Genomic DNA, 68,153 nt, shown 5'->3' with positions numbered 1-68,153 from the left:
CCTTCTTGGCTTCCCTGTGTTTTGTTAGAGTTCTTCTACAGTTTTGAACAGTTATTTTGATATTTTAGTTAATTCTATGACCATTCGATCAGTGCTGAAATCGCCTAAAATTGCGTGACCTAGCCCCTTTAATCTAAATAAAAATGTGCCAATCCTTTAATTATTAATAAAACTATTATATGATGGGAGGATGGCAGTAGAGGGAAATTGACTTCTCACACATTAATTAAACAACTGTCCTCACAAATATATGTTATGAAAAAATAGCCGTATACTCATGAAAATGCCAGTAACAGGATAATAATAATATTTACATAACTTGTGAGCGTAGATGGTCCAAGCAATGAACCAAAATAATGAGAGATTCAATTTTCCTGATGAATGGAATGCTGACTGTATATCAGAGGAATTACCCCTTAAAAGGCATTTTGCTTCTTCGTGGTTAATTATTCTGCATGCATCTAGATCTCAAGCTGCTTGATATTTCAAGAGGAATGGTTTGAATTCCATTTTAAAATTTAAAATATGACAGCAAGAAGTGTTAATTAAATAACCTAAATAAGATAAACTGGCTGCAACGCAGAAATAACAAAGCTTTCACTTTCACATTTTTGCCACAAATAACGATCGAAGAACTAAAGCTTAATCTTAAATAATCTGACAATGCACGCCGCTTCCCAAAATAACTTGTCAGAAAATCATTCCCGATATATAAACTTCCTAGTATGTCTTGGTGGAGAGACCATTCATGAGAAGTACGAACCAAGCTAGGAAATACAAATAAACGCAAAAGAACATCACGAAAGCCCTATTGGTATTTAAAGCTGATTAATACTCATTTAAGCTGGCAATAACCAGTGCCGAATAAATATTTCACAAAAACAATCTGCATAAGAACTTATACGACTTGCAAATAAAAATAAAATTTGCTTGAGCTCTCCTTTGAATTTCAGGAAATACTCACTTGTTTGTTCCCTGAAATGTCGGAGAAGTACAAAGTAACTCTTCCAGTCATGATTCTCATAAAAGATCCTTTAGGGTTTTAGACCAACGTAACACAAGCCGATGTCTTTAAATTTGACCTCTGCAAAGAAAAAAACGTCTTTGGCAACACCCCCTCCTATTCTTCAGCAGGCGTCTTGTGCGCTGACGAGTGAACGAGCGAGACTGGTACTTGACTTTGCCCAACTTTATATGTCTTCGCGCATTTGTGCATCAGCTTGCATCGAAGATCACGGTAATTTGCCCCAGGTTGTTTGTAAAACCATCATCAGGTTGTTTTAGCGGTAAGAACAGGACTTTAACCATTCCTGACAAAGATTGGACCGCTCCTGCGACGGCGAAAGTTAGTTTGCGTGACAAAAAGTGGTGATTGACATCGGCAACACAAGCTTTTTCAAACTTGCTTTCTAGTTTCCACGCGTATTTCCTCAAATATTTCTCCAAAACCGTCCACAATGGCTGACAGAATAACGTTTTACTACTCGTCTGTCTCCAGCACTCTTGAGGTGGGTGTAAATTGTAGTTTTCGTCGGGAAACTTGGGATTTTCTGTTTTTGTTTTGTGATGTGGGTGTGTTGTACATGTTTAGCTCAAATATGCATGGGGAAACGAAAAAAGATTGATCTGTCGTCTTATCTCTTACGGCAATTTTAACGAAAGTTTTTATTCAGCCTATAACTTTTCTGTTGGTTGCCAAACTTCTTAGCGTTCCGCTCTTTATTTTAACCTTGCAGTCAGCTCGGCTCAGACAGTTGTACAAATGTATATGATATCGATCGAAATATGATCTCCAGATACGCAATTTGTCTCTTGCATTGGCTTTCATAGTGCGCCTCAAGATTTGTAAGCCAAGGCCATAAATTTACGTTACTTTATTCAGGGCTCGCGGCAGTTTGATGTAGATTGATTTCGTCATAATATTGACCTGCGATGTGCACAATAGAATGTTTGATAAGCTATCCATGCGTTAAATCAGGTATTCCACTGTCGGGCTAAAGCAATGAAGTCTCCGTACTAGTTTTTCTCAAACAATGGGAATGACTCTTTAAATTTAAGCTTGGGGAATTCATTCAGCCAGCCCTTGGTAAGGTATCCAAGACTGGCGCCATCTTGGTTTAAACTGCAGAATACCCTGCCACTTGAAGCTAAGCCCTAAATTTGCTGGATATGCAGATATACTGGGTGCTTACCATTTAGCCAAATAATCCGGATGGAATGATCGTTGCATAAAGGTAAGCGATTTTATGAATTTAATGACCATCCAGATGAGAATGGCGCTTACCATTTACTGCACAGCATTCCATCCCGCATATTTTACTCGATCTTGCAAGAAAGGGCTTGCAATCGGAAGGATTCTCACAAATGGTAAGAGCATTTCGCGAATTCCGTTCCGAACGGAAAAAGAGGACTACCTCTGGAGGTTGTCCACAATTTCCGAAAAGATTTTCTGGAAAATTGCCTCTCCATTTGACCTCAAACAGAAATTTCCTGATTTTTTGGCTAAATGGTAAGCACCCACTGTAATACATGTACCGATATAAGGAGAGAATGAGGACAGACCCTGGGAACAAATGACTGATAGAGTGCATACATGAAGTATAACTTGCGACTTCTTTGTCATCCTATCGAGACATAAAAGAGCAGAGGGTTTGGCCTAGTGGTAAGACCTCTGCCTTCCAACCCTAAGGTCCCGGGTTCCATTCCCGGTTCTGCCGGGACTGGAATATTTGGCGACCTTCTTTCCCGCTAAAGTTCACTCAGCTTTCCATCCTTCCGAGGTCGGTAAAATGAGTACCAGCATGCATGGACTGCTTAGAAGCGGCTGCAATTTGCGCCTGTATATGCTTCCAGTCTGCTGGGGGTAAACTGATCATTGTAAGGCGCCCTTGAGACGTTAGCAGAAACCCATAAGGGTTGAAACGTGTAACGCGCGTTCACAGCTTCCGAATATTCAGTGCGAACTGATTGGTTGAATGTTTCATTGGTAAGTACCATATTTGGAAACCCCTCGCTCTTGTTGTTCCAAATATGGTACTTAGCAAATCGAATATTCAGAAGCTTGTTTCCAAGCACACAAGGGGCCGTTACACGTTTCAACCCTTATGGGTTTCTGACGTTAGTGATAAGGGCGCTATACAAAATGCACCACTTTACTTTTTACTTTACAAAAAATGTTATTAACCCATTGACCCCTGGGAGTGAGACTTAACAGATTTTACTGTCTAACGTCAGACAATTTTACTCATTAACTGGAGGCATCCTAGGGAATTCGAGTTGTCAGTGGGTTAAAAGACAAAACAAGCATGTGATACAGTATGCCTCATTCTTTAAATGCCATGAACCAGATAGAGTGAAAGGCCACTAAAATTAAGACACAATAATTTTATGCCATGTCCTTAAGGCCATGACACTGCATATCCGCATATCCACTGCCCTTGCAATATAATATATGCTTTAAATTTATAATGAAAGTGCACCTAAATTCAAATATTTTGCGTTCCTAATGTAAATCTCCCCATCCAAAGCAAACATTATGTCACCATTGTTATCCAGGATTTAGCTTTTTCTGTGCCTTGCAAGCTACGTAAACTTGGCAGAACTAGCAGTTATTTGGACCTACAACTCTGATGGGAGAGGCATGGCTCTATTCTCGATTTTACGTCACAAACTGCTTTGCAATACCCGAGTTCAAAGAAATTATGCATTGCAAAGCAGACTTAAAATGGAGAATAGACCCATGGGTCGAAGCGGACTGTGTTGAGCATGCACCGCGGTTACTTAACGATCGAATCCTGATGTGATACTTCGTGTTGTGTGGGCTCACCTAACGACAGCAGAATTACTGTAAAAGAATGCACAGGGCAGAGTCAGTCAGCAAACAGATCATGGGTCATGCAGTTTGAAGATTGCCGTTCAAGGTTGTGGACGGCGGTTGGATCAAAGTGAGTTTTGACCCATAGCAGAGGTCTCTTTTCCCATAATTGTCAGCCCAGCGAACGCGCTAGAAAAGGAGACCTCTGCTAGCAGGGAAGTACGACGCTAAAAACCGCTCTCAGACTGATCATTGCAATCTGTAGTCTTCTAAGATATTGGCCTTTACATTGTAAATCCCAGCCTAAAAAGGTAAATACAGACAATAGAACTCTCTAATAATGTTGAACAAAATAAAATTATTATTTGTCTCATTTCCAGCTAAAAAAGCACCAGCAGAAAATACAGATGATTCTAGACAGTAAGAAAATTGACTATGATTCTGTAGATATTGCTGGCAATGAGGAGGGAAAGAAAAAAATGCGGGACATTATGGGTGACCCACGTGGCTTGCCACCACGACTGACAAAAGGAGATGTAGATCTTGGGGTAAGTTCCAATTTGCATGACTTACAATGTAAAATGTTCTGTTTGACAAGATGATAATACCAGTGATTTTCATAATTCTGTGAAATCTTATCTTCAAGCACCATCCCCCTTCCATCAATCAAACTTCCGATTCCAAGCCGAGAGTTGACCTGAAATCACTTATTGATGCATGACATACATGTAACCTACCAATCAGCATCTTTGGTTCCCACAGTACATTTATAAATTTGAACTCGACGCCGATAGAAAGCGATGGAATTTGTATGAATTTTTTTTAGTGAAGAACATCCAAAAAGGTATCATAAGCTCATGGGATTTAAGTGAACTAACAAAGACTCTAATTCAATCTTCCTGGCTGTGTTCAGAGATTAATTTTGGTTGATGAGAGCCAAAATGCAGTTTGGCACTTATCGCTTCAAGATGACATTGACACATAATTATGAAAACCGCAGTAGATGCATTTTTTCAAAATGCTCTGCAAAGTGTATTCATTCGTGCTAGTATTTTCTTCTGTTTACACCAAAAACTTTTTAGCTGTCACACAAGAACTTTCGACATTTTTTGGTCATTGTTTTCAAAACGTCTTTTTTTCCACCCACACTGTAATAGAACATTTCAAGAGGATGCATTCACTAAAGTCTCCATGTTTAAACCCTTGTTAAAACTTTCCATTTTATCGACAGTAATGGACACTAGGAAAAAGTTTTTTGAAAAGCATTTCTTCTCATCAGTGATGCATTTGTATGGACTGGGTCAAAAATCCCATTTGAAATTGGGGAAAATTCATTTTGCCCTTGAACAGTCAATCTTCTTGATGGTCAAATGGAAATAAATGTTTCATTTCAATCTGTCAGACTGGGTAAAGTGCAACACAGCTTTTAGAATACGATCCCAAAGTTAATATTCCTGACAAGTAAGACAGAAATGGACAGTCTGACCATTTTACTTTTTATTTATTAATCTGAATCTTCTGAAATTTTGGCTTTAGTCCGTACTGCTTTCTTATTTTTCATGTGCATGACATAAGATCATGGCTCTAATAAACTATATGATTGTTTGTACACACTCTTTTTGCAGGGTTTTGAAGAATTTGAAGAGGCGGTAGAAAGAGAAGAGCTTGCAGAGTTTTTGAAGCAGAAATGAATTTTAACTGGCTGTGAATCCTGGTGTGTGATGGCCTTGATCTTGGCAAGAGTGTTGATTGGCGAATTGTGTTAAATAAGTTGTGAATTGTCAAAAACATTTACATGTACCTCTTATAACTTGCAAGGAAATAATTTAAATTTCATTGTAAGTTTGTCATTGGGTAATAATTATTATTAACATTGTCATTAATTTAAGTTGGAGGTCAGGACAACTGAAATCCTTTGCTAGTTGTACTGACGTACATGTATCAGTTTTTGGACATATTATTTTCTTTGAAGGAACTTCTTCATCTTGGCTATCAATAAAACACAATCGACCCTCATGGCTATTACACGTAGTGTCAAGTTTTTAAGCTAAATACTGGAAATTTAATTTCATGAATAAATAATTTTTGTTTCCACTGTGGTCGGCCTCGTGAAATATACTTGTTTGCTTTCTCTCTGTGCGTTTATGGGTTCTGTTACAAGGCAGCAAGCCCCTTTCTCAAGAGAAAAAGTATATGTATTTCATTCATTTATTGGGCTTAAAACACACCATCTTACCTAATGTCATTGGAAATAATAAATACCACCCTTGGATATTTTCTTTTTCCTTATCTGTCAAATCCCAGGTATAATCATTGAGGTGGACAACGGCGTTGCGGACGGCAACGAGAACATCGCAAATTTACATATTTAGTTCGAAAAAAAAATTGCCATGCACGTGCGTCTACATCCACATCTGCATGTTCCAGCCCTCGGCAAATTTCTTTTCAATTTTGGCTGTTTCTGCTTGGTTGACCTCGTACACCATAGGCCTTTTTAGAGACATCATTGCCAAACCGGCGACTTCTGCTGGAGAGAAAAGGACAGCCATGATACCGCGGGGACTCCATCCCCTACTCTTCTCGAATAGTGCTTGGGTTCTTTAACGTCCCACAGGGAACTTATGAATATGGAAGATATTTGTGAGACGGGGCTTACGGTTTATAGTCCTTATCCGAGAAGACTTGAAAGTCTAACCATTTATACCGCGCACCGGTGACTCAGTTGATTGAGCACCGGGCTGCCATGCGGTAGGTCGTGAGTTCGAATCCGGCCGGACCAACACTTAAGGTCTTTAAATAACTGAGGAGAAAGTGCTGTCTTTGTAATTACATCCGCGATAATGGTAACACTTTCAAGTCTTCTCGGATAAGTACTAGAAACCGTAGGCCCCGTCTCACAAGTATCTTCCATGTTCATTAGTTCCCTGTGGGATGTTAAAGAACCCACACACTATTCGAGAAGAGTAGGGGATGAAGTTCCCGGTGTTGTGGCTCTCCTCTCTGAGTATATGGGTGGGTGGATATAGCAGGTCCACATCAGCTGAATAGCTGCCAAAACTTCAACGTGCTCAAACAAATAAAATAACAAACACACAAGCAGATGAAATTAAAATGGCTGCACTTTCTCCTCAGGTATTTTAAGATCCTGACTGTTGATTTGGTCGGGGTTCGAACCCGCGGCCTCCCGCATAACAGCCCGATGCTCAACCAAGGAATTCCATACATCCATACTTTAATTGACCGCTCGGGGCTTTTCAGAGCCAATGAAACACAATTAACGAAACGACAGAACGTAACAAAAAGAGCTGTTGAGAAGAATCCTACCTGGCCGGAGGCAAACCAGACTTAACTGAAGTGCTAAGGGACCGTGGGACCTGAAGATGTTAAAATCACGGCAATGAACATGTACAAGTACAAGGAAATGCATCCGGAAAGAAGTTGAACCAGGAACTACCAAGGAAATTCAACGAGTGGTCAGAGCGGGTCTTGAATCCGGGATCCCCGGACCTCGAGGCAAGCGCCCCAGAGCGAGGCGTGAATCCGGGATCCCCGGACCTCGAGGCAAGCGCCCCAAGCCCCCAACCACTGGATCGCACTCGGCCTCAGCACTTGAGGGTAAAATTTTCATTTCGTTTCTCACTTTTGTCCATTTCTTTGCCGTCGTCTGCAAATCAACAACGTGAAAAAGCCAAATTCGAACGTTTTTTTTTTTTAAAAGGAAGTCAGCACTGGAGAATAAATGTTCATTTTCGGTCGTTTTTGTTCGGACCCTCGCAGCGGTAGGTCCGTACTGCCACGACCTCGGACCAATATTTCCCAGTCAGGCCTTCGGGCAACCTCGTTGCCTAGAGTACGAGAGAACCCTGGGAACGAGGTTGGCCCTCGCGCTCGCCAGTAGTAAGAAGTTAAGATTTTCGATTTTGGAAAGTGAGGCGCAAAGCAAATGCGCGCAAAGACTACCAATTCTTTTGCTGTGGTGTTTGAGCTCTTTTATGATGAAACATGTTCAATGATGTTTTACACCATATGTCTACCAACAGTCTACCAACAGAACGGTTTAGACAGCCAACAATGTGTTAAAATATTTTACCGTGGAACGGACCGTTCGAAGACATGCGGTATCTCACTTGTAAAGACGCACATGAACACTCAAAAATAGTAACCTTTTTACGCATGAAAAAATCAAGAAAAAGAAGTATAGGGTCCGGTTGTTCAAAAACCGATTAACTCTAATTCTAGATTAAAAATTAATCAAGGAGTTTATTTCGGCTACTCCCACTTGGTGTTTGACACTGATATTCAGCAAAATTTTACGTTAAAAGATATCAATCTTGAAAAACAAAAATAAGCAAAAGAAACTTTCACCAAAAATTTAAAACTTGAAACGAAAGTTTAGGCTAATCCTGGATGAGTTAAGTTTACCGGCTTTCGAACAACCGGGCCCCGCTTCGTAACTATAATTAATAAATAAAATGCTTTTGGCTTTCATCTACGTATTAGAAAGCCCTTTATACGTAATCAGTTCTTGAAAGGGAAACGTTTTGAAATTCGTTCACTTGACGAGCTAAATAGACTGTAATATAAAAATATATGATTGTGAATACCACTCGTCACTGAAAAAGGATTATTGTCCCTTACAGCGCTTACAACTCACAAAAACTTAGCCGCAATGAAAATTGCCTTAAGAACTAAATACAGTGTTGACGAATGTAGCGACCTTGGCAGGTGAGACATTTAAAATGCTACAATAAGACTGAATCCAGGATAAATTTGTCTCGAAATTGTACTAACATTGACCCACTTCTTTTTTCATGTTCGTTTGACAAAATTCTTAATTAAATTACATAAAGGAAAGTTACCTGCGCTTGCAGAGAATGTATGTAATATACAAAACACATAACACACGCACGATACTCTTCGATCCTGGCTGGGTACTGAGCCCATCTCTGCGGGTGTTTACTATAATTTCTGACACGAGTGCCAGATAAGCCCTCTCTCGGTTCGTGTCTACACAATTTTAAAATCTACCTACTAGCAGTGCTGGAAAGGGGAGAGGAGCAATCAGATTCTTCCCAGTATCTATGCTGACGAGTCATTACCGAGAAAATACACTTGAAATGAAGGACTGAGATGGAAATTGTTAAATGATATAAAGAGATGATTTTTTTTCACAGGTGACTCGAGGCTACTCGGAAAGAAATAAGAGTGCTCTTTTGATGGAGTCGAACCTTGACAACGTTCCGATTACTAAGTTCCGATGCTCTTCCACTGAGCTACAGGAGCCCTGTGGGAGCTACGTTCAGGTGGCAGTTGTCCCACAGGGGCTGATCCAGGGTTTTTCTTAGGAGAGGGTGCACCACTCCCTCCCCCTAGATCCGCCCTTGTCCCCACCATACTGCTGGGAATAAAATGTGCCGAAAAGGTGCTTTGTCGCTGTTAAAAACAACGTCTGAGATCGGCGGAAATTGTCAATCAGCGGTCTCCTGAACCTACGTAGCTTGATGACCTGGCTCCCACGAATCTCCCATATATCTGCTCAGCGGTACAGCATTCGAACTAGTAATCTCGACTCCTGCAGAGGCTAGGAGCAATCGGATTTTTTTCTTCCAGTTATCCTCGAGTCACTACAACCTCGTTCCCATGGTCTCGTTAACGATGAGGAGACGATGGAGACCCTGGGAGCGAGGTTGGAGTCATCATTAAAAATGTATCTACTTGAGCATCTATTTGTTCATTATCATTACTGATACGAAATGAAAGACTAGTCCCGATGTTAGTGAATTTAAGCCAACCACACTAATTGTTCTCGACTACTACTGTATGGGTCAAAATATAATTATCTAGACGCTACGTGTCTCGTTGATCTTCAAATTCTTTTCCCTCTTTGAAGACTCGTCCATCGTCGATCATTACATTACATAACAGACTCGATCTCTACGTGCTTCGCGCCTTCATTTTCATCATTCAGTGCCTTTTCCTCGTCCTTGGAGATTTGCTGTTGTTTACCTTTTTCCTCCTCTTCGATGGTGGCCTTACAGAACCAAAATGACAGGAAATAGAAAATAAAAGCCAATCCTGGAAAAAGGAAAATGTTACCAGAGTAAATATGCAGATATAGGAGATACCCGGCAGGACTCTTGACACATCAATTTGCAAATTGTTGGCTTGATTTGGGTTCTCTGTTTGTATTACGTAAGACCTTCAGGGAGGTTGATGCTGCTCGAGTGGGAGCCCATCGTGCTGCCCATGATTAGGAACGTACAACTTTATTGTATTTGTGGAACCGGGATTTTCGAGGCCCTATTAGGGGTTATCGGGATACGGGATATTTGGGTAAAAAATTATAGGGATACGGGATATTTGGGCGGAAAATTAAAGGGATACGGGATATTTTTAAAAAGATTCTGGGATATCGAAGTTGTCATTTTTTAAAAGAATCAAATAAGAATTAACGGGATACGGGATATTTTGGCCAAAAATTAATGGGATACGGGATACTCAGACCCCCCCTAATGGGGCCTCATTTTCACAGGCCTAGGTTATTTCCAGATTGATTTTCCCGCAAAACTAGACTTTTCCTGCTAGCTAATCACAAGCCTTGCATGATAAATTATTACCCATGGGATTGGGAAAGGTCACTCGTGCAAGACAAATCTTATTTAAACGGAACCTCCACTCTTACTACAGTATAAGTTTAAACCGAAGGAAATCGACATGCTTACAAACAAATTTGTTCGAAATTTGTTTTTAAACCAGTGTTTATATCAAGAAAGGTGAATTTTAAAATCGCTTATTTTCACTTTCAAATTTTGCGGGCGCAGCCATTTTGAATGATTTTGACGTGTTACGGTTGCCCTATCATGTGTTTTGAGTCAAAGAGCTTTTGTCTAATAACAATAGGTTAAAAAAATCAATTTCACTTGGGCAACCGTAACACGTCACAATTGTTCAAGATGGCGGCGCCCGGGAGATTTGAAAACAAAAAAAGGCGATTCTAAAACTCATTTATTTCGAATACAAACACTTTCTTTGAAAATACTTTAGACTGACTTGACCGTAACCGAGTTATTTCCTGTGATTTAAAGTTATTTATTTTGTTGAAGTGGAGATTCCTTTTAAGGACTCATCTAAAAACAGCTGGATCTGTGAAAATGCCAATTAGTGAGCTATTAAGGAATTATGCTTGCCATAACGTTCGCATTTCCGTTGAGAAGCTATCACACAGGACCATGTTGTTCTCCGATGAACATTAACTTGAAGTTCAAGCTCGTTCCAAGGGCTTTTTTGCCAACGGGAAGGTTCTTCCTGTCCGCGCTACGCAAGGCGAAAAAGCCCTGGAATTGCTGGGAACGAGGCTGCTTGCAGTCGCAGGTGTTAAGACAAACTGACTTCCACCCCTAGGGATATCCAAAAAAAACTTTTATGAAACTCGCAAATCCCTACCATATCCCTCACTATTTTTCTTAATCCTCATCAGTCTCTTTTTATTTTCTCCAGTGGCAAGATGGTTTGCGGGAGAGGGAGGATAAATAAACCTAATCTCAGACCTCACCTGTAAAACCGAAGGCAGTGTAACCAAGTCTGTCTGTCAACATTTCCATTTCGTTAAACAGACAATTGCCCCTTCTGCCGCAGCTCTGACCCCAAAGAAGGCACGTGCTGTCGAATATGACACCGAACATTAACGGACCCGGCAGGAAGCCAATTGAACGCTGTACAATGAATTGCATACCCAAGGCGTATGCTCTTTGATTGTACGGGACACACCTGTATAAAATAAGCGATGAATTTATACTACGTGGTTGTAAAATACTCTCGTTTATGGGGATGTAAATGTAAAATTACAATTCTAGATAAACATAGGATTAGCAGGGGACATTAAGTTGGCTATTCGTAGGGAAGTCCAGCCTCTATCTCCACTAATTTTTTGAGTCAACCCTTTCCCGAATAAATTTATTTAAGGTGTAGCTGACAAACGTGAGCCGAAGACTGAGCTACTAACGTTAGAAATTTATTGGAAACCTTCAAACGCATCATGCAATGTCCGACTCGAAGAGCCTTTGAAGGGTTGAGACAAACTCTACATTAATGATGATCCGATTAGATGGTTCGACTGGAAAGAAAACAAATGTTACCTTGAACGGCGAAAATAAACTCTTAACTTGACTGTACACTTGATCTCTCGAATTTCCCAGTAAAGACGCGTACGTGACTTGAAATGAATCTCATTGAGAAAACAAAGCGCGAAAACCTTAAGTATACTGCGCAGTGCAAGTGAGAAAAACTATGACCAAGCTTAACTATAAGTGAAAACATGCGCGGAATAAATGCGTCGCTGGGCATGGTGAAAAACGCACGTTGGGTTCCTACACGAGGAACGCGTTTTTCCCGCGAAAAGTATTACTCACAATCCCCTTGACGGTGAGATAGGTCTGTCTTGGTTGGCTTTTACAACAGTGGGCGTGCTGAATCAAGGGAGGCATTCTATAAATGCATCTACTCGAGAAAGGGTTGACTCCAAGGCCAAGTATGGAAGTTATTGGCTTTCCTTTGATGAGCTTCTGTGCTTACTTAAAACTCGTAATATCTGCACGCGAACCCAGTCGTTGCATCACTGGGCCACGCCCCTTCCAATGAAACTTTGATGTTTTAAAAATGATTTGGTGAAATTGATTTATTATGACCAGTTGAAAAGGTCATCCAAGAGTTTATAATTTAGTAGTAACCAACATTTTGTGACCATGGTAACCAGTTGCTAGGCCGCCAGCTGTGGGAAAAAAAAACATCTTTTTCAAAAATAAATCTTAAGAACCAGAGACCCTATGGACTACAATGGTAAGTTCTTTGTGTGGTAAATCTCTAAGAAAATTTAACATTCGACGTCTCTTGAGAAATAATTTAGAGTTGACTGCTTATTCCATCGTTTTAGTTGTCAAAATACAGTATAAAACACCTTTTACGAGAAAAAAGAAAGGCTAATCGAAAACAATGACAACTGTTTTTCTTGACTGCAGCCAATTCTTTGTCTTCTCGAGCGAGCACTTATTCGACAAGCTATTTGTTAATAATCCCTCAGTCTTCTTTGAACAAAAGAAAAATCGTAACTTTAAAATTTTCGCTTGCATGGGTTTTAGACTTTAGGCGGGTCTTTTAAATTAAACCAACACATTAAAAAGTTAACCTACCTTAAAATGACCGTTTTGTTTGCTACAGCAGTTATGAACACAGAAAACAGAACTACCACAAGAAGAAGTAGAAATGCAATGTAGGTCTTGCACCCAGAGTTCTTTTGACAGTAGCCTTTTACGGCCTCGCCTGTGCTTGAGTTGCCTTGTGATGCAACACAACTACAGTTTGTGAAGGTCTGGAAATGAAATAGAATCAAGAAACCGAGGACCATCTGGTTCAACAGCAGTCGATAACTCCCTTTTATTAACCGCGACGCCAGGATTGGCCTCTCTGAAGAGGAAAGGCCGGGCCAGCCTGTTTAATGGAAATTTAAAGTTCGGCCGGACCAACTCAGGGTTTTCAAAATTTAGTGAGGACAAATTTACTGCCATCTAAACTGACTGAATGGCTAATCTCTCTTGCTTCCTTCGAAAACTACGCTACTGGAGGCCCTTTGTCATACGAATACAAATATGTCCCTGCTAATTTCCCTTTGCTGTCACACTCTGGAACTGAATTAAGCAGGACGCAACGTAAATACATTCTCTTAGTTTACAATTACTCGTTGTATTACGTTACACTCAGGCTGCTCCAGCTCTCTATAATCATGAATTTCAACCCGCCGTACTCGAAACCACATGATCTAACCGAAGATAAAAATCCTAATTCAAAATCCTCTCTTCACGTTACTTCTTCTCACCACCTATAAACTATGTTTATATTCGCTTATAATTTGATTCTTAATGAGCAGACAAACGAGATCAGACCAAAAGCACGTGTAGGCGCCTCTGGTCCGGCGTTAGATCGTCCTTGCTTGATCTCGTATCACAGTACCACTGGCATAGCCAGCTGTTTTCAGTTTGGAATCAATTTTGACGAGGGAAAAAAGCCCGGACCACCCGGAGAAAGACCCTCGGGAGTCGGGTCGGGATCAAGACTGAAACTCGGCTCATACAAGTCGAAGAAAGCAGAAGTGGGAAGGTGCGAATAATGACCACGACCCCAGCCTTATATGGCACGTTTAAAATTCCTACGTCACGCTCTGTCAAGAAAGCATTTAATCCACGGGTGTGGTTGTGTATTACTTATTCCCTTCTGGGCTTGCAAAACTGAGTTATCCTCTTGGTCGCACGGGGTTGAAGTACAGCGAAGTACAACTATGATTCAGTTATGGGCATGGGTAGGAGAGGGCTTGAAGTGCGCATGCGAGTGCTGAGAACGGAAAACTCGTATTCCCATTGAAAGGTCGACAACATACGATTGTAAACCGCACCACTTCTATTTGCGCAGGAAAAAAATTAAGTTTGTTCACAAAGATTTAAAAAGTGCATTCAATAACCTGACCTGACCAAATTGGTCATACACCAGAGTCCTTCTCTCCCGGACGATCTTACTTCATCCAGCATTAGATCAACTTACTTGCGCTAACTATGCTCGAGCATGCACTTCACATTTTTAAGCTTGGTTACAAAAATAAGGTCTTTAAGCGCCTTACCCCTTCACCTGCTGTGTTCATACATCCGGCATGACATGGAGACAGATAGGAAAGGTCATCTTGCCCGCACACGGGGTTTATACTTGCTTGTGAACAGCTACAGTTGACATTGCACTGATACGTTACTCCAGTATTAATTATAGCGGGACTGAAAAGAGTTAATTAATCAATGAAACAAAGTCAGCACAATGTGTTGCATTTAATGTGTACAATAGCTAGGACAATGTTGCCTTCCTGGTGCGACGAAGAAGCAGACGAGCTCGACGTTTTTCCTCCAACGCGCACCAGAAAGGGGAGCCTCGAACAGAAATCATCGCAGGCAAAAAGCGCGGCGAGGAAATAAGGTGCTCTGAATTCCTGATATTGATCCGCTCACAATTTCATGCACCTGCCACTTATATCGCCGAAAAAAGTCGGAATTATCATAAGGCTCTCTATTTGCACTTAGCTAAATCCTACAGCCACAAATTCGTATGGATATAGAAAGGTTTCTTGATCTCACCTTCCCTTGTAAGGAACTGTAACCCCCGCTAGATCTGGGACACCACATCCAGGAACAAACCAAGCGCCGGAGCCAGCAAGAGTGAAAAATGAAGCGATGACACAGAATCGAGCAGCCATTTTAAGCGACCTCTTTAAGTCAAATCTACGGACGAGGAATCCGCCAATAAGCACACCACCTACGACAAAAGAGGGCAGACAGGTAACATCAACCATGTATAAATCCTAGCAGAAATTTATTCATCTTCAAGATTCTTTCAACTTTAGAAAAGTAATCAAAATATCCAGGCATTTAAAAAACCAAGCACTCCCCCTGTTAGCCTGCAAGCAGCCTTGCATACGGAACCCGTGCCCGCAGTGCGCGCGGCAGTCAATACTGTGCTATCCTGTCAGTCGTTTGCTTTTTCGCTGGAAACGGTGCATTTCTGTGCGTAAAAGACGTTGTTGTCGATCTACCCTGTCGAAAGTACGTCATCAAAGTCTTTTTTCGCGAAGTTAACACAATTAGATACATTATCAATACAGTTTTGACGTCTTCTTACACTTGATTCGAAAATACTAGACTGAATTCGTCTCAAAATAGTTAGAAAAAAAGGCAAACAACAGCCAAAACGCAACAGCTGACGTTCAAATTGCCGCTCGTTGGGAAACCAAGTTTTGGAGCCAAAGGCTGTTGGCAAAAAAGTTGCCACAAAATCTTTTAAACGGTTTTCTGGCTCTTTAATTGCGAACAATTGACGTGACTTCGGATAGCACACTGTCAGTTTTTCCCGCACACTGAATTCTGATTGGTCAATTTAAATTTCAGTAGCTCTCGCCCTATGCTCGGAGGCTCTTCCGTTGAAAATGGCGCGCGGTATATAGGGGCTTGGTTACTAGTTCCTAGTATTTCGACCGCGCGCCAATTTCAACGGAAGAGCCCGATTGCAGGCTATCTCCCTGTTGGAGAGAGAGGGTTGTAAATTAATCGTAACAACAAGTGCAAGGCACATGTTCATCGAAGCAGATCTCGACTCATGGCCTGCAAGGAAGCCCGAAGAAACATCCAGGGACTTAATCCCTTGGGATCTCCGCTCAGTAATATCCAAATATATGTATGAGTTCCGAGTTGCTGTGAAGAAAAGTATCCAAACTTTTCTGTAAAATGTATGTGCGTATCAAGGTAAGTTAAATTTGTCGTTCGAACATCTAGTGACTTTTGCACGTCCAACACTGTCAGCCAATCAGATTCTTTGTAAGGTGGTCCTAACTTTTCAGATATATTTTTTTCAACCAATCAGAAAAAGTATAAGAAGAATGGTAACAACATTGCAAAGAGATAAATTATTCTCACCCACAGTTCCCGGCACAAGAACTGTCCCTATTACAACTCCTGTAACGAACGAGCTGATGCCAAATTTAAGCTGGAGAATTTTAGCCAGGAAAGAAGCTATCCCAGCTCCAAATAAAGAACCAGAGCTTGTCGCCAAGGAGTTAAAAACAAACACAGGTGCTTTCAACAACTGAAGCGTAGCAGGTAAAAGATCCTTTATGGTGCCTTTGATTCTTTCGTCTTTCTTTGGTAATTTCCCTTCTTTCTGTGCCTCTTCACGGATACGCTTTGCACCAGGTAGCTCCCTCGGAAACCCTAACAGAAGTCCGGAGATGATGACAAGGAGGCTACCGCCTGCTAGGTAACCCAGCCACCACGCTCCAATCCACTGAGGATCTTCAGGATTGAGATTAGATCCTTGAGGCTAAAAAGGAGATAGGATTGAAATGAAAAAAATGATAGTTGTGTGACCGAATGATTGAGTCACCAGACTTGTAATTCGGAGTTCTAGTAACTCTGATTAGGGGTCAAATCAGTAACAAACAGATTCCATGTTGCCGTACTTCTGTTCAGTAACAGAACACAGATGACGTCAACATTTGGTAAGGACAAAAAAGTGGCAAATGTGGAGATAGCCGAGTGTGTCACTAATGTTTTAAGTCTAAAAATAGACTCATTTGTGACTGTGTTGGGGTGCCCACCCTTGCCATAAGAACACTCTCATCTAATTCACTCTTAACTGCAGTGATTTTCAGACACTCAATTGACAAGGCTGTGTTGTTTCTCTATCATCACAGATACTTGTTTAATTTGCGTTTTGTGAAAATGCCTTTATGTTAGGCTAAGTACTCACTGGCGTGATGTCAATATAGATACTCAACAACGAGCCACCACCCACAAAACCAAGTCCAGGCCCCAGCAAGGTCAGGGAGAAAAAAACAGCGAGATAAACTGGTGACGACTTTGGGTGCACATTTTCGTCGATATACGCGGGCCCAAGAGTGTACAGCGGCGTTGTTCCAGCGCCCATGAGCAACTGAGCCAAGGAAAAGATCAAGAGGTAATACCATTTACCGCCGTATTGAGCATGGCAGAATTCCGCGGTGGTGTTGACGCTCATGCGACACGCTTCTCCGTTGGCAAATCCGTTTGAGTCCAGTAGTGGTTCATATGGTCCAACCAGTCCTTGTGGAAGGACAAACAGCAAGCATCCTAGACCTATTACGATTGAGAGTTAGAAAATACTTTCTTCCAAACGACAAAGAAAAATATTCTAAATTTTCGGGACAGGGAGAACGTTAAAAATTATTAGTGCCTCAGTTTTAGGTGAGATCAAGAGAAAGTGAGAGATACACTCATCATCCCTTCATGGATTCCTCTATTGCAAATTTAAACAAGATGATGATATAATTTCCTTAACTATCACTTGAAGGAGTATAGTTTCCAAAGATATTGTGAAGATGCGTCAGGGGGAAGTGATATCTGTTCATGCAGATCTGACTGTTAGCGGCCAGCAAGGCAATATCGCCCTCCTCTACATTTCGCTTTCACTCAAGCATCCATGTTTAATTTGTTCTTTTTGGCACCCAACATTACGTTACAAGCTAATGTCACGTGGTATTTTCACCCTACGATTTAAATGCCATTTTTTGTGGCAAAATAGACCAACTTTCAGGGCTTGAGAAATTCTCAATTTTTACTGTAGACACCTCAAATTTTTGCAATTGTGTATTACAAGTATTAAATTATCCAGAAGTGGAAAAGACATTTCGCTTCATAGGTACTTTAAAAAATACGACGTATTCTTTAGCCGCGCTTAAATGCTGTTTGTTCGTTACCTGTTACGACAGAGCCGTACCCAAGCCACTTGATTTTGTTTCCATACGTTCCATAGAAGCTAACTAGACTGGTGAGCACAATACCCGCGATATCATTTGACGCGGCAATAAACCCGACCTCAGTGCTGGTGAGTTGAAATCTCCTCTCCAAAGTCAGCAAGAAAAGATTAGTAAAGCCATTTACTACCATTCCTGGAAAGGTAATGGACAAAAGAAAAATAGTGAAGAGCCAGAAAGTGAAGTAGAACTGGTTGTGATCACTTAAGCCCGCTTTACACTGGCACAAAAAACTGGCCCTGCACTCCGAAATCGCGGTAAGGTATGTTTTTTGGGCACGGCTCGGAAAATTTCTCGTGCGTAAACAAGCTTAAACAAGCTTAAACAGAACAAACAGAAGACATATTAGGCACCCGTGCTAAAAATTATAGAGGTGCCAAGTAAATCTCTGAAGGTGTGCAGGGAAATACATATATTGGCACGTGACCGTGCCGCTATTTTGGAGTGCCGTGCCAATTTTTGTGCCTGTGTAAAATGGGTTTAAAGTGTCCAAAAACCGGAACCAATGCCAACATATCAAACATCGAAAACCAAATCAAACGTTAATATCAAAGATACAAAAAAACTAACCTCGAAGAGCGGTTGGAAAAAGTGTGCTTCTCCAAAAGGAAAGATATTTCCCGTATAAAACATTGTTGGGTTACCAGACATATTGACATTTAAATAATAATAATAATAATAATAATAATAATAATAATAATAATAATAATAAGGTAATGATAAGGTAGGCCAAGTTATCCATTGGAAACTCTGTCAGAAATTCAACATCCCATGCAAAGACAAGTGGTACGATCATGAACCTGAAGGAGTTATAGAAAACGATCAAGTAAAGGTGTTACGGGACTTCTGAATTCAAACAGACCATCAAATTGAGCATAATAGACCTAATGTAGTTGTTCTTGATAAGATAGAAAGATCATGTTATGTGATAGACATCCCGTGCCCTTTTGATACAAGAGTGCTGGAAAAAGAACAAGAGAAAATGGAAAAATACCAAGAATTAAAAAGAGAGATTGGGAAAATCTGGAGCTGCCGAAAAGTAAATGTCGTACCAAATGTCATTGGTGCACTAGGGACGTTCAGCAAAAATTTGAAAACATCGTTGAAGAAAATTGGACTAGATTGCACGTTATTACTACAAAAAGCCTTCTTGTTGGGAACGGCAAGAATCTTGAGAAGAACACTAGACACCTAAGGCCATAGGTCGTGGCTTGAAGCCTAGTTTACAAACCACGTTAACAACATATCGTGTGAATGAACGAAATAATAATAATAATAATAATAATAATAATAATAATAATAATGTTTTATTAAATACACATATTGGCACCTAAAAGATGAAATACAATGTGGTATATAAACAATTGGAAAATATAAAAATATCATAAAATTTACATGCTTTTTGATAGGGACTGGGATTACATTGTATATTTCAAAAACCTATACTACAAATCATAATTAAAAATTTCTTCAATTAACTAAAACGTTTTGGCCACAACCGTGGCCAAACGGATTAAGACATAGTTAAAAATGAATGATGAAATAATTGTTAAATTTCAGAACAAAAAAAAATAATAAACACGGCGCGCATGCGTGCGTCAATCATGTCTTAGGCAGCCGTGAAAAGGAAAATTGGCTCACCGGAGGAGAGAAATAAAAGTGGCGTTAAGTGATAGAAAATTTTAACACGATACTTTTAACAAAATGAGAGATGTCTTTAGAAGGAGGATGAACGGAACAAGCTTTCGACCCTCGATAATGTTTTGACTCAATGTTTTAACAGAAAAATATGCCTCGTTTGGCAGGTCTTCATGATCGTTTTTCAGTTTTGTTTCTTTTGATTGGCTAATACACATAATAGTACCTTGCATAAAAGAGAAAAGTGATACGGTGACGGTGAACAACTTGGGATTATTTAGAAATTGCAAAGCCCTTGGTCTGAAGTTTCCCCATCCATAACGGAAATCTTCCTCGGGTTCGTTGACTTCAACATGTAAAGGCGTCTCTTCTGTTACAGCCTCCTTTAACCCAGTGCCACTCTTATCATCTTCATTCATCTGTAAAAGAACTAGACAATCTGAGATCGTTTGTCGGGTTCTAGCTACGCGTGCTGCTGTGAGTGTCACTTAGCACTGCACAGCGACTAAAAATAGCACGCATAATTAACAATTATTCACCGAAGTGGAGGTGAATAGTTCACAATTATCCTGCGAAATCGCGCGGAATATCACCTGATTCTTAGCCGACGAGGCCGTAGGCCGAGTTGACTAAAATCAGGCGATATTCCGCAAGATTGAGCAGGATAATTGTTTTATTCTTCAACACATTGATGACAAAGCACAATATTCTACAAAAAAGCTGAGAAAACTACCATTTTTCTCCGCGACACACAAAATTACGTACATCGCAGGATATCTGTTGAGTACGCACGACGAATATTGAGCGCGCTATGACCATATTTGGACATTGTCACAACGTGTTGAATAATAATTAACAATTATTCCATGAGCGCGCGTTGGATATGAGATGGTAAATAGCCAACGAGGCGCGTAGCGCCGAGTTGGCTATAACCACTCTCATATCCAACAAGCGCGAATGGAATAATTGTTTTATTAAATTCCTTAAACTCCAAAAGTTTAGAAGTACGAAATACGAGCGAAAAAAGCGAGAAAATCCTAGCGAAATCGAAAAAAGTTGATGAAGATGCGATGTTGTGTAATACCTCGTGGTCAGACAGACGCAGGCTCATCACAAAAACATTTCTTACGTTTTCGCGTATCTCTAAGCTTCGAAAGTGATCTAAACTTTCCACAAAAACGTTTTTCTTTTGCTTTATACCGAAAGAAATTTCGCTTTCTGGCGTAAACGTTTTTAGTTTAGCAACGCTAAGCGCAATCATTTACCATATAAGGTCAAACTAGGGTATATATAAACAATAGCCTTCATTTGGCGCGAAAATATGCTCGGATATTTGTCCGCGGACATTATCTGTTCCGAGAAGCGAACAGCTTTCCGAGAGCGAAGCTCGAGGAAAACTGTGAGCTTCGAGGAACAGATAATGTCCAAGGACAAATATCCGAGCATATTTTTAAAGCCAAATTAAGGCTATTGTGTTTATTATCCTTCAAATATTTTTCGCAACAAGCGGGATCTGCGAGTCCGTCATATGTCAACACGTCAACAGACTTTCCTTCAGTTAAAAGAATATGCTCGGGGGAAAAGTACAACATTTCAGTGAAAGGAAAGCAAACCGTTCTGCCATCCTAACATTAATTTTAATGTGAGACTTCAATCCTTAAAGTCGGTTTTAAAAATTGGGGAATATCATTGGGGAATATCCTCGGATATTCCCCAGTTTTAGCTGGGGAATATTCGCCCACGTGACGCGTTTAGACCAATCGCGTGCGAGCGAAAATATTTGATGGATTATAAGAGCTGATAACCGAGATTGAGTGAACCAATCAGAGCACGAGAATTGCATTATCCGAGGTTGAGAATTTAATAACAAAGGATATTCGGAGTTTGAGAGCGCGCCTTCAATGCTATTCAATGTTTACGTGGGATGCCCCCTGCAGAACAGACCACGGTATAAATTGGGGACCCAGTTTCTGTAAGGTAAGGAGAGTGTAAATTTATATAGAAAACATAACGGCACATTTTAGTTTCGTAAATTCGCGCAATTAATTGAGACCAAACAAGATACAGTTTTAAGCTTACCGTGTACCTTCATGAGTGCCTTCAGTGAAACGGATGTAGTGCTTTCCGATTACGGTGCAGATATCCCTACCCCTGTATTAAATGTGGCTACCGCAATATTTCATTTATTTTTGAAGAAAATGTTTGTTTTTCTGAACTCTTTGTTCCGTTCGCGTTTGAGGGGTGTTTTATCGGTCACATCATGTGTCAAATCTACCGCAGTTCTAATGGCACCGCATACCCCACGAAATTTAGTTTGTAATTCCTTTGAATTGGATAGAGTCTTCATAATAACTAACTGGTAAAATATTTCAATTTTCAGTTTCCCAAACGCGAAGGTAATGATTTCAACTCAATGGGAATTTCATATTTCGGCAATTTGTTTCTTTCATTAAGAATGTCACCCAGGAACTTAAAAAATGTTGCCGGGGTTTTCCTTGATTCTATCGCCTTCAAAAGTTACAGATCGAGCACTATCGAAAGCGCGAAACTGAGAAAACGTTGAGCGACCGTGCGGAAAAGGCTCTCATGGAAAAAAACTCCCCAAAACGGATTTGTTGGTCATCAAGCAATGCGTCTTGACCTTGTAGTCTTTACATTGTCATCTTCAAGGCAAAATTAATGTTTAGGAAAACAGCGCCTCAAGAAAAGCCCTTTTTATCAGACGAACAAACGCCGCCCTCCAACACTTTTCCCCATAATTGGCTAATCAGAAGACGCCACTTTTTTTCCCGGTAACAGCTGTGGATAAATTTTACAACAGCGCAGTTCTGGGACACCATATTGAGGAAAAACCAAGCGCCTGAGTCAGCAATGGTGAAAAATGAAGCGATGACTCAATAGGTAGGGTTTGTAGATGAGCCTACTTATTTGCAGTCAGCTGTTGTTCATCTCAAGGTAAAAAAAAAGTTAAAAAAAAAACTTAGACTTTAAAATTATATTAATCAAAAAGATAAACGCCAAAAGGTTAGCACAACGTTTCGACATCGTGGAGATGTCATTGTCAAGTGAAAGAATAAATTATAAGCCACATATAAGTACAAAAATTGTTGAATAAATTAAATCAAGAAATGGTTCAGTGACGATTAAGTGACAGCAGAGTTAATAGAGGGGACTGGTTAGGAAAGCCGGCGAACTTCAAAGACTGATGTTATTGTTATGGTTTTTACTTGGTCTATTAACTCTGACTATACGGATCAATGAAGATCACGTAAATAGTTTTGCTTTAACCGAGTCAGTTTGTGTGTTGAGTGATGGACATTTTGTTTTGTAAACCATGTTCTTCCCATCGATGTTTGCCAATCGCAGAATATTGATGTTCTCTTTTACGCTAGTGAAGGTGGCGCGCAGTGTAACCAACATAGTCCGCATTGCACAACAATTTTTGTACTTATATGTGGCTTATAATTTATTCTTTCCCTTGACAATGACATCTTGACGATGTCGAAACGTTGTGCTAACCTTTTAGCGTTTATCTTTTTGATTAATGTAGTTAAAAAAAAAAAAAAACATGTTAGTGGTTTTGTCATTAAAATCCATGAATTTGCAATTATAATGTGAAGCATCCTGTTTCTAAATCAGGAGCAGTAAACACTTGATGTTTTTTTTTGTTTTTTTTTTTTCATTTTCCATCGCTCCTGCTCTGCGGTTGTAAAAGCATTTGAGGACTTTGGTAGGTAGATGGCATCCCCAGGGTGTGCGGGGATTAGTCAATATTTGAACCAGTTTTTTTTTTCTTTTGTCAAATCCCAACCTCGTCCCGGGGTGGGGGGTGAGGGTTTACGTTGACTCATGCATTAGAAGCGGTAAGCGCCTCTCAATAAAATATAATCCGGTGATGCAATGTAGCGTGACCCGCAAACAAAACAACTCTCTAAGTTCAAAACAAAGTAAAGAGTTAACATGACATGACGCAACACAATTCACTCGCGTATTTTTAATAACACCGCAAAAAAGTTCGAGAAAGCTTACTTGGTACTTTCCTCTTCATTAGCTGAGTTCCTTCGTGTTTTGCGTATTTCTTGCTAGACTTATTTAAGTCCCTTAGCTTTTGTTCCGCTCATTAAAAATGTAAATTCTTTGAGTCACAAGCTCGTTTGCTCTTTTTTAAAATGCAGTTTTTATGCAATTTCCAAAACCCAGAAGTTGAGCGACTTGGTTCGATGGACTCACTGTTGAAAAATTCGCAAGGGTGCGCTGGCTTCAAGGCCAGACACGAAGACCCGCACGCTATCAAGGAATTTTAATTTTCATGAGTCAAAGTTGCGCAACAATATCATCACAACTGAAATGAACCGTCAAGGATCTCTTATCCATGAAAAAGTGCGAGATGATACAATCGATCTTCCACTTACCTTCAAGGCACAGAATTACAAAGAATTGCTTCTGTGGATATCGCAAAACTTCTGTGGAGTGACCTTGTAAAATTTGACCTGTGCATCAACAGAGATTAAGTAATGCAATGGAGCGTGACAGAGCACAATTCAGTCCCAGCTTCCTCTCCCCTGTCAGTGAGTGCAATAGTCAATTTCCTGAGACCACACAGGCAAATAACGAACATCCAATCGGAGCCCTGTAAACAATAAAATTAGCAGAAACCTTCTCCAAAATAGTTTTTAAATCAGCATCGCCAGAAAGAGACTATAAGTTGAATGATTGTCGAAACCAAGGTCAAACACCCAACCACACATACGCAAAGTGTTCACGGTTACTTCAATGGCTTAACTGGCTAGTCTCTATTTTTGACTGTTTTAAACGTTATCCCAGTGTGGAATTCTTATCTCACGTATAAACGTTACTGACAGTGAAACTAAACGTATCTAGTTTTTAGATCCTCGGTATAGAAGCCGCTCCCTCAACCCCAACTCAGTTCGAAGAATGTGTGATATTTTTAAAAAAATTGCTTTGTTATGGCAAGTCCTGAGACTTAGCCAATGTATATGCCATATCATTATGACTGAGATATACCGTCGTTTTCATCTAAGCTTCGACACGTGACGGGCAAACATGTTGTAAGTGGCTGCAAACGTAACAAGTTTTGTCTTCAATCATTCTAAGTTTGAGAGATGTTCATGCAAGTTTTCCTAGAATGACGGCAAGACTGGACATCGAAAACTTTTTCGCCGTAATTGACCCTAATCTGATAAGCTGTGCTTCAAATACTTTAAGATAAGATAAGATAAGATAACTTTATTTATACGCGGTGTTTGCATCAGTTGATTTAGTTCATTATCTATAGTAGTATATCTATCTACCTAACTACAATAAAATTTAATAATAACAATTCAAATAAAAGAAACAAATAAAAATTCTGCTTTTCATGGGGGCCGTGTCTAACATTTACTTAAAATTAAGATATTACTTTAAACTGTGGCGACTTAGCTTAGATTTGAAATCGGTCAGTGAAGACGCTTGTCTTTGGTCTACAGGTAAGCTGTTCCACAACTGAGCTCCACTGTACAAAAAACTTCTCTTGAGATAATCAGTTCAGGGTTGTGGAAGAACTAATTTATGGGGAGTCAGGATGGCTTAGTGGTTATCAACAGTGCCTTCCACCTCTGCGACCCGGGTTCAACTCTCGGCCCCGAGATCGTATGTGGGCTGAGTTTCAGTCGATCTCAACCTGACTCCGAGGGTTTTTCTCCGGGTACTCCGGTTTTCCTCCCTCAGCAAAATCGACTCACAGCCTATTCCATCAGGCTGTGGTGCTGTGCTCCGAGGTCATACATGGGTCGTGCTCAGGGGCCGAGCGCCTAGCCGGCAGCACAGCTCCTTCGGTCCGATCTCGTTGAGCCGCGCCCTTAGCAATTCAGTCTCGGACTGCGAGTAAGGGTGTTTAGCATGTCACGTATTAGTGTCACGTATTAATTTATTTTCGGTATTCCTTAAACGATAAGCACTTACGTTGTCACGATATACAAATCTTGATCTCAGATAATCAGGTGTCAAACCATGTAATGTTTTATACATTATGATAAACTTCTGCTCCAATCTTTGATAGTAGAGTCTTCGCCACCCTAGTGCCCAGAACAATTCATCCAAATTACTATCATAGCTGGCAGACATTAGGATGCGAGCTGCCCGATTTTGAAGCCTTTTCAGTTTTTCAGAAAGGCCTTTGTTTAATACAGTTTCCCCACACTACACTGCAATAATCAAAATGTGGTTGAATAAGGCTATTATAAACTTTAATCAGAACATTAAATGGAGTGAGATGCCAAATTCGTTTAATTGCACCAATGGCACAAGCTATCTTCTTAGAGATGTTTTCAATATGACACTCCCAGTTTATATTTTGGTCGACATAAACTCCAAGGGATTTAGCGGAGGTTACTTGTTCTATTGCGTTTTCGTTTATAGTAAGAGAGGGACTTTCCGTAAATTGTGATAACTTCTGCCTTGATGCAATAAGAATAAACTCAGTTTTTGTCATATTTAGAGTGAACTTGTTAGCAGAGAGCCATTCGTACACATTACTCAGGTCGTGATTAAGGCAATAATTTATATGCTTAATATCAGTACCGTACGGGCAAGCGTCAGGCTGGTATCATCTGCGTACATTCTGGATTCCGAATATGTCAGACAATGTGGTAAGTCATTAATATATATCAAAAACAGAAGAGGTCCCTAAATTGTTCCTTGGGGAACACCACTTAGACATTTCGGAGTTGACTTACAAGAATTTAGATGACAAATCTGTGTTCGATTATCTAAATAAGAAGCAAACCATTGATGGCTGGTCCAACAAATCCCATAGTATTGCAATTTTCGTAACAAAATATCGTGATCTACTGTATCAAATGCCTTTTTGAGGTCTAAAAAGACTACGGCATTAACAAGACCACGGTCTATATCCATTGCCCAGCTATCTGTAGCTTCGATAAGTGCTGTGAGCATGGAGTGCAAAGACCGAAAACCAGATTGATGGCACGAGAGAAAGTTGTTTTTAGTTAAATAAGGATAAAGCTGATCGTAAATTATCCGTTCAAAAACTTTGGCTACAACTGGAATTACTGATATTGGTCGGTAATTCGTCGGATCAGAGCGCTTCCCAGAATTTTTATACAATGGAGTGACTCTGGCAGATTTCCACTCATCGGGAAAGATGCCAGTCATTAGGGATTGATTAAATATATGAGTAAGAGATTCTGCTAGTACATCGGGACATTCCCTTAGACGTTTCGCTGAAATATTATCTAATCCAGTTGCCTTTGACTTGCAAAGCTTTGATAGTATTGCAAAAACATGTGTTGGTGTTGTTTTTTATCAGTTTCAGTAAGAAATTCTTCGAAGGATTTATCAACTTCTGTTACGTCTCCACTAAGGCTTGGCCCAATTTCTGGGAAAAAGGAGTTTAGCATTTCTGCTATATCTGTTTGATCTCCAGAATTTACTCCATTATATTCCATCTCATTAATAACGGTTTTGTTGGACTTACGCGAGGTCAATTCATTGATTGTTTTCCATGTTTTCCTTTGATCCCACAACAATTGTTGAAGGCATTTTCATAATAAGCTTTTTTCGCGCTATTAATTTCCCAGTTCACTTGATTTTTAACCATACGAAATTGGTTCCAAATAAATGGATCTTTTGTCTTAATAGCCTTTCTTTTGAGGCGGTCTCTGAAATTCATCCGCTTTTTCAGAATAGCGGTTATCCATGGGGATTTATCGCGCGCAAAAGGTTTTAACTGTTTACCTAACGGCTGCCAAACTCAAACTTCAAAGAACCTGAAGAACATGTTTTCCCGTCATTTTCACGCTTATGAAAACGACGGCATTCAAAAGTAGATGATATCGTAAGTTCAGTCTCGAGAACGTGCTGTCTTTTTTTGTTTGTTTTTTTCGTTGTTGTTTTTGTTCTACAGGGTCTTTACGCGCTCGTCACGGCTGTCTACTAAAAGCCTGGAACAGAATGAATGGTGGTAACGAATTTATATAGCGCATTTTCTATTTGCATATTCAAATGCGCTTTACAAGCAATCGATCTATGGGTGAGATATGACATCAGCATATAATAGGCCAAGAAACAGAAACAAAATAACTATGCAAGGCTGCATGGTTGTAAGGCTGTAAATATATATATCCTCACAGCTGTACAACCAGCCTAGAACAATTATCAAGCCTGAAGTTATGATCCTCGCAGTTATGAACACACTTTTTGCAGTAGCGTAGAAAAGCCTGAAAATTTCAGGACTTCAACGAGGTTTGAACCCGTGACCTCGCGATACCGGCGCAACGAGCTACGAAGCCACTGACGTTGGGAGCTGGTTAAATCTTCCAAGATCCGGCACTTGTACTTTGTTCGACTGGCCCTTCCCCTTGCATAAAAAACTGTCTGCAAGAAATAGAAACCGGATTTTACATGGTCACTCCACAGAAATAGGACAGCCAAGAAAATGGCTGTGCACGACAGTTGTATTAGCTTCCAGTACTACCGTCCACACCCTCGGCCAAAATATATTCACTGTAGGCGAAGCTCTGCCAAGTAGGTGAATTAGGAATTGTATCTCTTTCTGGTATGCTGCAAACGATTTCAAACCAAATTTAATCTGTGTATTTTGATTGAGCGCGTAATTAACCTTGTGAGGCTCAGTTGCCGTAATGTCATTCACAATGCAAACGATTGGTAATGTAATACTCTTTTAAGAGTGTTTCCATTTGTGCAACGGCGTCACATGTCATTTTGCCTTGTCTCGACACCAAGAGGACAGAAAGACTACTCGTAGCAACTTGTTGTGTTTGAGGTGGTTTAGGTAAGTGCTTAGTTAAAATCTCGTCAATTAAGTAGAGGTTGGTTTTAAAAATGCCTATTCTTTTAGTCTCTTTATCTGGTTTTATTATTATGATACTAGTCCGTCCATGACCGGTCTGTGAGAAGATAACGTGAGTGTATGTTGATCAAGTCGCATTTTTTCAACGAATTCGGGCCATCTTCCAAAGACAACCACCTTAATTAACACCACATGTGGAGAACGATTCTACGTACGTATCGGTTCTCAACAATTGAGACGCTAGTTTACTCCCAGTTAACTCCTGTTAGCGCAGCGGGGAAAGGAGATCCAGCGCAAATATCAAACGTCAAGGCCTTCACAAAGTTTTCCCGGCCGTGGGACAATATACCAAATTTCGTGACAGAATTGCTCAATTCGCATGTGAGCTGGCAACTGTTACTGGAGGTGATGGTGGTCTGACATCATTAACAAAGTTAATTCGTGTTCAAGCCTGTTCGTTTAGTAATTTGACGACTTAGTGAGAGTCATTTACAGCAGGACGATTGAGCAAAAAGCATTAAATTTGTTGTCGGCATTGCTATTTTGACGTGGAACAGCCTTGTGTTGAAAGGGTGATCAGATCATATAGTAAACTTAGCAATGCCAAAAACCGGCAGCGCTTCATGGATGTCAATCGGGGCTTGAGGATTCGTCTCACTTTCAATTAAGTGCTCAGTTATTTGCTTTATGGATAAAGAAGGAAAATGACAAGCACGCAGGTCCCTCTAAGCCGGGGGGGGGGGGGGGGGGAAAGGTGTGCTGCTGTGACCCTGGAACCCTTAGCCTATACCAGAGCTGGTTTCAGCTGGATTTTGCTACCCTATACTAGAGTAAACTCCCCAATCACTCCTATCCTAGAGTAGCTGTTTTCCAGAAACTGAGGTCACTAGCACAGTCTAAAGCAAAGCTATAACAAAACCTTATAGCACAATCACTTCTTTCTTAAAAAGGATTTATTTATACTTGTCCAGCAATGCCAAGCACTTACGTACGCATTATCAAGACTATAAATTGTTTAATTTTAACCAGTATTAACTACCGATTTCCGTCTGAATCCCAATTTTTGACAGTTAATAATATCCAGTAGCGTTTTATGATAGTCATCTATCAACGCTGTTGAGGCTGAGTCGTGAAAACTTAAACTTGCTGATTTCATTTTTTTATATTTTTGAGTAGCAATTCCTGGTTTCCTTAGTCTTGACAAAATCTTCAACCAGCTGGTCAGTTTCGTCAAAAATGATACCCAATTCTAAACCCAAACGCTCTGATTTATATACCCTATGCTAGAGGAAACTGCTTGAAAACCATACCCTTCACAGCGGCACATACCTATATAGCCCATATATGGCAGTACCCCCCCCCCCCCTTCCCCCCGGGGCCTGTGAAAACCATCCGTCTCTTTCCATGGTTCAGAACTAAGTCGTGCATGGTTCCCTATCTGTGGCCAATCACTCGATCACCATCTTTATTTACATGACCACATCACCGGGGACTCTTTGCCCTGCTCCTTGTGAATAGTGTGTGGGATCTTCAACGTCCCACGGAGTTTATGAAGACGGGTTGTGAGACGGGGCCTACGGTTTATGGCCTCATCCTAGAATACTTGATGGATTTACAAATGCAACACTTTTTCCTCAGTTATTTAAAGACCCTGAATGTTGGTCCGGCCGGAGTTGAACTCACGACCTCCCGTACCCTAGTCCTAAGCTAACCGGTAGGATCGTTTATTTGTCATGCCGGTCGATCTTTTGGGAATTAACTCTTTCAATTAGGAGTAAAAATGACAGCTTGACTCTTGTGAAAGAATTCAATAACTAAAGCACAGTTCAAAGAACGAAGATTTGATAATAAGGGGCGTACATTGGAGTTTCAGACGGCACGGGCCACCTTTAAGCGCGTTCGTGTTTCTTCAGTAGTGCCGACGTTCTAGGGAGTTGTAACTCGATTTCGCTTCCCCGTACTTCACGGTACAATGCACTGCGAAATAAAGAAGCTAGTTTTACATAATATTTAAGCTGAGATAAAAGGTCGCTCAATTTAGGAATTAGCTTAATTATCTCGATAAGCAGGCAAAGAATGAATTACAAATGATCAGTAAGTGAAAAGACAATCCCGACAATCACCTTTGACGTCATGAAGCTCACGATATCTCACGTCAACCGCATCTTATGCGAGAGTATGTTCATCATATTCAAGGCCAAATAAATATAAACAAAATGAAGGCTTAACGAAAATTCGGCCTTCATTCTAGGAATACCTCCCTTTTTTAAACTACGGAATAAAATTCAGGAAGGTTGTCAGTTACTAATTTTTCAAAACGTGATAGACGTTTGAGTTGTGTACGAAGAACACAGTTACTGCAAACGATTAGAAGAAGTAAAAACGTCGACAGTTTCTTCTTTTAGTTACTAAAACTGAATCACCTTCTTTTTTAGTGATTGAGGTTCAACTGACTCAATCAACGCATGAGAAACTGTTCACAGGCGACGAAAAAAGTTCATGGCTTCTGTTTCTGGTGATAGTCTGTTGTCAAAGCAAGCCTACGACAGGATTAAAAAACATGAGCTAAAAATAATATTATAAACTGCGAGCTGATGATCAACTTGAGACTTCCGATAGTGTGCGCGCGATTCCAACGCAGGCGAAAATATTCTATCTTCTTTTCGCTACTATGTATGACGAATTGTAGGGAAAAACATCAAAAACCCATCCAAGCCTTTCCGCCCGACTACGCGCTCGAGGGACTGTGCTAAGGGCACACGGGCTACGGTCTTTTCGGCTTCACCACGGAAACAGAGCGAATGAACCAAAAATATCGACCCCAAAATCGGCATTTTCTTTGCTTCGAAGAGACTCAATTTATGCTAATTTAAATTTATATATTTATGTTTGGTTGTTGTTAAGACATCATTAATGGCGCATAAGCTCTTGTTCCAATATATAAGCCCCTTTAGCGACTTCCTATTAAACGTCAAGGCTATTAGCCTACTTACCATTAATATCATCTTAATTGGTTCAAAAATTTAAGTTTAGTGTGTCTTTTTTTCATCGCCGACTATAGGCGTTTTGACTGTGTGCTCACTGTTTGCTATTTTTTTCAGTTTCGATTCTTTGATCAGTATGGACAAGCAAGATCAACACGAGCTTCACTATGGCTGGTTTTCATTCAAACCAAAATGGCTACAGATCATGAACAATTCCAAATGTTTTCTTTTCATTTCCCTCCTTATAGCAGCCCTTCAAGGTTTGTTCCTAGATTAGACCCAGGCTTTCATTTTATCCTTTCGTTATGATTTGAAACAAATATCTCAGTTATATTATGCTATTTTTTGCACCGTTCAGTTTCCTTGTCCTTTCGTTTCGGTTTAAAACGTAAAGGTTAGATTTTAGTAATATTCAATACTAGTTGATGGCCCTGTGAGCTTGTGTTCACCGTTTCTATTCACCGTGGGAAATACGGTCAAGCCAAAACGCAGACTGCAGACTGTGCAGACCCGAGGTAAAATATGGTGTTACCTTCACTATTATTGAGAGCTAACCGTAAACAGGCTAACCTGAATGTTATTTAGGCCTAATTAGGCTAACCGAATGTTATTTAGGCCTCATTTAGGTTAACCGAATTTTCATTTTACAGACGGTCTGCACAGTCTGCAGTCTGCGTTTTTCAGTGTCCCTGGGAAATATAGGACAAAGTAAAATATACATTTGATTGGCCGGATCGGATCGGATCGGACCGGACCGGACTTGTCCGGATGGGATTGACAAAACATGGACCGGATCAATAACAAAATCCCTGCCAGTCCCTGACAATTGCACAATAGCCTGATTTAGGAACAGAAAGGGAACGTCAGTTAACGAAAGTAGAGCCCGCGGAATAGTTGGGATTCTACTCGACTAATATGGCCTAATATGGATATTTTTGCTGCGCGCGCCATCGTCAACTGACATTCCCGTTCTGTTGCTAAATCAGGCTATTGTGCAATTAAAAGGGACTGGGGTAAAGTAAAGAAATGTAAAGTAAAGAAAAGAAAAGAAGACCGTTGTGTAAGCAGTGTACGCAGTCAATTCGTCCCATCTTATCTTTCATAATTCCCTTCGGAATCTGTAATCACCTTTGGAAAAAGAACATTTCGACAAGTCTCAATAAATGAGGAGACGACTACACAAGAGAAAAAGGCACAGAATTTGAGCACGTTGTCTGGTATTATTGATCCGGTCCGAGTTTTGTAAATCCGGTGCGATCCGATCCGATCCGATCCGGTCCGGTCCGGTCCGATCCGCTCTGATCCCCACTTTTCCAACGGCCCATTTTATTTAAGGAGGGGTAGCACCTAATAATGTTACAAAGCTATCAAATAAACTTGTGGCCCTCAGAATTTAGTTCAATTCAAGCAGTTTAAAGCAAATCGCCTGGATAAAAGTCGCTTTTACACAAAATTATCATGTGTGTGATGTAACGATAATTTTGTCAGTAAAGGAATTCCACATTACCATTTTCCAGTTTTAAACTTGAGACTAGCTAAAGATTTTCCCTAAACACCCTAAAAGCTAGCAAAAGGAAGTAGTATAAGAATGACGTACATAGAACATAATCAAAGAAAGGAAAGACGGTAAAACACAACTTTGTTTATTTAATAAATCCTTGATTATGGCTCCTGATTTCAAGCATTATTACTTTTACGTTAACTTGACCATGTACAATAAACAAATTTCAATTACGATCATTAATTTAGTTGATGTCTCCTTTGAGACAGGGATTTCCACTCAGAAGACTTGATGGTAATCAAACTGAACAAGAAACGAGGCCTCGATTGTTCAAAAGGTGGATAAACACTAGCAACACCAGTTTTATCCAGTGGGCTAGTAGTAATTTATCCAGTGGATAAGTTGTTGTAGTTCTCGCGAGTTGTGGATAATTCCGGTTTCCCGCCATATTTCCACTCCCCATACACGAAGAGACACGACTCCTCCCTCTTTAAATCCAGCGGTATTCTTGTTTTCATGTAAGATGTGCTCGAATCTTGATGTGTAAAAGCACGAATCTTGATGTAAGTGTAGCTCGTTAAACATGTAAATATGAGCTTTGACATTTTTTTGGCGAAATTTGATGTATGTATTACAGTCTTGATGCATATGTACCACCTCTTGATATATGTATGTCATTCTTATTGTGTAAATAGCACATCTTAATGTTTTTTTCCTTTTCAATAAGGATACCCGGTCCCGATCCCGACCCCGCGTTTTGGCTACTTTTTGTAGGTAGTAGCCAAAACGTGGCGCCGGGGCCAGGGTCGGGATCGGGGTGTCTTTTTTCCCCCAATTTGTTTTGTTTCATTTTTTGTCGTTATTCTCCTGGGCCCGATTGTTCGAAAGCCAATTAACTTAATCCAGGATTAGCGTAAACTTTTGTTTCATGTTTTCACCTTTTTGGTTAAAGTTCCTTTTGCTTATTTTTGTTTTTCAAGATCGACATTTTATCCGAATATCAGCGTCGAACAGCATTTGGGAGTAGAGAAATAAACTTCTTGGTTAATTTTTAATCTGGGATTAGCGTTCATCGGCTTTTGAACAACCGGGCCCTGTACTGTTATTTTCGAATGACCGTCATCTGTCCTTCATTTATGGTGGAAATTAGTAAAAAAAAAAATTAAGGAACCCACGGCATGTATGAAAGCTCCCTTTCCGAAAACCGGAGTTCGTTTTTCTTTTTTTCGAAATTAAGATAATTTCCGAAATTGCTGAAATTGGAGTTTATGGAATATACACCAACTGCCAGAGACAATGAAGACTCGCTGAGCTCCACACTTTAAAATCGCATTGTAATGTTTACTCTGAAAAAAAAAACAACAACAACAGAATCACACTTCCACGATGGTCGTCACGCAGTCACGCAACGTTCTCTCGTGTTGTTGTCAATGTTGTTGTCTGACTTTACTACAAACGGTTTGTAGTAAACTCAGAGTCGCACAAGAAATTGCTAGCTAATTCTATTCGGATGTCAAGGAATCGAATCCAGTTTTATGATTTAAAAAAAACACAGCAATATTGAGAAAAATTTTGCGAAAACAAGCAAATGAGAACGTTGCGTGACGAACATCGTGGAACTGCATGTATTGCGCAGAAGTTTTTGACGAAGTAAACATTAAAATGTGGTTTTAAAATGTGGAGCTAAACGAGTCTTCAGTGTCTCTAGGAGTAAGCGTATATTCCCCACAAATACTCCAATTTCAGTCGGAAATTCTCTTAATTTTGAAAACCAAAGTAAGATGTCCCTTTGGCAGCTTTCGTATCATTATGTTCCTTATTTTTTTTGACTAATTTCCACCGTAAATGAAGGAAAGGTGCTGAACATTCGAAAATAACAGTACAGGGGAACAACGACAAAGCTTGAAACAAAAAAATATTGGAAAAAAAAAAGACACCCCGACCCCGTCCCCGGCCCCGCGTTTTGGCTACTACCTTTTTTGTGAAAAGGACACATAATTCTTATGCTTTGCATTTAATTCCTAGGAATGACTGTGAATGGCATGACAGGTATAAATCTTCCTGCGCTTGAAAAACGCTTTCAGCTGACCAGTAAAGATCTTGGTCTCATTACTGCTTCAAACGACATATCCGCTATCTTGCTCATCTCGTTCGTGAGTTTTTATGGTCAGTTTGGCAATAAAATCAAGTGGATTGGTCATGGAGCTATTGTCACAGGTGAGTGCGGAATTACCGTATTCAACAAAACGTAATTTAAAATGAGACGACAGCTTTATTGAGTACAACAACTAATATATCTTGGAAATGAACAAGGAGAAATATATCCAAACATAAAGAACGTAACATGAAAGAAGAAAATAAATAAAAATGGACATAATGGGCAAGCTCGTTCCCAGGGCTTTTTGTCGGCGGTGAAAAGCCCTGGCAACGAGGTTGCCCAATGGGGCAGGTGCGAATCGCGGCAAACCCATGCGGTGCACCGTCCTAAAGTGTATTCATTAAAAAATAGATGAAATAAATAGATAAAAAAAATTCTTGTTGGCATGGGCATGATCGGACAGGGGTCCACGTGCATTGCCAGTTAATGTCAAATGAATTTTTAAGCTAAGAGGTTTTACAGTAGATTCTCAACAAAAGACTAGAAAGGAAAAGGACTCCAAAAACTGGTGGGAGGTGACTGTAGGGTTTCCCTGCGCGGTTCGGGATAAAATTCTCCTCCTCCTACTCTTTGTACCCACTTGTCTCGATTCTTTTCATCTGTCGCCTTCAGTTCTAATTTACACAAGTAAAAAGTTGAATTTATAGTGTACACAGAATGTTGATAGAACAAGGAAACAAACAAAAAACAAACAAAAAAACGTCACAATGTATATAATTGCAAAGAAAGTTTTGATGTAGGTTTCTCCCAATGAATATGAATAGCTTCTTTGATCTTAAGTTGGAAGGTTGTGGAAGAGTGATCTAAGATGCTGAAGCAATCATTATAACATAAAGTGCGGTATATCGCTGAGAATTTTGTAAATGTCCAAAGATGTGAGAGGTCCCATCGCTAACCAGGTGCTCACGCACGCATGTGGGAAAATGCCGAGAGGTTTCGCCGATATAGCAGGCACTACATCCCGCACACACAAACTTGTAAACCACATACACACGGGGGCCCACGAGGGTCTTTTACGCCAAATATATTACTGATTTTAAAAGATGAAAAATATAACTTAATGTCTATGTTATTACAATATAAACGTTTAACAAAGTGACGAACCTTTTTTTGCGTGACAACAGAAAAGAGGGCCAATGTAAGGTATTTTGAAGCAAAAGGTCGGTGTAGTGTCTGAGATGGAAACCGGGGGATCCAGAGTAAAAATAGAGAATGAAAGATTCACAATTGTAAGCTCGTGTGGTCGTCAAAACCTCAAATTTTATGATTTCACGACGTTGCTGTGAGGAGTGCCGCGAAAATATGTGCTGACATGTGTGCACACGTGCAGCACGATTACTTTTCCTCTTTTAACCAATGATATTGATGTTTTGTGACGTTCTCGTTGATGGCCTCGTCGTAGATCTTAAAGTCCCTATTAACTCGTTCCGAAGCATTTATTGATGGAAGTAAAAAACGATTGAAATCCGTAGAATAGAATTCGAAGTCCAGAGCCCGTAAGTTCATGAAAGGTAAGGTGCAACAATGTTAACATAATCATTCCTGAAGAAAGGTATTTTTTCTCCTCGATGATGACTCGGAGATGATCGGAAAAAGTCCGATCGACTGCACCTGTGCAGGAATCGAACCTACAACTGCGCTTTTGAAGACTCGAGGCAGCTTGGTGCATGCTTGGCCATTACCGTAAACGCTCTGAAATTTGCCCTTGGAAACAGTACCTTACAAGATGTAGACTTTCCAAAGCACAATATTTGTGGAAACATTAAAATCCTCGGAGTGTATTTTGGTTATGATGTGAAACAAAGGGATGCCCTAAACTTCAGACAAACCTTAAAGGACATGAAGAAATCAATTAATATGTGGAAATGGAGGGGCCTAGCTTTATTAGGAAAGATCCAAATCGTGAAAACATTTGCACTTCCTAAAACAATGTATAGAACATCGGTTATACCTCTTTCCAAAGAACTAATTAAGGAGGCAAATTCTATTATCTATCGATTCATCTGGAATGGAAAAGATAAAGTTAAACGCCACGCTTTAATATCTGATATTAAAAATGGTGGATTAAGAATGCTAGATATTGAATCTATGATTAAAGCTAAGCGGGTCATGTGTTTAAAGAAAGTTTTGCAAGACTACCCAAGCTCTTGGAAAATTATTCTTGGAAAAATTCTTTCACCAGTTGGGGGGCGTTTTCTTTTATTCTGTAATTTCGACACGGCTAAATTAAAAATTTCCTTATCAGCTTACTACAAGGAATGTCTAGATGCTTGGTCCGAACTAAACAGGATATTCACCCAGCTCTACTCACGGGGTGATTAATGAAATTATCTGGAACAATAGGTTTCTTTGCATTGACAAAATGTCGATATATAGAGGTGATATGATTAAATTAGGATTCCTTAAGATAGGTGACGTTCTGCGGGCAAATAACTCGTCTCGTTTTAACGTGTACGGCACCTCACTGTTATCTCCTGAACAAAATTTCTTTTTAACGAGCCTTATCGATTCCTTTCCCGCTGAATGGCGCGCCTCCGCTAAATCTTTTACTGACTCGTCGTTGATTGAAGAAATTCCAAATGATCCCAAAGTTAGATTGGGAAACGGAAACTCAGTTCCAATCCTCGACATCTCCTCCAAACAAACCTATGAAATCTTTTTGAGAAAGAAGCAAATTCCACCCACTGCAAAAAGAAAACTAACAGATAAATACCCTGATATAAATGTGGAATGGGATAATGTTTACTCTTTACCTTTCCCTTCAACTTTGGAATCGAAGACTAGGGAGTTTCAATACAAAATCTTGAATTGAATTGTCTATACAAACGAAATTCTTTATCGTTTTGGCTTAGCTGCCTCCGCTAGTTGCACCTTTTGTCAGGAAACAGCAGAATCCATCGAGCATTTACTCTTTTCCTGCAAAATCTCCTCTGAATTTTGGAAACATGTTTTATCCTGGCTTAAAGACAATGATATTTATATTGAAACATTGAAGGAGTGGGACATAATTTTTGGGAAGTTCGACATAAAAGACAATTTTACTTTAATAAATCATTTATTGTTACTAGGAAAATATTATATTTATTCTAAAAAGTGTCAGAATAGTCTGTAATGAATCTTTATGGTATATTTAATTCATTTCCTGGTGAATGATCTCTTTACAATTTTCCATACGAATTACCACTTCACTCGAGCGTTTCAGGCCTTAAGCACGGTTGAAATCTAAAACTCAATACTCAACTAGCTTCAACTTGACACTCGAAGCGATCCGACGATCGATCAACACTCAGACTATAAGTCCTTCTTTTACACGTGACTTTCTTCCCGCCACACGTAATGTATGCTTATTTATGTCAAATCTATTTTTAACATAGTCTACCAACGGCTCAGGGTTTTATCGCTCGGATTAAATTGATTTATAGAATTGAATTCCAAATTGCCAGAGAAAAAAATAAGCTTTCACAACATTTTATTAAATGGAGAAAACTTGTCGAAGTATTGACCTAGGAAGAGATGGTGGTGGAAAGAATATCACAATACACGTAAGTTAATAGGCAAGTAAATTTTCGTTTGTTTCTTTAGCGGCTTGTAATATATGTCCAATCTAATTGAACTTATTAAACTACGAAAGTAGTTTATTGTATTTAACGTATTGTAAGTAAGTTTATTGTAAGTATTATATTGTATTTAGTTTATTGTAATTATGTATTGCAAGTGATGTATTGTAATAGTTCATTGTAAGATATCGTTAAGCGTTAGGCATAAAATTGTAACATATTATTTACAAAATGTAGCAAAAAAAAGAAAAAAATACCAAAAAAAAAAAAGTAAACGCTCTAATAAGCCTCCCCCCCGCCCACCCTATCCCGTGTAATAACTCCACCTTTCTTATAATCACCCCTATAGCCTCAAGTTCATAATAACCCCCCTCACCTTCCCTGGAATTTTGTGAAATAAACACGCGCGCAATATGATTTTCAAAGCTCATTTTACTCTAAAGGCGGGGGTACACCTGAGAGCCGTTTTCACGCCGCTTTAAATCGGTTTAATGGAAATATCTCGTTCGCGTTTCAGGCAATGCAAAAATCCTATGCGTAAAACACAAATCAATGTTTTGGGGTGTTTTGTAAATTTTTTGGTGATTTTTCTGTACATTTGGGAGGAATGATGTAGTTTAAAAATTAGATATTGAAGTTAAAAATTGATATATGGACACCCAAACAGTCCCCTACCAACCTGGTGTGCTCTTGGGTTTGGGTCAACTGTCTGTTGGTGTTCCAAAAATATTTCTCCTTCTTTTATCCCCTCTTTAAACCTCTTAAAATGCCCTTCAAATTCACGTGTACTCCCACCTTAAGCTTTACAGTGCCAACTTCAAACTTCATATAAGCTAGTTTTTGCGCTTTCTTATCAAGTTCTGGTTTCAGGACATTGATAACTGCTCATGACTTGCCTACTACGGTATATACTCTGTACGAGTTGAGTGACTCGAGTTTTTAATAATCCCAGCCCCCTTCCCTAATAAGCCCCCACCCCCTCTTCGAGCCTTAAAAGTCAATAAGCCCCCGGGCTGTTATTAGAGCGCTTGCAGTAATTAAACACTAATGATTTTCCCGCTTTACAGCTTGGACTGAAATAACACCAATAGTGCATTCTCGCAATCATAGAGGAGGATATAGCGAAAAAGATACCTGAAAAACATGGTATAGAGATACCGTTCTCCATTCATTTACCGGGATTAACATGTCACCATTTTCCTTTCTCTAACTGTTTCAGTATTTCCTTTTTGTTCTTCAGCGATCGGCTTCTTTGTGTTCGTACTACCTCATGTTATTGTTGGTCCGTATCAGCCCTTACTTAAAGATACCGCCACTTCTTCATCACGGTCGCTCCAAGAATGTGTCGTCACAAACAGCACGTCCACTACTGACGCTTGTTTCTCCGGATACGAGTCAAACTGGTTGTCCCTGGCTTTGTTGTGTTTAGGGCAGCTGCTCATGGGAGCGGGAACGACACCGCTGTACTCACTTGCGCCGGCATACATTGACGAGAATGTGCATCCAAGGGCCTCTCCTGTATATCTTGGTATATTCTACGCGGCAGCCATAACAGGTCCTGGGCTCGGCTTCATTGCCGGTGGAGCGATCTTAAATGATTTCTACATTCAAATCAAACAAGTAAATCCTCGTTTAAATGGTTTAAATCTTAATTTAAGGGGTAATTAAATGTATTTAGCGGCGGGGCACTAATCATGACACTGTGCTGAAATCAAATTAAGTCAAATTAACTCTTTTATCAAATCGAATCAAAGGCTGATTTTTGAGGAGAGGAGGAAATATAAACCGGAGTCTTCAGAGAAATCTCTTGAAGCAGAGAAGAGAACCAACAGACTCAACCTCTGTGTGACGCTGAGTCAGGGAATCGAACCCGGGCCACCTTCATCTCTCATCTCATCAGAGACTGAAGCTGACGCCTCAATTTCGTTCCATGAATGTTGACCATTATTGTTGGCACATTTAACTTTATTTACGTCCTATTAACGGTCAAAATTTCGGCTTTAGATAACAAAATGATTCATAAAATAAATTTCGCTAAGACTGATTTTCCCGTTTCCCGCGGGGAGAAAACTCCTTTTTGAGAAATCCAAGGAATTTACTTCACTTGATTCTTCGGGAAGACGAAAGACGACACTGAAACCAAAGCCACGCTTCAGGCTGTCAGTTCTTTAATTTTGGAAAAGATACTTTTGGCACGTCGTGAGTCGTCCCAACAAAAGAATATTTTTGGCATGTTACAGAGATAAGCTGGGGCGAGCTTACCATGCATATACTTGTCAGCAATAAATGATTCTGAAAAGTGTGGAGTGAAAAATTAATGATTGATTTAAGTCCTTACGACTAACCTGGCTAAAGAGAATTTTCTGCGAAAATGACGGCACTTACATCACTTACTAAAACGTTTTGGCGGCCCTTTCTTACTTCTTATTTCATTGTAATTATGATATAAAGGATCTTACAATCTCTTCTCAATTTTATACCGAGTTGCTTCAGTGGTGGGCGGATTTTCGAGACGCGTTTTCTGCAGAGAAACCGTGGCACAATATAATATGGAATAACAGACATTCGTATAGATACTAAACCAATATTCTAGGGTGGCCCACAAGGGACATGATGCAAATTAAAGAGTTGCTGCAAATTTAAAATAGTTGCTGCAAATTAAAAGAATGTTGCTGCAAATTAAAACATCAAACGTATGCGCGCGCACTGAAGGAAGGGCAGGTGCAAAACAGAGGTCACGTCACAGGTCACAGGTCCCAAGTCACAGGTCATTGTTTTAGCAATACAGAGACAACCCTAACTGTTTACAAATGCTAACATTAGACCTAATTAAGCCTAAGGTTAGCTTTAATGGATGTTTAGGATAGGTTCTGTATTGTTAAAACAATGACCTGTGACTTGTGTTTTGTATCTGCCCTTCCTTCAGTGCGCGCGCATACTTTTGATGTTTTAATTTGCAGCAACATTCTTTAATTTGCAGCAACTCTTTAATTTGTCGCATGTCCCTTGTGGGCCACCGTAATATTCTAACGGCGATGTATTAACGTAAGTTCAAATTGTAACATTGACACAGATTCAAATTCACGCACTGTAACCAACACTTGCAACTGAAGATGATCGATCGAAACATGTCTTGTAAACTCAAAGTTGTTGTCCGTCTTTTACGAATACTGGTTTGTCTGCTTTTATCCAAACTTATTTTTGTGCGTCTCCCAAGGACTGATAAAAATCTCTGACCTGGGTGGGAATGAAACCCACGACCTACGGATTAGACCACAGCTGATGGTTGTTTGTGATGTTTTCTTAGCCAAGCGGAGCCAATCTTACTTCGAGGGACCCTCAGTGGATAGGTGCCTGGTGGCTCGGGTACATTGTCACAGGCGCTATCATGTTCCTGATAGCCATTTTGTTGCTCGGGTTTCCACGTGAGTTACCCGGATCAGCGGAGATGCGCGCACGAGCCATTAAAGAGGGGCAATTGCCAAAAGAGGACCAGAAGATCAAAGGAAAATGGAAAGATATTATCCCGGCCACGACGCTGCTCATCAAAAATCCAACGTTCTTATTCAATTCCCTTGCAATTACAGCTCATTCTTTGTATGGGGCGGCAGTGAGCGCGTTTCTCGCCAAATTCGCTCAGGTCAAGTTTGCAGTTAACCCAGCAGTTAATGGGATCTCACTGGGAGCAGTCTTTCTCGTCGCTGCTTCAGGTAAACGATGTTTACTCTGTTTTTTGCTTGATTATTTGTTTCATTGTTTGTTTATTGTTGTTTACTTGTTTATCAATGATGACTCGCGGATATACCCCGGGAAAAAATGGACCTACAATCCGGGACAAAAGACTCAGGGACACTTGTCAAATTTGGGCGAAAAGATGAGAATTTACTGTACATGTTTTCATCGTTATATGAGCAACGCGTGTTTTTCTTTCGCTACCTTTTTCGTCCCCCTTCCTCCCAGACAATGTTGAAACATTCGAGCGATTGATGAACTAATCTTGATTTAGGAGACAGTGAAAAATCAACATGGTAATAGGGGGAGGGGGAAAGGCAGGAATTGTCCCAACAGTGGACCAGGATTGAAGCGTAGCTTCCACTTCTCAGTGGTAGAGCATCCGAAGTAGTAATCGGAAGGTCGTAGGTTCGATTCCTGCAAAGAAGCACTCGGATTTTTTCCGACTATTCCCGAGTCCTTGCTCTTACGAGTCTTCGATAGCTCAGTGGTAGAGCATCGGAACTAGTAATCGGAAGGTCGTAGGTTCGATTCCTGCAAAGAAGCACTCGGATTTTTTCCGACTATTCCCGAGTCCTTGCTCTTACGAGTCTTCGATAGCTCAGGGGTAGAGCATCCGAACTAGTAATCAGAAGGTCGTAGGTTGGACTCCTGCCAAGGAACACTCGGATTTTTTCCGTACATCCCCGAGTCCCCATGGTAAAAACATACCATCCCTTCATTGACATTCTTATTTTTTTCCTTTTTGTTGTAGGTGGTATCGTTTTAAGTGGTTTTCTTGTCAGAAGGCTAAATTTGAAGAAATCCTGTAAACTCTCCGCGAAGTGGTGCGTAATTATTTCGATTTTCTCTGTGTGGACAGCCCTTGCTTTCATTATACCAGGATGTGATGAGGTCAATTTGGCAGGAGTGGTCAAGCCTTACCATAACAGGTTATTTAAATAAACCACGGTTAGACATAGTTCGCCGCTAAGCTGGATTGAAGAAATTTGAATGTGTAGTTACAATTCAAAGACCTAACGTTTCTACACTCCAGTCTCATATCATCGTATCATAACAGTTTATCTACCCTCGGATATTAGACTTGCTTGGTGTAGCTAATATAGGGTCTTTAAGATCTACTACTACTACTACTACTACTACTACTACTACTACTACTACTACTACTACTACTACTACTACTACTACTACTACTACTACTACTACTACAACTACTACTACTACTAATGCTAAGTCTTTCGCGGTTATTTCATCTCCTTCACTTCGAATAATGTGAACAAATTATCCTAAAATTGAATTTATACGAGCGGTTTCAGAGTCATTGTGGTCTTGTCCAGGTTTGTAACCTTAGTATACTCGAGCAGTGTGTGCCTTTCCTTCAGGTTCCAAAGGCTAAGACAACAGCTATGGCACAAAACAATTCTTGGATTTCATCCGACGACACGGCAGCCATGTTGGTGGAAAGAACAATAGCAAAAACGCCTTTTGGGAATTTGAATCTTGTCAAGTGGGTAAAGACTTGTTTCCATATCTCAAAGTGCCCTTGGACGTGAGGGGCCTGGGGTGGCGGTAGGGGGTGAAGGGTACAATAGCTGACACAACCCAAACCTTTACAGAAATGCTAACCTTAGGCCTCATGAAACAATATGCTTTAGATAATGTTTAGGACTAAGGTTAGCATTTTTGTATGAGTTTGGGTTGTTTCAGTTTTGTTGTTCCAGGCCCCTCACGTCCAAGGGCACTTTGAGATATGGAAACAAGTCTTTACCTGTCAAGTGAGTGACAACCAAAGAACAACATTATTGGATTAATGAGACAAAAAAACCATGGGCTACACATTTTATTAAATTTCTCAGTCATACTCTTCAAGACGTAAGCATACGACTGCGAATCTATCATCAAAATCGTTCTCAGAAATTCATTTATAAAAAGCTTCCACACATTGTACAAGATAAGCAATATGAAATAGCGATATTTCTTGTTTACAAACATTGACGTCATATTACTCGTGATATTCCAATTTGCCAACCACGGAACAAAAGAAGTTATTGCTTCAACAGTCAATAGACCTTATTCACGATGGCCGCCATGTTGGATTTACTATTATCATGCAAATTAGCTTCACACTTGTGAGGGGGCAAACAACACAAGTTCGAGAGGTTGTAACGAACATCTTAGCCACACAGATGATTTGTTTTACGTTAATTGAATGTTTATCACCTAAGTAGTAAAATAGAATGATTACACAAGTTACTTCGATGTTTTTTTAGTGAAAAATGAGCAGATAACGAAGTAGAAATTCAAAATGTCAATGGCAATCAAAAGATATAAAATTATTATAAAAGGTACTTAATTCTAAATTCTAAAATGTACTTTTAGCAATGTTATTTCAATATTTTGACGAGCCGATATTTCGCAATTCGCCTTTTTTCCAATGTTTGCCCCCAGCATAACACATGGCTAATTTGCATGACAATGTGAAAACCAATATGGCGGCTATCGTGAATAAGGCCTATTAGGTTCTTAGTATATGAATAACAATGAGTGACGTCACGGAAAGTTAAATCTTTGAAGTGGATTTCGTGGACCTTGTCGCTGTCTTTGATTATCATTAATCCTTAAGTCTCCGCAATTTTTCCATCTTGTTTACGTCATACAATGTGCGCGAATTATCCTAAAACTAAATTTATACAAGCGTTGTTAAAGTAAAAATAGGGAATAAAAATTTCACATTTGTATTCTCACGTTGTTTCCAGAATCTCAAATTCGGTCCCTATTGGGGAGTTTAAGCAACGACCACCCCGCAGAGCAAAAATATCGTTGGTTAAAAAAGGAAAAATACTCATGCTACAAACGCAACACGCATTTTAGTACAATAGATGGTTTTCAACCAATCTCTAGAGACATATCTAGAGATAACAATAGTGTAATGTACAATTGCTGGTGGACGAACAAAAGGAGGAAATGAGGGATCTTTTGTTTTCGTCCACCAACATGGCGGCGATGACGTCACGTGAAAACCACCTATTCTTTGACGTACTCAACAAAACAACAACGTGACTTCACCAAATTTCACGTTTTCACGACTACGTGTGCATACAACACTGTTCAAACGGTTCATTTTCTACCTTTACTTTTTAAATTAAGCTTTCGTACCAAAGTGGACAAGATGGTGTAACTGCGAAATTTTTATGATAGCACTAATTTTTTTTCTGAGCTGGCGTTTTCATCGGCTATTTTTGGTCCTCGCTAAAACTCCCTATGGAACTAAATTAAGATGGCCGTAGTATTGATCCTTCGAGACCCTGAAAAATAGTAGTGACATTCAATTTGAAGATGCCATGCCGTACACTAGGCAGCCTCTTTTGCTCAGTCTCTAAGATCGTGAGAGTTTGAATCCGTGACTTCCCGCTTAATAATGCCCTCCAACTTCGCTTACAGCCCATGAAGAAAAAATATTAGTTATAAAGTTGGGTTTCCTGTCTTAAGCTGTTGATCATTAGGAATTGACTTTCTCCAAAATATTGACGTGGTCTAGATTGTTGTTCCAGTTAACCCCAATTTGCTCTGTTTTCTTTAACCAAATAACAGCTCGCTGCCGAGTCCTCGAAGCCCGGTCGCCTCTTGCAATGTAAACTGCAGGTGTTCCCTCGCCAATATAAACCCCATTTGTGGACAGGATAAACTGACGTATTTTTCACCTTGTCACGCCGGCTGTGAAACAATTAAAGGATCGCAGGTGAGAAATTTATCCGAACTAGATCATTCTTTATCAAAAAGCTCCAACAATGTGATTCATATGTAGTTTAGTGCTCAAACACAGGAAAATGCACTAATGCAAGTCGTCTTTGGTTTTGCTTCTCTGCGGTTGAAAACACGACATAAGATCTTAAGGAAAGCACTATTAAACGTTTTGCTTCCTGAACTTACTTACTGAAATGAATAATTACTTTGAGCTCCTAACACATCCTATTGCCATTACTAGTCTTATAAAAAAAGTTACTTGCACTTAAGTCTGCGTTCTAGAAACCATGGTCGCAAAATGATAATTCTGACGAATCAGAATGAACACAATAAGATGGACCAATCAGAGCTCTAAATGAGAAGATGCAGCCGGTGCAAAGCGAGGGAAATCACACAAGAGCAAATTATGATTGGTTTTGGTTCTAAAGTATACTGGCGAGTAGGGTGAATCCAGTTTGGAGAACACTTGACTCGCCTTCCATTAATGTCCCCAGGATCAAGAGTGCATTAACCAAGAGCAAGAAAGTGGTTTCAGGTTTGGCCCCATCAGCGTCAGAACAGTACCTATTTTTAAACCAAGTTTTGCGGGAAAATCAGTAAACTATTCTCGGTTTTCACTTGACGTCACGGCCGGCATGTTGGAGCCCCTAAACAAAGAAACGGCGGCCATGTTCGAGCCTCGACCAAATCCTCCGGGAATTTAACTATTATTATCCAAACGTTTTTTTTTTATTTATTTACTTTTCTGACGGCGATCGGGACCAGGCCAATTTGAATAAATCTTACTCTTAACTTGGTTGATGGACTCTTGCCAGGATAGATTCGTGGGCTCGATTGAATCATGTTCGCTGTGTACGCTGCTACAAGGCATTTTTCTCTCAGGGCTCTGCGTTTTTATCCTGCTCTCAAGAAATTCAATATCACGTTTACGTAAAACGCGAAAAAGTGACCACGTGACCATGATCTTCACGCCATTTTCTACGTTTGCAGGCTGCCGCTTGCCGTTTCTACGTGAAAGTAGGCATTTTCGCGTTTCCCGTATACGTGAAATTTTATTCTACATAAGAAGTTGTTTGCGGAAAAAACAGTACCTCAAAACCATTTTCCGGTATACCAAAGGAGGAAAATTAGGTTTCATGGTTATAGATAGTTCATAACTGACTACTTGTCGCAAATTCCTTCACGAACTCACGTTGAATCTCTATTGACCGACAAAACAGCTTCATCGAAACTCTCAAAATTTGACGGGTAAGGATTTTCATTTTATACACCGTCTTTTTCCTCAAACAATGTTTAAAAAGACTCCGAGCTTTGTTTTTGCATTTTAGTCACTAAATATTCGAGTTGCCGTAGGTCACGCGAAGCTAAATTGACAACCTTCTCTCTATTTTACTTGACACGTGAAACAGCAAGCCGACGTTTGCTGTTTCACTTAAACATGATGCTAAATCTCTCTATTGTGTTCCTTGCACGATCCATGGAATCCTTTATGCGGTTAATGGGTTGCAAACCAATCAAAAGCGTTGTGGTTATCAGCCCCAGCCTGATTGGCCGAAATTCGCCGTGACCCCTCTTCTAAATTAAGATAATACCGTGAACTGATGGGCAAGGCCAAATGACAGAGATCGACACTTCTAGTTTATTAGCCTCCCACGCAGACACTCTTAGGGCTTCGTCACGCGTTCCTTCCTCAGGAGTGACGCTCGTGGGGGAGGAACACGGCTTCTGTTCTAATCTGATAGATGTTTTCAGTTACCGACCACCGCAATTCCAACTTCCGTTGGACCTTTATTCAATAACACCAGCCTTCTTTTCATAATGCCAGGCCTTCAACTGTAGTTGCATTCATACTGGTATGAGCAATGATACGCAAGGAACAGCCAAGAAAGGCTTCTGTGACAGAGGATCCGGCTGCAAGTTTTACTACCTCTTTGTTGCGGTTGTCTTTTTGCTGCTTGTTATTTCTTTCTTGAATGCGATGCCAAACAAAACTGTGATTCTAAGGTAACAACATGACTGTGTATTTACACAATACAAACACCCACTCAAGTCGGGCTTACACGAGAATGATAGAGGCACCAGGCAATGCAGCACACGACGCGCACGGTGCAGCCCAGTGGTTATGGCCTGGTGATCCCGGGTTCAAAACCCGTTCTGACCACTAGTCGGGTAGTTCCTGGTTCATCTTCGCGGCCGCACTTGTAAATAGCCAGCTGGCTAATCTCCAGTACGGTTGGGATTTTTGTTTCATTAGCTTCGTTTCATCGGCCCTGAAAAGCCCCTATGGGGAGTGGTCAATTTTAAGTTTTATGTTATGGTGGTATTTAAAGTGCTCCTAAACTCAAATATATTTAGTCTTCAATAGTGATCTCCCCCACCGAAAGCAAACATATTTGACGATTCTTTCCTCAAAATTTCGCTTTTTAGAGAGACTTTCATATGACTTTGAAAAATAAACGTAAAAACAGAATGTAAACAAGAATGCAAAACGTTTAATTGGCTTATCGAACAAAAACAAACGAGCGCGAATCGTCATTGGCTTGGCAAACGCGGATGCAAACAACGTCATCTCTCTATGGAACTTTCTGGAAAGCGATCGGCATTTCGCTTTGACGTCATTTGATTTATGCAGTAATGTGATTGGACAATCGAACTGTTTCCTTGGTGGGAATAATGAGAAGCTTTGTTTTGATCTGGCCAAACATTGGTCCGTGAAACAAATTGCGAACACTTTTTCAAGGACATACGAAAGGCGCTCTATCTGCGGGGCAAGACGCGTTAAGTTATCAAAACTAGCAGACTAGGACGGCAACCGGAAGGGACAATTTCGCGTTCCAGGACAGTCCTGTCTCCCAGATTTTTTTACTTATCATCTCTAATGAAGAAAAGACACTTAGCAATGTAAATGTGGTTGTGTGAAGACAAGATAAAAAGGAAAACAGTTCACTTCCGGTTGCCGTCCGGGTCTCAAAACCACGCGTGCTTAAGCTCCCTAGTAATTTGTACCCACGACCGTGATGTGAGAAACATGGGTTTATTCTCGATTTTACGTCACAAACTGCTTTGCAATGCAAAATTTCTTTAAAAACAGGAATGCAAAGCAGTCTGTGACGTAAAATCGAGCATTGATGCCTGCCTCTCACATCACGGTCGTGGGTCCAAATAATTATACTAGTTCAGCAAAGTTTACGTGGCTTGCACGGCACAAAAAAAGCGAAATTCTCTCTAGCAATGCTGACATATGTTTGCTTTGGATGGGGAGATTTATATAGGGAACAAAACAAAATTGAGTTTACGTGAAAACATTTGTATGATGTAATTTGATGTAAACGTTACACCTTTTCGCGACCAAGGAAAAATGGCATCTTTATCTGGTATGGAGAGCCTGCTGAGACAGCCTGCGGTAGAGTAACAGGTTATTTTATCATTTGAATTTCGTGGGCCCAATTCGCACCCGGGTGAAAGTTTTCCTTTTCCTGGTCTCGAGCCATTTACCAACTATTGCTTACGCTCCTATAGATCTCATTGCGATTTCTGCGCACTATAACGTTACCATTAATTAATTAGTTGATTCTAGATTGAAATGGGTAATCTGTTGGGTCAGTACGCAGCTATTACAATGGCTCTCGGGATTGGCTCAGAAAACAATGGACCAAAACAAACAACCAATCAAAGATGGACCGTGACCCTAAAAGCGATAGAGCTGCGTCCTAAAGGAAATTAGAGGTTGTAAAGAGCTGCTTCCTATCTCAATCTTTTGTCCTCTAACACAACGTTGTAGAGGTGAATTTCAGAGCACCAACGACTAACCCCAATTCAAGAGTGTAAATTGATCTCGGATAATTCGCATGTATTTCAGCGCCTTAATTTACTGAAGCCCTTACCATTTCTGTGCAGTCTATCGTTTCCCTTTTTTTTCTTTGTAGATGTGTACCACATAATCAACGATCATATTCCCTCGGATTTCAGTTCATTTTCCAGCGCTCGCTCGGTCTTCTGCCAGGACCTGTTCTGTTGGGATGGATGTTTGATGTAAATTGCCTTTTCTGGGGAAAGAGCTGTGGAAAGCGCGGTCGATGCCAAATATATGACATCTGGAAACTCTCACTGATAATAACCTTGTTTGGATGCTTCATGAAAGGTGAAATTTATATTTTAAATTTGATTTCATATGAATTTGTTAAGTCATAGCCCGATCGATTTGCAGAGTTGGTTAAGGTCGCGGGTTTAATCTCGGCTGGACCAATATTCAGGGCCAAATGCTACCACTACCACTACCACTACCAATACTACCACTAGTACCACCACCACTTCCACGGTCGCTTCCACTACTGTTACCACCATCACTGCTACTTCCACTACCACTACCCTAATCCTAACACTACCACCACCTCTACCTCTACCTATAACACTACCACTGACCACTAACAGTAGGACCTGCAATAGGCCATATTTGTATTCTCAGTATTGGACTAGAACTGTTGTAGCTTACAATGGAGGCGAATGCGGGGGAATGTATTAAAAAGTATTGCATTTGAAAAGATTTCCCCGCATCAGCCTCTATTGCAAGCTAGCTCCAGTCCAATACTGAGAATACGAATATGGTCTTACTCTACTACACCGGAGCAAACACGTTGATGCTCTTGAATATCATCATATCAGCTACTACTTACTCCTCTCTTGTCACTGTTAGGTGGTGCCATATTAGTGTTTTGATAATTAAAACAAGCTCTAGCAGTACTTCATAATTTGCTCGTAAAATTACCCTAGCTGGACGGTGTTGTAATTTTCGTAGAATGTCACTCAATTGTAATGGATCACTCAAGCCATCCTAGACGAGGTTACAGTGGTCGAAATGCGATAGAATCAAGGCCCTATAAGTTGGTATTGCAGTGGATACAGAGATGAGGGACCTAAGAGCCCTCTGCGTACCTAATGCCGAGGATTCCTCTCTACACACTTCGCTAATGTGGTTGGACCAAGAAAACATATCAGCAGTAATCACACCTAATGATTGTGCATGCTCAATCATTCATAAGTTAGCCATGATTCTAGCAAGCAAGAAGCCCCTGATTATTTGCTTTGGGCCAGCAGTAGTGACTTGTAATTCAAAATTCTTAGCTTGTTGGAGTGATTTCGTTCCTTGTTCTGGAAAATAACGAAAAGCAATTTATAACTTCTTTTTCCTTTTCTCTCCGTTGTCTCCATAGCTCTCAACGTGCTGTTTTATTTTATCTCCTACTGGTATTGTAAGTCAAGTTATGATGACGACCAAACCAATACCACCGCGGAGGTCGAACAAGGCACTATTAACGAAGATTTGGACCAAAAGTCTCTAGAAAGTCAGTTGTAAAAGGCTGCCGGAACAGTTGAGGTCTTGCAATGTACAGTCCTCGCGAGAGGAAGTTTCCGCGAGTTCTCACTTGTTCTACCCGGTCAAAAACAATACCAGCAACGGGCGTAGGCTGGTAGTCACATTCTTTCTGAGCTACTGTTAAAGGGATCGATTTTTAGTTAATTAAGTCCCGTAAACCCAAAACCAATATAACTTCTCTGACAAACCGCAACAGGCGGAAAAAGCACGATGCCACTTGCTCTGTAAGCCGCTAAAGTTTTGACTGTGGTCCAAATTGATTGAAAAAGTAGCACGATATTTTAAGGTTTCCTTCAAAGTGTTCAGTCATGCATAACAGAAGCAATACAGGGCGAATAATGAAGTGATGTGCTCATTAATTAATGGACGCTCCAACACTTTTTTTTTACCAACTACTAGTTGTGTAGTTCACTGAAAATGAAAAAATTAACTAATACTTTTAAATTTAGCCCTTGTATGTCCAAACTGATTTTAGGTGTTACATATTTTGTTCGCAAACAATTCATACGAGCTGTCAGGCACATTCTGTTTTCGTAAATGTGGAAAATTCAAACCAGCTGGAGTGTCGAAGTTTATTATACTTCATTTCTTTTGTTTTAAATTTGTTCGATTTCGGCCGATTCAGGGTTGTTAGCCAGACCACAAATGAGCAAGGCAGGAGGACGTAAATTTTAAAAAAGAGAGAAACAGTCATTTGTTTCTCAGGGAAGGTCAAAAGTGCTCAAAACAAGTGAATAGAGAGCTACGTGGTGTGGATGTATCGTCATTTTCTTGTTACTAAATCTTGCGTAATTACAATTTGATGGAAGTCCGTTCACTCATGCATTAGAAGCGGCAAGCGCTTCTCAATAAAATATTATCCGGTGATGCAATAGAGCGTGACCCCAAATAAAACAACATTTTAAGTTTACAGCAATGCTCGAAGACTCCTTCTTGGTACTTTCCTTTTCCACAGTTGTGGTTACACACACCTTGGGTTCGGGGCCATCCGGAGAGTAAATGAATTAGGTTTGGATCAGCTCAGGTTTCGTGTTACCATTGGGATGCGGTTACACAGTAAATGACTTCCCTCAGGGTAAAATATAATTACATGTGAGTTCACTGACGTTTCAAATTATAAACAGATAAACAGAAAGATTATAACTTAATCTTAACTTCGTAAACAACAGTCTGAAGGGCAAACTCACGAAAAGAAAGAAAATACTCACAGTGATCGTGACATTAACCAAGCTTATCAGAGGTCAACTCAGAGCATTGCAATTAGCTACGTTCTGCTTTATGATTGGGCAAGCCACCTCAGGGAGCAGATAAATGGTGCTTTTCAGTTCAGGAACTGCCATGGGAAGTTCTTTTTGTTCTTTCTGATGTTTGAACGCTATTTACCCGTGGACGAAAACAAAATATTTCTCATTGGCTTCTTTTGTTCGTCCACCAGAAGTCGTACATTTCTCTATTGTTATTGGTGTCTCTAGAGGTTGGTTGAGTTGTTTCATGCTTTGAGTATTTCGTACTAGACTTGCTTTCGTTCCGCTCTTTAAAAAGTGTAAATTCCTTTCATCTACATCTACATGTCCCAGCATTTGGAGAAGTCCTATTTACTTGTGGCTGTTTTTGCTTAGGAGGCCTCATACACGACAAGCCCTTTTAGAGACCTTACGCCAAGCCCGGCCACTTCTGCTGGAAAGAACATAGTCACAGAGGACAGCCATAACACCGGAAACTTCATCCCCTACTCAGTGCTTTAAGAGACAATCTCCTTTGTTCTTTTTTAAAATGCAGTTTTATGCAATCTCCAAACCCAGAGGACTAAGCAACTTAGTCCGATCAACTCGGACAGAGAGAGTAAGTAACGCAATGGACCGAATGCATAAATGGCGGCCAAAAATGTATTCTTAATTTTCACGTGACATCACCAAAATTAAAAAATATGTAATCGTCAATCTTTTTGAGATTTTAGTTTAGTCAGGCATGAGAACAAGCGAAGATTTATCTTTTCACAAATCTTCAGTTTGATAGGGTTTTTCGTCTTGTGATGAAGATAGGTTTTCACCCAACTCACTCACTCACTCACTCACTCACTCACTCACTCACTCACCAGAGAGTCTTAAACACCTTAGTAAGTAAGTAAGTGAGTGAGTGAGCAAGAAAGAAAGTACCGTAATTAAAACTTTATTCACACACGCTTGCCCCGTCAACTTAATAATTATCCCTGAAAGCTGATTTCCACAAGTGGCGTGTGGTTGCAATAAAATGAAAAAATCTAACATGTTACGACTAGTCTGTGGATGGACTCCTTCCACACTTAGTACCTCTGTGGATGGACTCCTTCCACACTTAGTACCTCTGTGGATGGACTCCTTCCACACTTAGTACCTCTGTGGATGGACTCCTTCCACACTTAGTACCTCTGTGGATGGACTCCTTCCACACTTAGTACCTCTGTGGATGGACTCCTTCCACACTTAGTACCTCTGTGGATGGACTCCTTCCACACTTAGTACCTCTGTGGATGGACTCCTTCCACACTTAGTACCTCTGTGGATGGACTCCTTCCACACTTAGTACCTCTGTGGATGGACTCCTTCCACACTTAGTACCTCTGTGGATGGACTCCTTCCACACTTAGTACCTCTGTGGATGGACTCCTTCCACACTTAGTACCTCTGTGGATGGACTCCTTCCACACTTAGTACCTCTGTGGATGGACTCCTTCCACACTTAGTACCTCTGTGGATGGACTCCTTCCACACTTAGTACCTCTGTGGATGGACTCCTTCCACACTTAGTACCTCTGTGGATGGACTCCTTCCACACTTAGTACCTCTGTGGATGGACTCCTTCCACACTTAGTACCTCTGTGGATGGACTCCTTCCACACTTAGTACCTCTGTGGATGGACTCCTTCCACACTTAGTACCTCTGTGGATGGACTCCTTCCACACTTAGTACCTCTGTGGATGGACTCCTTCCACACTTAGTACCTCTGTGGATGGACTCCTTCCACACTTAGTACCTCTGTGGATGGACTCCTTCCACACTTAGTACCTCTGTGGATGGACTCCTTCCACACTTAGTACCTCTGTGGATGGACTCCTTCCACACTTAGTACCTCTGTGGATGGACTCCTTCCACACTTAGTACCTCTGTGGATGGACTCCTTCCACACTTAGTACCTCTGTGGATGGACTCCTTCCACACTTAGTACCTCTGTGGATGGACTCCTTCCACACTTAGTACCTCTGTGGATGGACTCCTTCCACACTTAGTACCTCTGTGGATGGACTCCTTCCACACTTAGTACCTCTGTGGATGGACTCCTTCCACACTTAGTACCTCTGTGGATGGACTCCTTCCACACTTAGTACCTCTGTGGATGGACTCCTTCCACACTTAGTACCTCTGTGGATGGACTCCTTCCACACTTAGTACCTCTGTGGATGGACTCCTTCCACACTTAGTACCTCTGTGGATGGACTCCTTCCACACTTAGTACCTCTGTGGATGGACTCCTTCCACACTTAGTACCTCTGTGGATGGACTCCTTCCACACTTAGTACCTCTGTGGATGGACTCCTTCCACACTTAGTACCTCTGTGGATGGACTCCTTCCACACTTAGTACCTCTGTGGATGGACTCCTTCCACACTTAGTACCTCTGTGGATGGACTCCTTCCACACTTAGTACCTCTGTGGATGGACTCCTTCCACACTTAGTACCTCTGTGGATGGACTCCTTCCACACTTAGTACCTCTGTGGATGGACTCCTTCCACACTTAGTACCTCTGTGGATGGACTCCTTCCACACTTAGTACCTCTGTGGATGGACTCCTTCCACACTTAGTACCTCTGTGGATGGACTCCTTCCACACTTAGTACCTCTGTGGATGGACTCCTTCCACACTTAGTACCTCTGTGGATGGACTCCTTCCACACTTAGTACCTCTGTGGATGGACTCCTTCCACACTTAGTACCTCTGTGGATGGACTCCTTCCACACTTAGTACCTCTGTGGATGGACTCCTTCCACACTTAGTACCTCTGTGGATGGACTCCTTCCACACTTAGTACCTCTGTGGATGGACTCCTTCCACACTTAGTACCTCTGTGGATGGACTCCTTCCACACTTAGTACCTCTGTGGATGGACTCCTTCCACACTTAGTACCTCTGTGGATGGACTCCTTCCACACTTAGTACCTCTGTGGATGGACTCCTTCCACACTTAGTACCTCTGTGGATGGACTCCTTCCACACTTAGTACCTCTGTGGATGGACTCCTTCCACACTTAGTACCTCTGTGGATGGACTCCTTCCACACTTAGTACCTCTGTGGATGGACTCCTTCCACACTTAGTACCTCTGTGGATGGACTCCTTCCACACTTAGTACCTCTGTGGATGGACTCCTTCCACACTTAGTACCTCTGTGGATGGACTCCTTCCACACTTAGTACCTCTGTGGATGGACTCCTTCCACACTTAGTACCTCTGTGGATGGACTCCTTCCACACTTAGTACCTCTGTGGATGGACTCCTTCCACACTTAGTACCTCTGTGGATGGACTCCTTCCACACTTAGTACCTCTGTGGATGGACTCCTTCCACACTTAGTACCTCTGTGGATGGACTCCTTCCACACTTAGTACCTCTGTGGATGGACTCCTTCCACACTTAGTACCTCTGTGGATGGACTCCTTCCACACTTAGTACCTCTGTGGATGGACTCCTTCCACACTTAGTACCTCTGTGGATGGACTCCTTCCACACTTAGTACCTCTGTGGATGGACTCCTTCCACACTTAGTACCTCTGTGGATGGACTCCTTCCACACTTAGTACCTCTGTGGATGGACTCCTTCCACACTTAGTACCTCTGTGGATGGACTCCTTCCACACTTAGTACCTCTGTGGATGGACTCCTTCCACACTTAGTACCTCTGTGGATGGACTCCTTCCACACTTAGTACCTCTGTGGATGGACTCCTTCCACACTTAGTACCTCTGTGGATGGACTCCTTCCACACTTAGTACCTCTGTGGATGGACTCCTTCCACACTTAGTACCTCTGTGGATGGACTCCTTCCACACTTAGTACCTCTGTGGATGGACTCCTTCCACACTTAGTACCTCTGTGGATGGACTCCTTCCACACTTAGTACCTCTGTGGATGGACTCCTTCCACACTTAGTACCTCTGTGGATGGACTCCTTCCACACTTAGTACCTCTGTGGATGGACTCCTTCCACACTTAGTACCTCTGTGGATGGACTCCTTCCACACTTAGTACCTCTGTGGATGGACTCCTTCCACACTTAGTACCTCTGTGGATGGACTCCTTCCACACTTAGTACCTCTGTGGATGGACTCCTTCCACACTTAGTACCTCTGTGGATGGACTCCTTCCACACTTAGTACCTCTGTGGATGGACTCCTTCCACACTTAGTACCTCTGTGGATGGACTCCTTCCACACTTAGTACCTCTGTGGATGGACTCCTTCCACACTTAGTACCTCTGTGGATGGACTCCTTCCACACTTAGTACCTCTGTGGATGGACTCCTTCCACACTTAGTACCTCTGTGGATGGACTCCTTCCACACTTAGTACCTCTGTGGATGGACTCCTTCCACACTTAGTACCTCTGTGGATGGACTCCTTCCACACTTAGTACCTCTGTGGATGGACTCCTTCCACACTTAGTACCTCTGTGGATGGACTCCTTCCACACTTAGTACCTCTGTGGATGGACTCCTTCCACACTTAGTACCTCTGTGGATGGACTCCTTCCACACTTAGTACCTCTGTGGATGGACTCCTTCCACACTTAGTACCTCTGTGGATGGACTCCTTCCACACTTAGTACCTCTGTGGATGGACTCCTTCCACACTTAGTACCTCTGTGGATGGACTCCTTCCACACTTAGTACCTCTGTGGATGGACTCCTTCCACACTTAGTACCTCTGTGGATGGACTCCTTCCACACTTAGTACCTCTGTGGATGGACTCCTTCCACACTTAGTACCTCTGTGGATGGACTCCTTCCACACTTAGTACCTCTGTGGATGGACTCCTTCCACACTTAGTACCTCTGTGGATGGACTCCTTCCACACTTAGTACCTCTGTGGATGGACTCCTTCCACACTTAGTACCTCTGTGGATGGACTCCTTCCACACTTAGTACCTCTGTGGATGGACTCCTTCCACACTTAGTACCTCTGTGGATGGACTCCTTCCACACTTAGTACCTCTGTGGATGGACTCCTTCCACACTTAGTACCTCTGTGGATGGACTCCTTCCACACTTAGTACCTCTGTGGATGGACTCCTTCCACACTTAGTACCTCTGTGGATGGACTCCTTCCACACTTAGTACCTCTGTGGATGGACTCCTTCCACACTTAGTACCTCTGTGGATGGACTCCTTCCACACTTAGTACCTCTGTGGATGGACTCCTTCCACACTTAGTACCTCTGTGGATGGACTCCTTCCACACTTAGTACCTCTGTGGATGGACTCCTTCCACACTTAGTACCTCTGTGGATGGACTCCTTCCACACTTAGTACCTCTGTGGATGGACTCCTTCCACACTTAGTACCTCTGTGGATGGACTCCTTCCACACTTAGTACCTCTGTGGATGGACTCCTTCCACACTTAGTACCTCTGTGGATGGACTCCTTCCACACTTAGTACCTCTGTGGATGGACTCCTTCCACACTTAGTACCTCTGTGGATGGACTCCTTCCACACTTAGTACCTCTGTGGATGGACTCCTTCCACACTTAGTACCTCTGTGGATGGACTCCTTCCACACTTAGTACCTCTGTGGATGGACTCCTTCCACACTTAGTACCTCTGTGGATGGACTCCTTCCACACTTAGTACCTCTGTGGATGGACTCCTTCCACACTTAGTACCTCTGTGGATGGACTCCTTCCACACTTAGTACCTCTGTGGATGGACTCCTTCCACACTTAGTACCTCTGTGGATGGACTCCTTCCACACTTAGTACCTCTGTGGATGGACTCCTTCCACACTTAGTACCTCTGTGGATGGACTCCTTCCACACTTAGTACCTCTGTGGATGGACTCCTTCCACACTTAGTACCTCTGTGGATGGACTCCTTCCACACTTAGTACCTCTGTGGATGGACTCCTTCCACACTTAGTACCTCTGTGGATGGACTCCTTCCACACTTAGTACCTCTGTGGATGGACTCCTTCCACACTTAGTACCTCTGTGGATGGACTCCTTCCACACTTAGTTACCTCTGTGGATGGACTCCTTCCACACTTAGTACCTCTGTGGATGGACTCCTTCCACACTTAGTACCTCTGTGGATGGACTCCTTCCACACTTAGTACCTCTGTGGATGGACTCCTTCCACACTTAGTACCTCTGTGGATGGACTCCTTCCACACTTAGTACCTCTGTGGATGGACTCCTTCCACACTTAGTACCTCTGTGGATGGACTCCTTCCACACTTAGTACCTCTGTGGATGGACTCCTTCCACACTTAGTACCTCTGTGGATGGACTCCTTCCACACTTAGTACCTCTGTGGATGGACTCCTTCCACACTTAGTACCTCTGTGGATGGACTCCTTCCACACTTAGTACCTCTGTGGATGGACTCCTTCCACACTTAGTACCTCTGTGGATGGACTCCTTCCACACTTAGTACCTCTGTGGATGGACTCCTTCCACACTTAGTACCTCTGTGGATGGACTCCTTCCACACTTAGTACCTCTGTGGATGGACTCCTTCCACACTTAGTACCTCTGTGGATGGACTCCTTCCACACTTAGTACCTCTGTGGATGGACTCCTTCCACACTTAGTACCTCTGTGGATGGACTCCTTCCACACTTAGTACCTCTGTGGATGGACTCCTTCCACACTTAGTACCTCTGTGGATGGACTCCTTCCACACTTAGTACCTCTGTGGATGGACTCCTTCCACACTTAGTACCTCTGTGGATGGACTCCTTCCACACTTAGTACCTCTGTGGATGGACTCCTTCCACACTTAGTACCTCTGTGGATGGACTCCTTCCACACTTAGTACCTCTGTGGATGGACTCCTTCCACACTTAGTACCTCTGTGGATGGACTCCTTCCACACTTAGTACCTCTGTGGATGGACTCCTTCCACACTTAGTACCTCTGTGGATGGACTCCTTCCACACTTAGTACCTCTGTGGATGGACTCCTTCCACACTTAGTACCTCTGTGGATGGACTCCTTCCACACTTAGTACCTCTGTGGATGGACTCCTTCCACACTTAGTACCTCTGTGGATGGACTCCTTCCACACTTAGTACCTCTGTGGATGGACTCCTTCCACACTTAGTACCTCTGTGGATGGACTCCTTCCACACTTAGTACCTCTGTGGATGGACTCCTTCCACACTTAGTACCTCTGTGGATGGACTCCTTCCACACTTAGTACCTCTGTGGATGGACTCCTTCCACACTTAGTACCTCTGTGGATGGACTCCTTCCACACTTAGTACCTCTGTGGATGGACTCCTTCCACACTTAGTACCTCTGTGGATGGACTCCTTCCACACTTAGTACCTCTGTGGATGGACTCCTTCCACACTTAGTACCTCTGTGGATGGACTCCTTCCACACTTAGTACCTCTGTGGATGGACTCCTTCCACACTTAGTACCTCTGTGGATGGACTCCTTCCACACTTAGTACCTCTGTGGATGGACTCCTTCCACACTTAGTACCTCTGTGGATGGACTCCTTCCACACTTAGTACCTCTGTGGATGGACTCCTTCCACACTTAGTACCTCTGTGGATGGACTCCTTCCACACTTAGTACCTCTGTGGATGGACTCCTTCCACACTTAGTACCTCTGTGGATGGACTCCTTCCACACTTAGTACCTCTGTGGATGGACTCCTTCCACACTTAGTACCTCTGTGGATGGACTCCTTCCACACTTAGTACCTCTGTGGATGGACTCCTTCCACACTTAGTACCTCTGTGGATGGACTCCTTCCACACTTAGTACCTCTGTGGATGGACTCCTTCCACACTTAGTACCTCTGTGGATGGACTCCTTCCACACTTAGTACCTCTGTGGATGGACTCCTTCCACACTTAGTACCTCTGTGGATGGACTCCTTCCACACTTAGTACCTCTGTGGATGGACTCCTTCCACACTTAGTACCTCTGTGGATGGACTCCTTCCACACTTAGTACCTCTGTGGATGGACTCCTTCCACACTTAGTACCTCTGTGGATGGACTCCTTCCACACTTAGTACCTCTGTGGATGGACTCCTTCCACACTTAGTACCTCTGTGGATGGACTCCTTCCACACTTAGTACCTCTGTGGATGGACTCCTTCCACACTTAGTACCTCTGTGGATGGACTCCTTCCACACTTAGTACCTCTGTGGATGGACTCCTTCCACACTTAGTACCTCTGTGGATGGACTCCTTCCACACTTAGTACCTCTGTGGATGGACTCCTTCCACACTTAGTACCTCTGTGGATGGACTCCTTCCACACTTAGTACCTCTGTGGATGGACTCCTTCCACACTTAGTACCTCTGTGGATGGACTCCTTCCACACTTAGTACCTCTGTGGATGGACTCCTTCCACACTTAGTACCTCTGTGGATGGACTCCTTCCACACTTAGTACCTCTGTGGATGGACTCCTTCCACACTTAGTACCTCTGTGGATGGACTCCTTCCACACTTAGTACCTCTGGGGATGGACTCCTTCAACACTTAGTACCTCTGTGGATGGACTCCTTCCACACTTAGTACCTCTGTGGATGGACTCCTTCCACACTTAGTACCTCTGTGGATGGACTCCTTCCACACTTAGTACCTCTGTGGATGGACTCCTTCCACACTTAGTACCTCTGTGGATGGACTCCTTCCACACTTAGTACCTCTGTGGATGGACTCCTTCCACACTTAGTACCTCTGTGGATGGACTCCTTCCACACTTAGTACCTCTGTGGATGGACTCCTTCCACACTTAGTACCTCTGTGGATGGACTCCTTCCACACTTAGTACCTCTGTGGATGGACTCCTTCCACACTTAGTACCTCTGTGGATGGACTCCTTCCACACTTAGTACCTCTGTGGATGGACTCCTTCCACACTTAGTACCTCTGTGGATGGACTCCTTCCACACTTAGTACCTCTGTGGATGGACTCCTTCCACACTTAGTACCTCTGTGGATGGACTCCTTCCACACTTAGTACCTCTGTGGATGGACTCCTTCCACACTTAGTACCTCTGTGGATGGACTCCTTCCACACTTAGTACCTCTGTGGATGGACTCCTTCCACACTTAGTACCTCTGTGGATGGACTCCTTCCACACTTAGTACCTCTGTGGATGGACTCCTTCCACACTTAGTACCTCTGTGGATGGACTCCTTCCACACTTAGTACCTCTGTGGATGGACTCCTTCCACACTTAGTACCTCTGTGGATGGACTCCTTCCACACTTAGTACCTCTGTGGATGGACTCCTTCCACACTTAGTACCTCTGTGGATGGACTCCTTCCACACTTAGTACCTCTGTGGATGGACTCCTTCCACACTTAGTACCTCTGTGGATGGACTCCTTCCACACTTAGTACCTCTGTGGATGGACTCCTTCCACACTTAGTACCTCTGTGGATGGACTCCTTCCACACTTAGTACCTCTGTGGATGGACTCCTTCCACACTTAGTACCTCTGTGGATGGACTCCTTCCACACTTAGTACCTCTGTGGATGGACTCCTTCCACACTTAGTACCTCTGTGGATGGACTCCTTCCACACTTAGTACCTCTGTGGATGGACTCCTTCCACACTTAGTACCTCTGTGGATGGACTCCTTCCACACTTAGTACCTCTGTGGATGGACTCCTTCCACACTTAGTACCTCTGTGGATGGACTCCTTCCACACTTAGTACCTCTGTGGATGGACTCCTTCCACACTTAGTACCTCTGTGGATGGACTCCTTCCACACTTAGTACCTCTGTGGATGGACTCCTTCCACACTTAGTACCTCTGTGGATGGACTCCTTCCACACTTAGTACCTCTGTGGATGGACTCCTTCCACACTTAGTACCTCTGTGGATGGACTCCTTCCACACTTAGTACCTCTGTGGATGGACTCCTTCCACACTTAGTACCTCTGTGGATGGACTCCTTCCACACTTAGTACCTCTGTGGATGGACTCCTTCCACACTTAGTACCTCTGTGGATGGACTCCTTCCACACTTAGTACCTCTGTGGATGGACTCCTTCCACACTTAGTACCTCTGTGGATGGACTCCTTCCACACTTAGTACCTCTGTGGATGGACTCCTTCCACACTTAGTACCTCTGTGGATGGACTCCTTCCACACTTAGTACCTCTGTGGATGGACTCCTTCCACACTTAGTACCTCTGTGGATGGACTCCTTCCACACTTAGTACCTCTGTGGATGGACTCCTTCCACACTTAGTACCTCTGTGGATGGACTCCTTCCACACTTAGTACCTCTGTGGATGGACTCCTTCCACACTTAGTACCTCTGTGGATGGACTCCTTCCACACTTAGTACCTCTGTGGATGGACTCCTTCCACACTTAGTACCTCTGTGGATGGACTCCTTCCACACTTAGTACCTCTGTGGATGGACTCCTTCCACACTTAGTACCTCTGTGGATGGACTCCTTCCACACTTAGTACCTCTGTGGATGGACTCCTTCCACACTTAGTACCTCTGTGGATGGACTCCTTCCACACTTAGTACCTCTGTGGATGGACTCCTTCCACACTTAGTACCTCTGTGGATGGACTCCTTCCACACTTAGTACCTCTGTGGATGGACTCCTTCCACACTTAGTACCTCTGTGGATGGACTCCTTCCACACTTAGTACCTCTGTGGATGGACTCCTTCCACACTTAGTACCTCTGTGGATGGACTCCTTCCACACTTAGTACCTCTGTGGATGGACTCCTTCCACACTTAGTACCTCTGTGGATGGACTCCTTCCACACTTAGTACCTCTGTGGATGGACTCCTTCCACACTTAGTACCTCTGTGGATGGACTCCTTCCACACTTAGTACCTCTGTGGATGGACTCCTTCCACACTTAGTACCTCTGTGGATGGACTCCTTCCACACTTAGTACCTCTGTGGATGGACTCCTTCCACACTTAGTACCTCTGTGGATGGACTCCTTCCACACTTAGTACCTCTGTGGATGGACTCCTTCCACACTTAGTACCTCTGTGGATGGACTCCTTCCACACTTAGTACCTCTGTGGATGGACTCCTTCCACACTTAGTACCTCTGTGGATGGACTCCTTCCACACTTAGTACCTCTGTGGATGGACTCCTTCCACACTTAGTACCTCTGTGGATGGACTCCTTCCACACTTAGTACCTCTGTGGATGGACTCCTTCCACACTTAGTACCTCTGTGGATGGACTCCTTCCACACTTAGTACCTCTGTGGATGGACTCCTTCCACACTTAGTACCTCTGTGGATGGACTCCTTCCACACTTAGTACCTCTGTGGATGGACTCCTTCCACACTTAGTACCTCTGTGGATGGACTCCTTCCACACTTAGTACCTCTGTGGATGGACTCCTTCCACACTTAGTACCTCTGTGGATGGACTCCTTCCACACTTAGTACCTCTGTGGATGGACTCCTTCCACACTTAGTACCTCTGTGGATGGACTCCTTCCACACTTAGTACCTCTGTGGATGGACTCCTTCCACACTTAGTACCTCTGTGGATGGACTCCTTCCACACTTAGTACCTCTGTGGATGGACTCCTTCCACACTTAGTACCTCTGTGGATGGACTCCTTCCACACTTAGTACCTCTGTGGATGGACTCCTTCCACACTTAGTACCTCTGTGGATGGACTCCTTCCACACTTAGTACCTCTGTGGATGGACTCCTTCCACACTTAGTACCTCTGTGGATGGACTCCTTCCACACTTAGTACCTCTGTGGATGGACTCCTTCCACACTTAGTACCTCTGTGGATGGACTCCTTCCACACTTAGTACCTCTGTGGATGGACTCCTTCCACACTTAGTACCTCTGTGGATGGACTCCTTCCACACTTAGTACCTCTGTGGATGGACTCCTTCCACACTTAGTACCTCTGTGGATGGACTCCTTCCACACTTAGTACCTCTGTGGATGGACTCCTTCCACACTTAGTACCTCTGTGGATGGACTCCTTCCACACTTAGTACCTCTGTGGATGGACTCCTTCCACACTTAGTACCTCTGTGGATGGACTCCTTCCACACTTAGTACCTCTGTGGATGGACTCCTTCCACACTTAGTACCTCTGTGGATGGACTCCTTCCACACTTAGTACCTCTGTGGATGGACTCCTTCCACACTTAGTACCTCTGTGGATGGACTCCTTCCACACTTAGTACCTCTGTGGATGGACTCCTTCCACACTTAGTACCTCTGTGGATGGACTCCTTCCACACTTAGTACCTCTGTGGATGGACTCCTTCCACACTTAGTACCTCTGTGGATGGACTCCTTCCACACTTAGTACCTCTGTGGATGGACTCCTTCCACACTTAGTACCTCTGTGGATGGACTCCTTCCACACTTAGTACCTCTGTGGATGGACTCCTTCCACACTTAGTACCTCTGTGGATGGACTCCTTCCACACTTAGTACCTCTGTGGATGGACTCCTTCCACACTTAGTACCTCTGTGGATGGACTCCTTCCACACTTAGTACCTCTGTGGATGGACTCCTTCCACACTTAGTACCTCTGTGGATGGACTCCTTCCACACTTAGTACCTCTGTGGATGGACTCCTTCCACACTTAGTACCTCTGTGGATGGACTCCTTCCACACTTAGTACCTCTGTGGATGGACTCCTTCCACACTTAGTACCTCTGTGGATGGACTCCTTCCACACTTAGTACCTCTGTGGATGGACTCCTTCCACACTTAGTACCTCTGTGGATGGACTCCTTCCACACTTAGTACCTCTGTGGATGGACTCCTTCCACACTTAGTACCTCTGTGGATGGACTCCTTCCACACTTAGTACCTCTGTGGATGGACTCCTTCCACACTTAGTACCTCTGTGGATGGACTCCTTCCACACTTAGTACCTCTGTGGATGGACTCCTTCCACACTTAGTACCTCTGTGGATGGACTCCTTCCACACTTAGTACCTCTGTGGATGGACTCCTTCCACACTTAGTACCTCTGTGGATGGACTCCTTCCACACTTAGTACCTCTGTGGATGGACTCCTTCCACACTTAGTACCTCTGTGGATGGACTCCTTCCACACTTAGTACCTCTGTGGATGGACTCCTTCCACACTTAGTACCTCTGTGGATGGACTCCTTCCACACTTAGTACCTCTGTGGATGGACTCCTTCCACACTTAGTACCTCTGTGGATGGACTCCTTCCACACTTAGTACCTCTGTGGATGGACTCCTTCCACACTTAGTACCTCTGTGGATGGACTCCTTCCACACTTAGTACCTCTGTGGATGGACTCCTTCCACACTTAGTACCTCTGTGGATGGACTCCTTCCACACTTAGTACCTCTGTGGATGGACTCCTTCCACACTTAGTACCTCTGTGGATGGACTCCTTCCACACTTAGTACCTCTGTGGATGGACTCCTTCCACACTTAGTACCTCTGTGGATGGACTCCTTCCACACCTCTGTGGATGGACTCCTTCCACACTTAGTACCTCTTCAGCCACATACACACGCAAAGCATTTTTAAATGGTGGGTGGTACCTGGATTATGGATTACACGCGAATTAAACATTTTTCGTGTACGTTTTATCTAAGTTGCTATGTTTCCCAGAGTGATTATAGGCGATAGATTTACCATTTCATCCATATACCATTTCATCACAGATTTAATTTTTGCCTGGCAAGCTAAGTCCTACTGGAGTGAGTTCTTTAATACCGTCGCTTTTAGTGAATGAAAGTTATTCGTAGATGCTTTTTTTTTGTCCCAGCCTCAACAAAATATGCATCTTTTAAGTTGGAAATGGAGAGCTAATAGCATAAGACATATCCTCTAAAAAGTTAAAGCAATTTGACACACCATAACACCAACCCGGTGTGGCCTACACATCACGCATGCACACAACCATTTCACCCGGTCAATTAGCAGCCATGGACGGTTGTTTCGGCCTTTTTGGGACACATTTCAGAGTGGCGCACACAACATATGTTGTAGGCACAACTTTAAGTGGCAGCTTCAGATACATTCCTTGAATGTGGAGCTGGCACTTTAAAAAAAGGGGTACCTAAAATACCCGCCTGGTATGTTGGCTACGCCACGCTGATGAAGTGCATTGAGGCCGAAACAGCTGTCCATGGCTGCTAATTGATCGGGTGAAATGGTTGTGCGCATGGGTGATGTGTTGGCCACACCGGGTTGGTGTTATGGTGTGTCAACTTCCTTTTTTGCAATTTTTTTTTACTTTTTTTTTTCACTGAAATTACGCCGAGTGACAATAAATATTCTCTTGCGACCGGGAGGAAAAATATAACAGGGAAGGGTTGCTGTATGATTTACAAACTTTTTAATACAGAGTTATTCAGAACGAATGGATATCGATACCTCCGACATAAAGTCCTACGCTGAACACAGACTGGATGTAAAGCAAGAGGGTAGATGTAGACCTGTATCATTGCACGTTAGGATAGATATTTAATATGGCAAAACAGAGGTAAGATTAAAAGTTCGGATAACTATCCCGATGCTTACAGAACCGAGGACTTCGCGAGAGAAATACAGCTAGAGAGAAAAACTTTAATTAAAGCTATGATGAAGGCAAGAGAGAACGCGGGACTTCCAGATGCAAAAGTTGTTGGGCGTTTTCTCATTATCAATAACGAAAGATGAGACCACAACCATATTCCGAAATATTTAAAATAATATAGATAATTATATTAAGTGAAAATTTTTTTCTTTTTTTCCCTTTTGTCAAGCTATCAAAGAATTAAGAATTCCATGATATACAATTGTTTTACTAAAAGGCTAACGAACCCTTTCAAACACAATCCTGCTGGGACTTAACTTACCTGGAATAGCTTATTTTAATGTATTGTATTGTAATTTTTTTGTTCTTTAGCGACTCCTTTTGTTAGGCGTATGTTTAATCTTCTTTTCGTTGACAAACAAGCCATTCAGCTAGTATTCTGTTACACTGCTCCAAAAAAAAAAAAAAAGCCCGTACTATTCCAAAAATGAATATAAAAATAAGTCACTTAATGTTCGCGGTATGGGAGACAAACTGAAATGAAGAGAAACATTTAACTGGCTAAGAGCAAAAAATTCATATTTATCTTCTTCAAGAGGTGCACTGCAGTATCAATACAACATCTTTGTGGTCATCAGAATGGGGTTTCAAATCGATTTTTAGCTGCCTC

At 41.9% G+C, this 68,153-nt stretch overlaps 4 protein-coding genes across 5 annotated transcripts in view; 2 read left to right on the top strand and 2 right to left on the bottom strand.

Annotated features, from left to right (window-relative positions):
• LOC138052926 (SH3 domain-binding glutamic acid-rich-like protein 3) overlaps positions 1–1,140 on the bottom strand; it is a 3,659-nt gene extending 2,519 nt beyond the window's left edge. The window contains exon 1 of the mRNA XM_068899528.1: positions 965–1,140. Within this exon, the coding sequence (XP_068755629.1) occupies positions 965–1,024 (60 nt within the window). The 5' untranslated portion in view covers positions 1,025–1,140. The remainder of the gene's footprint in view (positions 1–964) is intronic.
• A 26-nt stretch (positions 1,141–1,166) lies between these two features.
• On the top strand, positions 1,167–5,913 carry LOC138052925 (SH3 domain-binding glutamic acid-rich-like protein 3). Its single transcript, XM_068899527.1, has 3 exons — positions 1,167–1,508; positions 4,195–4,362; positions 5,440–5,913. Exons 1-3 carry the CDS (start codon positions 1,458–1,460, stop codon positions 5,503–5,505), a joined length of 285 nt encoding a protein of 94 aa, XP_068755628.1. The 5' UTR covers positions 1,167–1,457; the 3' UTR covers positions 5,506–5,913.
• Positions 5,914–7,788: 1,875 nt separating this feature from the next.
• LOC138052921 (solute carrier organic anion transporter family member 4A1-like) lies at positions 7,789–24,369 on the bottom strand. Of its 2 annotated transcripts, none has more exons than XM_068899523.1 (10): positions 24,236–24,369; positions 20,050–20,242; positions 18,129–18,320; positions 17,144–17,508; positions 16,312–16,714; positions 14,980–15,157; positions 14,478–14,625; positions 13,000–13,178; positions 11,367–11,581; positions 7,789–9,889 (listed from the first exon to the last, which is right to left on the bottom strand). In XM_068899523.1, the coding sequence occupies exons 2-10, from the start codon at positions 20,240–20,242 to the stop codon at positions 9,729–9,731; spliced, it is 2,034 nt and encodes a 677-aa protein (XP_068755624.1). In that variant the 5' UTR covers positions 24,236–24,369; the 3' UTR covers positions 7,789–9,728. The 2 variants fall into 2 exon arrangements, with proteins under 2 accessions (XP_068755624.1, XP_068755625.1); XM_068899524.1 differs by having other exon boundaries at positions 20,050–20,253; positions 24,236–24,319.
• A 3,990-nt stretch (positions 24,370–28,359) lies between these two features.
• On the top strand, positions 28,360–52,613 carry LOC138052914 (solute carrier organic anion transporter family member 4A1-like). The gene is made up of 10 exons (XM_068899515.1): positions 28,360–28,635; positions 31,755–31,897; positions 35,164–35,355; positions 40,094–40,473; positions 42,161–42,563; positions 43,340–43,517; positions 46,177–46,324; positions 48,155–48,333; positions 50,256–50,470; positions 51,540–52,613. Exons 2-10 carry the CDS (start codon positions 31,774–31,776, stop codon positions 51,680–51,682), a joined length of 1,962 nt encoding a protein of 653 aa, XP_068755616.1. The 5' UTR covers positions 28,360–28,635; positions 31,755–31,773; the 3' UTR covers positions 51,683–52,613.
• The last annotated feature ends 15,540 nt before the right edge of the window (positions 52,614–68,153 follow it).

This window comes from Montipora capricornis, chromosome 6 (genome assembly GCF_036669925.1).
Source record: "Montipora capricornis isolate CH-2021 chromosome 6, ASM3666992v2, whole genome shotgun sequence".
Taxonomy (NCBI): domain Eukaryota; kingdom Metazoa; phylum Cnidaria; class Anthozoa; order Scleractinia; family Acroporidae; genus Montipora; species Montipora capricornis.
The sequence above is the reverse complement of the archived record's forward strand: the minus strand, read 5'-3'. Positions and strand labels throughout refer to the sequence as shown.

Bases quoted from the DNA above. Each gene is read 5' to 3' on its own strand.
- LOC138052925 (XM_068899527.1), top strand. From the start codon at position 1,458: ATGGCTGACAGAATAACGTTTTACTACTCGTCTGTCTCCAGCACTCTT. The intron at 1,509-4,194 runs GTGGGTGTAAAT...TCTCATTTCCAG, and splicing joins CTGTCTCCAGCACTCTTGAG to CTAAAAAAGCACCAGCAGAA. The intron at 4,363-5,439 runs GTAAGTTCCAAT...CTCTTTTTGCAG, and splicing joins AAGGAGATGTAGATCTTGGG to GGTTTTGAAGAATTTGAAGA.
- LOC138052921 (XM_068899523.1), bottom strand. From the start codon at position 20,242: ATGAATGAAGATGATAAGAGTGGCACTGGGTTAAAGGAGGCTGTAACA. The intron at 15,158-16,311 runs GTGAGAATAATT...CTTTTGTCGTAG, and splicing joins TCTTGTGCCGGGAACTGTGG to GTGGTGTGCTTATTGGCGGA. The intron at 14,626-14,979 runs GTGAGATCAAGA...AACTCTTTTCAG, and splicing joins ACAGTTCCTTACAAGGGAAG to TCCCGCTATAATTAATACTG.
- LOC138052914 (XM_068899515.1), top strand. From the start codon at position 31,774: ATGGACAAGCAAGATCAACACGAGCTTCACTATGGCTGGTTTTCATTC. The intron at 40,474-42,160 runs GTAAATCCTCGT...ATGTTTTCTTAG, and splicing joins TCTACATTCAAATCAAACAA to CCAAGCGGAGCCAATCTTAC. The intron at 48,334-50,255 runs GTAACAACATGA...TTTTCTTTGTAG, and splicing joins AACAAAACTGTGATTCTAAG to ATGTGTACCACATAATCAAC.